Genomic DNA, 60,948 nt, shown 5'->3' on the forward strand with positions numbered 1-60,948 from the left:
AGTCATATACACCTAGGATGACTTGAGGTTGAGTAATTTATGGGATAATTTTTATTTTTAGATGAACTAACCTTTTAAGTAAAGTGTTACCAAAAAAAGTCATCAATGAAGGTCCACCCCTAAACCTAACCGTCAGTGAGGTACGAATGAAATGGTACAAATTCATGCACTGTAATGTAAAAATGTATTGGTAATTTTCAGCCAGGACATTATCTGATTATTTATGGACTTTTCCTTTAACCCTAAACCACAACACAAGGCCCCACTTTTCATAGAGTGTATGAATCAGCCATTAGCTATTAGCCACTATAACTGCCATAAGAGCGTGCTGAATATGTCACATCTTCGTGAGTACTGATCCGTTATGCGTGACATGATGCAGACAGAGGTTGAAAGAGACTCACATGGCCTGAGAGTATATGGTCACATGGGTTTACCATGTGCAGCTGCGAGTCTGTGTTTAGCTGAGCCTCTTTACCTTAAACATCAACAGTCGTCTGTATTACAGCAGTCAGCAGGTAAATAGCGACTGTAGTTCAAACACTGATGACAGAAAGACATCATTTATGGATATTCAGTCAAACAGATTACTTTCACCTTGGTTACGTAACATGTATCATGGCTAATATATAATGTTGTTATTAAAATGTGAGACACTACTCTGCATAATATGATTAAGTTAAATTTTCTGAAGTAAATATGTGTGTTAGCGCAGTGTTATGCAGTTACTAGGGCGTGGCTGCTAGTCCGTAGCCCCATATGCTATTTTAAAGGTTCCTCATTTTATTTAATAAGGTCTCCTACAATAGGTTTACATGCATCCAAGATCAAAAAACACAATTTTCTCATAATAACCATTGCACATCAGCTCTTTTCTCACAGTGTCTGAAACGGCTCAATAAAAGATTCCCTCCTTTCTGAGAGCTGACTCTGCTTCGAAACGCACATTTCCATAACTGAATATCAGCTCCAGATCTTCCTCAGCTCTTGATACACCGTGATACCAACAGAAACAATGGTGTCGGTTTTACCGTATTCATTCCAGTGCTAGTCCTCATCCTTTGGAAATGCATGCAAAGTGCATTTGCTTTCACAACACAGTAAAAAGCATCTGTTGATGACACTAACCAAACTCTTCAAGGCCTCAGCTACAACTACAGTGTTTGAGGGTGGGTCAAAATGAAAGGTAATATTCGAAAAAAGCGTAATAGGGGCACTTTAAAGGTAGGGTAGGCAATTTTCAGAGTGCAAAATAGCAAGCTATAGCTTTGAAAAGCATTAGATCACACCCTCCCTTCAGAGCATCTCCAAAGCCACCACTAAAATTTTAAGATTGATAATTAAAGTTGGAATGATAATAGTTTAATTTACAAATAGGATTGCAATTTGTTAATATGCTAAAAATACTGAAACCCAGTGAAACAATGAGTAAAAAGGGAAAAATACTAAAGGCCCTGATATACTTCCAATAAAACTGAAGAACAAACTGGTGTGACTTAATTTTGAAACAAAATGAGGCCACAATGAAGTTTGTTTGGGGAGCAGCTTGCCAAACCGAACTTTCTGGATAAGTTTGCTCCGGCTAGTAACCACGTTCAAACTCTTATTGTTCCGTGGTGATCATGTAGAAGGTGTGGCTCTGAAGCTCCGCCTCCTGAAAATCTTCTCTGGTTCGTTTCTTCTGTCCAGCTCATTGAGGTCAGACATCCGTGAGTAAAAACATGAAAACACTGGACGGCTATACTTTAAAGTAGAAACTGAAGTTGAAAGAGACACTGACACTGTTTTTTCATGTGTAATACTGAAGAGCTGCTCGCTTTATTGGAAAGTGCAATATAAATAATTGTGACGTGACTTGATTTGACATATCCATATCAGATACTGACATTAACTGCTGTTTTCTCACCGCTGTCGTTTATTTAGTGTGTTTATTTTTGTTATTGAGAGGGAAGTGCACGGCACATATTTACATGTTCAACTAAACATCACTCTCAGCAGTGTGAATGGTATCAGGATGTTCGTTAACGGTATTTTACTGCTCAAGTATTTTAAACATCTTTTTACCCCTACGCAAAGAATGAAAATAACTTTGCCGTGAGTTTATTGGGGCCTATACTGTAAAGTACATGCTCTTAGAGGAAATCTGTCTGTGTGTTTCCTTTTCAGGGAAAAGGTGTTGGCCTTCTAAGTTACTTCTGTTTTGTAAGTGTGTGTGTATGTGTGTGTGTGTGTGTGTGTGTGTGTGTGTCTCCATAAAAATGCAAGGCGGATACTGTGAAATGGAAAATAAACAACATAAGCGACTGTAAACAGCATCTGTCAAAGGGCTTTTCTTTAAGTGCTGAGAGCTGATGCTGTAGCGTCGTCCGTCTTAAGAAGGTGTGTCCTCTAACTTACAAAACCTGTATTGATCAGTTATACGGATACACTTGTGTTCACTCTAAAACCCAGATCCTGTTGCAAGTGTATGGTGTTCATGTGTGTATTCCTGCATGTGTCTGTATATGGTATATTACATTGTTGCAACTAAAAAACATTTAGATTTTTTTAGAAGTTGTAACTCAACTCAACATTTTCTTATCAAACTGCTTGATTTGAGGTATTATTCATGATCCATGGTGTGGTTTGCATTACATTGCGTAGCAAGGGCCATACATCTAAAATGCAGGATTAAAAATCTTGTATAAATTAATGTATGAAGATACTTATAAAGTTTTGTTTAGCTGTTTCCTAGTTTGACCAACAAAGGTAAACAGAGCATTAAATTAGAGTTGCTATATGCTAAACTCTGTCCTCAGTTTTCCCACATTACTATCTCAACATTTTCTTTATTACACAAGTATAAATGGTTACAGGACCACAACATTGCACATTAATTATGGCAGAGTAGTCCACACCCTTCACCTCACCCACACTGAACTGTGAAAGTACACTGTTAAATAAATGTTCTCTATTGGCATCTATGATTCCTGTTATAAGACACAGGAGATGAAAGTGAACCCAATCGCGGGAGTTTATTAAAGATGAAAGGCAAGGTAAGTTACAGGTAAGTTAGAGGAACCAACACAGTCTCTTCTCAGAACAGCAGTGTAACAATGGGTAACAACAACACAGATGAATATCAGAATATTTTGACTGTAGAATTCAAACACAATTTACCTTCAAGTGCGCACGGTGTAATTTTTTTCAGAAAACAAATGGCTTTCAATAAATTACAGTTACTGACCATTAATGAGTGTAAGTTTGTAAATAGACAAAATAAATTCACTGATTTTTTTTTTTTTTTATCTGAAAAATTATGAACGAAATAACACTTCAAACTTGAAAATGAACTATAATACATATATATATATATATATATGCAAGTCTTTTTGTGAGACTTGGTTGCACAGTTTTCACTAAGGAGCATTTTCATTTATACACACTTACAGAGATGCATGCATATATACACATAGGCATATACACATGCAGGCATACATATGCACACACACATATACACATGGACGCATATACCCATGCATGCACGCACATACACATATACACACCACACGCTAAGATGTGTAAAAGAGTCCCACTCAGCCCCCTCACAAGTCTCATCAAACTTCATTCCAATTGCCTCTTCTGCTGTGTACTCGTCTTCGCCATATTTCATGCAATCCAAAACTCTATAACCTGCCATGATCTGTATCTCTCCGTTCAAATCCTTCCTTCCCACTCTCCCCAAAACCTGCTGTCAGTTACTGACGGAAAGCATGAAATTACTGTAATAACTCATATATTGCCGAAAAGTGCATGCTGTCTACTGTCTGGAGGCATTTGAATTATTTTGACAATGAATACAAATTGGTTGGATGTGTCAGTGACGAAACACAGAGTTTAAAAGGTAAACTTCACGAGGGAATGCAGGACAGTCTTGTAACATATAGGGTAGAACGTGGAGGTAACAAGGATAAAAAAGAGAATGATAATCTTCTTCATGTGTTGGAACTGGAGCTCTGCAGTTTCCAAGACAGTAGGAAGTTGTTTTAGGGGGACAAGGCAACATGCTTTAAAGAAACTGTCTACAGCATCCAGAATACAGGTGATTCCTCCCGAGTCAGGTAGGTCTGTGATGAAATCCACTCCCAGGAGTGACCACGGTTGTCTAGGTACGGGCAGCGGGAGGAGTTTGCCTGCTGGTAAGTGGGGTGGAAACTTGGCTATGGCACACTCAGGACATCCTTGGACGAAGTGACGTACTTCCCGGGACATACAAGGCCATCAGTACTTGGCTTGGAGGAGTGATATAGTCTGTTGAGTGCCAGGGTGGCCAGTGCCCACTGAAGAATGAACAGATTGGAGGAGAGTAGAACGTAGAGTGGCTGGGATGTAAAGTTGATCATCTGGACATCCTGGTGTAGTTGGATCAGTGGTAGTAGCTTGACTGATCTGTTCATCGGGCTGGTAATGAGGTTAGGAGGAATTATGGGTTCTGATCCCTGGGTTGAGGATTTGGGGAAATATATACAAGAGAGGGCATCTGCTTTCACTTTCTTGGATCCTGTACAGAACGAGATAGTGAATTCGGGTGAAGAATAGAGACCACAGGGGCTGGCAAGGGTCCAGACTCCAAGACCAGACATAAATGAGTCAGATAAGGGAGACATCCAAAATGTGCACTGTTGGTGTGCCTCCAGGAGCAGGGTTTGGAAACACGGCTCTAAGGGTATTCAAGGTTTCTTTGGTCCTTCTTGGCCACGAAGAAGAAGATCGAAGCGGCGGGGGATGTAGACGGGTGGATGTAAACTTGCACAAGGGCTTTGCCAGCATACTCCTCTATGGCCGTCTGTTCTGGGATGGAGAGCGGATATATCCTCTGGGCAATGGCGCACCCGACAGAAGGTTGATGGCACAATCCCATGGTCAGTGAGGGCATAATTGAGAGGCTATTTTGGGGCAGAAAGCATCCAGGTATTGATGGTAGCAAGACAGGATTCCCATGAGGCTCTCTCTGGCTGGGCTGTCAATAGAAATTGAACCGATGATAACGTGATGATCATTGGACTGAGACTGTTTCTCCACAGATTTGCAGCGTAGCACTGGACAAAGACCGTTTTGAAAGCAACCCTTACTCAAACTTCACCAGACTTCCATGAGATGATGTTCACACAGCCAGGGATGCCCCAGGATAATATCAGCTGTCGAAACCCTCCAGAACCATTAATGGAATATCCTTATAAATATAGGTATAAATAACAGCAATGAGATTGAGTGGTTAGTTACAGTACTGATATGCACTTTCTCTTATAAATTGATAACATTCTTAAACCTAATCTAACTGATGTTTATAAAAAAAACAAACAATTATATTGATGCATATTATGCCAATAACCCAGCCTTATTAAGGAGAAAAGAACGAGAGAGTGAAAAACAAGACGGGCCCGAGACAGAACCCTGATGAACGCCCTTGTATGCGACCATGATGTTGAAATGAAACGTACCTCAGGGGCGAGTGAGTAAGGCCTCTGTATGGAGCTCATTGTTCGTACTCCAGTCATGAGAGCCGCCGAATCACATGGAGCAGCGGGATTCTCTCACAGATACCAGCACGCGCATACACCACTAAACAGTGTTTCCAGACACTGTGGAACACTACCGTTGCAGAAATATACTTATTAGCCAAATGCAGATGACCCATATGAACATATGTACATTAAAAGAGCATTTCAGGGTACAATCTCAAACCATTATCATATCACATCCATATGTGTTTTAAATCTGATTTAAAATAATATACCGGTATTAGAATTACACCAATATTGAGCAAGTTACACACAAATTTAGCTTGCTAAGTTATTAATTACTCTAAAGAAAAAATAGCTATGTGGCTACTTACGCAACAAGCTAAATGGCAAAAGTATGCTACATTTAAGGTAGATGCAAATAACATGGTACTTCGACAATTTTAAATTAGTACCATATTAAAGTATGGTACTTTTATGGGTAAAAATCATGTTTCATGGTCATGTTTTTAAATATTCCCCTTATCCAGCACTCTTTATACATCCTGTGTTGTAAAGTATACTGTTATTATTGTACAGAGAATGTGCTCCAAATATTTTGGAGAATAAGCAATGTAATAATTCACACTGTATGAAGATAATGCTTCAAGACAGCTGAGAGAACATGTTGAAAACAACTTGAATGGTTTTAATATTATCAGGACAACTCAACCTGCTTGACATGTGGACAAACATATAGACATTGTATCCAAGAATTAATCAATTGTCCCTATGACTTAATTCATGACCATGTTGTATTAACTAAAACATGGTAACAAATTATTAAGTCATGGGAACAAATTCTTAATTCTTGGCCACAATATATATTTTATATTAATGTACATTTTGCAAACAAGTGATGATGTGGTATTACCAGAGAAAAAACTGCCTGCACTGCACCTTCTCACATCCGGCTCAGTGCAGGTCACTAGAAAGGCTCTGTCTCTTTTCCTTCATCCTCCCCCACTGCCAGATGTGACCTATCACATGCCCCATCTGCTCAGAAAATCTGCATCATCGCTGCCATCTCTACAGCACAATCCAGAATACTGCTCTCTGAAGACACACACTTCACAGACTACAGACACACATGCCCACCAAAGGGGAGATGTTTAGAGGTATTCTGATCTGCATATGTTTACAATGCCTCTTTGGATTAAAATGTATCTAATAAATGATTTTGATTCATCCATTAATTAATAATAGGATATTCCACATTGTACCCAATGCTATACTGCAAATATATACAAATATGCTTTACATTGCACACACATTTATAAAAAAATATAAATCCTATAATATATTAGTGATTTAAAATGGAAGTTTAAATAAGAACAAATTAATTTCTGCAGAAATTCACCCCCATTTTCATAATGATCAATAGTATCTTTCCTGTAATTATAAAGGACTATTCTTTATTTTTCAGTAATGCATTTAAAGTTACTGCTTTTTATGAAATCGACAATAGAGATTTAATAATTTAATTTAACTGGCAACTCCCCAGGCGGAGACGGAGAGATGACGGAACCTCACAACATTAAAGGTTGCCGGAGGACTAAGACGGATCCGGTGGGACTGAGGACCAAGGCGGAGCCGAAGGAGTGGAGGGTCGAGAAGACCCGGAAGTCCATGGTGTAGGAGAGCGACGTCTGACCAAGGTGGAGCCGGAGGGACGAGAGAGCCCGCTGAGGACGTAGGGGCGATGGTCCCAGGTGGAGCCGAGGGATGGAGGAGGCACGGTGGAGCCGACTGGTCGGCGAGCCAAGGTGGAGTGATGGGCTCTGTGACTGGAGGTGGAGCCAGGGGATCGAGATTTCAGGAAATAGTCTTTAATTATTAAATCCAACGGGCACAGGAAAACTCAGGAGAAAGATTATACAACCACGAACAACTCAAATATAAACAATACCGAACAAAGGAACAAGGGAAACTGAAGGCTTAAATATAAGTAATACACAAATATTGATTTGATCAAAAATACTTGCTCCCTTTCTGTTGCACTCTGTTAGTTTGAAGTGCAAGTGTATAGTCAATGAAGAATTTGAAGTATTGAAGTAGGTGTTTCAAACTGTCAAGCTAAACATTTTGGGAACTGAACCCATGTTGTTAGCTTCAAGCTTTGCCATTTGATCTACAGGGGACTTGCAGCCGACAAAACATTAAAAATATATTTTCCACATTTTCCATTAGAGAAACACTCTTTATTTTCAGTATTTGTTGGGTGAATGATCTATATCCTGGTATTCATCATATCAAATGGACATTTCTTCGGTTCCTCGCACCTCATTTTATTTTTGCATTAAATTAAAAAAAGGCATCTACTACTACTAAAGTCTAGTCTAGAAGATATAACCGGTCTAACCTTAGCTCTAGTTTAAAATGGACTGTCACATAAGAAGCGTATTGATGTTTCGTCTTTCTGCTTACATCTCAGCTACCCCCTGAAGTCTGTATGCTGCTGCCATGCCACGTTTCTGTTGCCATGGCAAGCAAATGGGGACGACACTCGAACACACTCCCAGTGATCTGACCTTGTGAGCGAGCAACCAGCTGTGGAACAATGTTTCTGAATGTGACGCCATTGGATGATGAATCACATGGAGGTCATCGCCATAAACACACCCCCTCCCACCAGGTTGTCATTGTAATTATTGCTTTAGTTGTAACCTTAAGCACATCTAATGCATTATTGATGAATCAGAATAAAGGAAGTACAGCTAATGGGTCAATGATGTATAAGAGTTTCATGTGCAGGATAATAACGTTTTTTCAAGAATTTCATAATGAGGCTTATTTATTCATTAGTTGTGTTGCTACAACTAAGGTACTGACCTTTTTGAGGGATAAAAAAGTAGTCATATTTTGTCGACTGATGGTCAGCTGCCTATAAAAATAAAACTGCTATCCTCCTGATAGGTTAATGTTCCTACAATCTTGACATATTACCCCAGCAGGGATGGTTGCCAGAGACAAAACTGGCCTGTTGTTGAGGACGACGGCAATCTTTTGAGTGCTGTTTTCAAACTGGGTTTGGGGAGTGTTGAATGTGATACGTTTCTGAATTTTATAGTTCTTTTTTATTAGGAGAAGTGTTCAGGGTCTATTGGGATCTAAAACTTTGAAACATAGCCTTCAGAAAAGAGGTGCTTTGTATTTCTAAGATGTGAAGAGTTCTCAGGGTTTCTAGGACAGAATTGGGGACAGGGCTTTAAGGATGATTACTTTTGCAGGAAGTGGCTATAGGGCCTTAACACTGTTCCTGTTGGATGGCTATTTAGGGCAGGCCCCCATGGTGCATTTTGGGTGATGACTTTCTCCTGGTGTGGTGCAAGCAGTCCATTTTCAAAGAACATACATTCACATTTCTTGTCTGAGACACCAGTGATTTCAGAAATATTGACTGTAATAGAGTGCTGGAGCAATTTTCCACAAGTATAGAATATAATGTACCGTTATCAACCTGAAAAACCCCACAGCAGTAGTAAGTAAAAAAAAAAAAACATGCTATTCCAGTAAACACTCCATCTCTAATGTACTAGCATTGGGCTTAGGTTTAGCATTCTATGCTAGCACCATTATACAGTGGCTGCATCCAAAATCACATACTCTCTAGTAGTAAGTTCTTAGTTGAAATGTACAGTTACACTTATGCATTTGGCAGACGCTTTTATCCAAAGTGACTTACATTGCATTTCAAGGTATACATTCTTATCAGTTCTTGCTTTCCCTGGGAATCAAACCCATGACCTTAGCGTTGCAAGCGCCAATGCTCTACTGTTTCAGCTACAGGAAATGTACTTCGTAACTGTGGCTGTGTCCAAAAGCCTAAAGAGGATGGATACATTCCAAGGTAGGAAGGCATCAAGGCACGTCTAAATACAATGTTAGCTTCACTTCAACTTCGCTAGCGAGAAATTATATTGTATAAATTAAATATTCGCTTAGTTACCACCAAAGCTCACACTGTTCTACTGTACATACTACTTCCACCATGTCACGTGACCTACCAGTGTCAGTTGCGTTGCTTTACTACCATTCACAAATCCACTCCCGTGGCCTTATCCATGCTGGGAGATGAGCCAAGTCCAGGAAACCATCTTAGGCTGGTTTAAGCAGGTTTTTCAGCATGCATTTGAAATGGCTTGATTATACTTAATGAGTGGAAACAATATTTTGATGATGGCTAGCTCTTTGATGGTTTTAGAGGGATTTTGGGAACATTTCAGCTGGTCAAGCTGGGAAAACATATGGTTGTTTTATGCTTAGGTTGTTTTATGCTGTTTTGTTTTTCAGCAGGGAAGATACTCCTCTTAAAATCTGAAGTATATAGCATAACTAACACTCCTCTTTCCCGCTAACTGCCTACACAATTACATTGGCACTGTGTTTAGTGGACTCTTTAGAAACTTTTTTATGACCTGATCCAGTACTTGCACAGTTTTGGTACTATTTGCCATTGTGTTCTTCTTCATTGTGTATTTTTAGCTATCTGTTCTGGTAATTGCCACTTATGCAATATGTGCAAAGCCACTTTGGTTAAAAAGCATCTGCTAAGAGCATAAATTATTTCTGCAGGTCTTTGAGCCAAATATTTTAGAGAAAATAACACACTTAACAGAAGATTTATTTGACTATATTTAGAGCTTTTTTCATGAAGTGAACTGGATTTGGATATCAGCACTAATTCGAGACACCAGTACAGAAAGAACACGACACTTTCTTTTTTTGTGTGTGTGGATGTGGCATTGAACAGCATTAGCCATGTTAGCATAACATATGAGAACAATGTGGAGGACTTTTTTGACTGTAGCTGGACTGGCCATGTGCCGGTTGCCGTTGCTTTGAGCACAGGAGCTGAACTAATTACCCTCTGTCAGGAATTTGATTACGGTGCATTTGCCGGGCATCCGTTTGACGTGATAAGAGCCGTACTTTGGAAAAAGCCAGTAACCCTTGGTAACGCAAGCCTTTTGTCATAGAAATGGATCCCTGAAGCTCACGTTTCTCCTCATCCATTTTTCCTCTGTGCATGTCAATGAGGATAGTTTTATAAAAGGTCACAAGATAGATTATGTTTAAAATAACATTTCATGTTCCTGAAAATGATTCAGTTCTGCACTTCCTGCCTTTTGTAACTGCATGTTAATCAGGTGTTTGGTGATTCGTAATGATTAGGTTGGGATGTAAATAAAAAAGCTAATGTTAGCCATTGCTCAGTGTGATTAAAAGTTAGCTTACATGAGGGTGTATTTAATATATTTTTAACTGTCATTTGAAATGTGTGATATCACACTGATTGCTGTCATTTTATCAAACAAAATGGAATGATTTAGAGTCAGACAAACCAACTGATATCACAAAACATCACACACTTAATAAATCCCATTGCTAATAGTTATGATATATTGGATTTTATATTTTAGCATTTTATATTTTAAGCTATATAGAGACATATGATGGGAAATGAATGCAGTTAATATACTGCATGTGATTTAGATTTTATCTAACAGAATGGAAAATGAGCGACACAAACAAACACATACATTACAGATTTTATGAATCCCATGGGAGCAATGACACTTCCTGGAGGATGGTGTTAAAAAAAACTAATAGGCCTAGTCGAAATGAATCGGAAGCTGTATAGTCTTTTCTTCCCTATATTGTGGCATATATCTGAGTAAAACAGCTTCTCAGACAGGAAAATGTAGGGTGGGACTTGATTTTGTCTATGGGGAATTGATTGGCACATGAATAAAAAATAAAATAAAAAAACAAGAATTGTCCATTTTTATTTCATGGTGACTTTAAGGAACCAGTTGCAACAATCCTAAGTTAAGTTAAGAAAACCCATAGTGATAATTGATTGTAACTAGTGTTTTCATAGCTTAGGGGGTTTATTGCATCTGGGCCCTGGCTTTTGTTAATGGTACTGTATATTACCGCATTATGTACTGAAAATGTAGGAATTACATGATGATTGTGTTTAAATCTGAAGGTGCAGTGTATGAGACAGCACTTTTCTACAACAGGGCAATGGTTACATATAATGCTTGGTCACCCAGTCCCGAAAATGTTTTATGTAAGAATAACGTTAGTAGGCAAGCAATTTTACCTGCAAACTTTTGCGTGGTGTTTTTTGCTGTCAATTTGCACTACTGTATTTAGATTTACAGTAACTGATTATTTCCCAGAATGCATTGAAAATCTACAGTAACATACTGTGAACTGTGTGCACAGTACAGAACTGTTGAGAATACAATATAATACTGTGAAAACAACAAAATCTACAGTAACATACTGTACATAGGTTATACAGCAAGAAACTGTTGAGAAAAACAGTATAATACTGTGAAAACAACAAAATCTACAGTAGCATACTGTACATAGGTTATACAGCAAGAAACTGTTGAGAAAAACAGTATAATACTGTGAAAACAACAAAATCTACAGTAGCATACTGTACATAGGTTATACAGCAAGAAACTGTTGAGAAAAACAGTATAATACTGTGAAAACAACAAAATCTACAGTAGCATACTGTACATAGGTTATACAGCAAGAAACTGTTGAGAAAAACAGTATAATACTGTGAAAACAACAAAATCTACAGTAACATACTGTACATAGGTTATACAGCAAGAAACTGTTGAGAAAAAACAGTATAATATTGTGAAAACAACAGAACTACTTTACAGTGTAGCTATAGCATAATTATCTAGATTCTGTCGAGTCACTCATCCACAAGCAGTCGGACTGGCCTTATTTCAGATCGGCGTCGTGTGTGTCTGCAGAAGGCCCAGGGGACGAGGCTGTGTGTTCACGCTGCGGCTCGGGGCTGTGTGTGTGAACGGCGAACGACACACACACGGACCGCGGACCTCGCTGCATCCCACGCCTCACACCCACTGGAGACAGCATGCTTAACCAACACGGGCATTTGTCACTATAGTCGTTCCCTTATTCTGAATGGAATGCATTCGCATATTAATAAAATGATTCAGAAAAGTCGACATTTTAAGCATACTAATGAATGGATTACAATGTATGGCCATTGTAGTGTGGAAATGTCACTGCATTAGTATGCGGTAGGAAATTATGCAGTCTGATAATTAATGCTTTAAAATGTAGGCAGGGTGTAGATATGGTTTTACTATCTTGAGAAGAAAGTGATGGACCTTTATATATTGACTGATATTTGACCATTTTGAGATTATTGGCATCAGCTAATGGCTTGATTGGCAGTGTTGTTATTCTTAGAAAAAAACAAAAACTATTAAAAATCATTTTTGTCATTAAAATAAAGCTGAAATTAAATAAGATATAAATATTACATGAAAAGCTTAAACATTAAAAAGACTACTAAAACTAATAAAATTACAAAAAATAAAAAGGCTTTATTTAAAAATTGAAAAGGCTGCATTTATTTAATCAAAAATACAGTAAAAACAGTTATAATGTAAACTATTATTACAATTTAAAAGAACCATTTTCTATTTTAATATATTTTAAAACGTAGTTTATTCCTGTGATCAAAGCTGAATTTTCAGCATCATTACTCCAGTCTTCAGTGTCACATGATCCTTCAGAAATCGTTCTAATATGATGATTTGATGAAGAAACATTTATTATTATTATTATCAATGGTGAAACAATTCTAGCCTTGTTGATGAATAGAGCATGTTTTATTTGCAGATATTTTTTAGTGAATTTTATATTAATATTGTTTAAATCAAATAAATATAAAAACCCCAAATGTATTTGTGTATACTTTATTTCAAAAGATACTATAATGCAAAATGTTGTTATGAAGAATTTAACTTGGACTGACACTGGGTACAGGAACAATATAAAGAAGGGAAAAACTGTTCTCAAATACTTAAATATAAATAATTATAAAGTATATAGTGTAAGAATATTCACTCTATTAAACAATCATCACAGTGAATTAATTAAGGAGTCAATTAAAAAATTTAGGAAATGACACCAAGAGAAGCTCAGTCGTTTCTCTTAGCATCACACATATCTTGACAAGCACAAATTCGACTGTGGATCATATAGATAGATTGTATAGATCAGCCAATCTATTGACACATGACTATATCCATTAATTTGATTGGGCCACGTGTTGTCGTATTGCTAGACGGCCTCTGAATGACCCATTCAGGACAGATCCCACATGGGGGAGTCTTGAAACACTGCACCACTGAGCTTCCCGGGAGCTTTTCAGGAGCTGAGGCTGGGGGGAGGGGAGAATCCACTGAAATCCAGAGGGCTGGGATAAACAGTGCACTTTACTAGGATAAATGTGAGTAAATGTCCCCATAAAGATGGCAATATCCAAAATCCTTGTCGGAATGTTTTTGGTCCCCATGAGGAAACTGGCTTATAAATCATATTTTTTGAAAATGTAAAAATGCAGAAAGTTTTGTGTGATTGGTTTAGTGTAAAGGGAGAGAATATACAGTTTGTACAGTATAAAAAACATTATGTCTATGGAAAGTGCCCATAAAACATGAAACCCCAACGTGTGTGTGTGTGTGTGTGTGTTCTGCAAAGGGAGGTGAAGATGTGTAAATGTTTGATGGGAGTGCAGATTGCTTCTCTGATATATGGCGTCACACCATCTGTCTGTTGCCGAGGCCTACAATTTATAGAGAGAAAAATGGTGTGTAAGGTGGAATGAGAATAGCATTGAACACACCACTTATTTTACTGTGTGGACATGCATTAAAGCACAGAATATTTTAGTAGTCATTTTATTTTCTTTCAGTGTTGCACTAATGCCTGTTCTCCCAAACCTTTTTAAATAATTGTGCCTCTATAATAAACTGAATACATTTACATTTAGAAACGGAAAAGAAAGCATATCAATAAATATGTACCAAAAAGCACCATGGTAGTATTATGTTTTGGACATATTTTGGACATATGCAATGGTAATACCATTGTATTATTTTACATACCTCTGAACACCATGTAAATACTATGGTACATGAATATGATAATCTGACCATCACTATTAAACAGCCAGAGTTCTTTCTTGTAAGGGCATATTTTGAGATGATTAACTACTAGTGAGTTATGGTTAGATCCCTGCAAAAAGCAGAACATAAAATAATTGCAATGCAAGAGATAAAGCTCTTTATTCTTTCTGTAAACAAACACACAAGAATGGCCAACAAGGTAGCATTGCAAAAATCCATTTTCATGGCAAAGCCTCCAAATGTGAGGCTTGTTGAGGTGGATAGGAACACTTCTAGCATGCTAGTCTCTCAGATATATTATGGCACTGAATGCACTACTAAAGCTGATTCATGACCCGTGTCCCATATCTGAGCCAGTCCAGCTAACCATCATGTCCTCATCGTGAACCCTGTGAACTGAGGCCTATATGAACATAGCCGGGTGGAAAATCAATCTCGTAACCCAAGCCCTGATGACAATGAAAAGGTCACACTCGATGATCAATAAATTGGAAATGGGGATATGAAAAATACATTATATAGGATTAATACATTTATCAAAATCAATTACATTTATCAAAAGTGAAAGCACAAAGATTTACATTGTAACAAAGAAATATCTTTTTTCTTTTTGGCATCGATGGTTTCATGAAGAACTGATGGAATGTTTCCAGTCCACAAAGGGTTCTTTATAGTGGAAAAAGGTTCCTTAGAGTTTTACAATGTTCTTCATGCTAAGAATAAAAGGTTATTTTAAGAACTGATCACTCAAACGTTCTTTAGGGAGCCAAAAATGGTTCTTCAAAAAAAAAAAAAAAAAAAAAAATGTAAAAACCTTTATTTTTATAGTGTATGGAATGTTTCCAGTCCACAAAAGATTTTTATAGTGAAAAAAATTTATTTTAGAGTTTCTTTACACTAAGAATAAAAGGTTATTTTAAGAACTGATCGCTGAAAGGTACTTTAGAACCAAAGAACCATGGCATCTATGGCATCGCTGTGAAAACCCCCTCTTGAAACCTTCATTTTTAAATGGTTAGTTCACCCAAAAATTGTTAATTCTGTCATTCATTTGTCAGCCTCATGTCGTTTCAAACCTGTAAGACTTTCTTCGGAACACAAATGAAGATCTTTTTGATGAAATCTGAGAGATTTCTGTCCCTCCATTGACAGCTACGCAACTACCACTTTGACGCTTAAAAAAAAAAGAGATTGTAAAACTAATCCAAATGAATTGAGCGATTTAGTCCAAATTTTCTGAAGAGACTCGATCGCCATTACAATAAAATACATTAAAAAAATAAATAATAATTTAACAGTTATTTTAAATTGCAATCAGGTATTGTAGGTATGGTAGGTATTGTAGATGAACATCTCATATTTAATGCTATTTACTGCATTCAAAGCAGACACAGTCAGGAACACCCATGTTTAAGTAGGGCAGCAACAAACTTGTGAAGGAAATTAGGCTGTACTAAGCCCGGGGAAACCACCTTGTTTTGCAGCTTTTATACGACAACGTCGAGGTGGGAACATCTGGAGCAACACTAACTTACATGATAGGAGTTTATTGATATTATGAGGCTGAATAACAGTTTTAATTATTCCAATCCCAAAATGGCCAACAGCACACATCAGCCGTCTGTTGAAGCCCACATGCGTTATTTCACCTTCGCTGACACCCGGCTGATATTGAAGCTACTGCAGTGTGTGGTGAGCTTCACGACCTGAGCGCCGGCTGAGCGAACGGTTCATTATTGATGAGCATCTCTGCTGTGGAGGAGGATGGTGCAGGCCAGGCTGACTCAGCGTTTTACAGCCGCCACTCAGATGATCAGCCGTGTCAGCGTTTCACGGGGTTGGGAGCGCTTTAGAGGGAGGGAGAGAATGAGTTATCTCAGTTTGGAGGCCAGCCCCTGTAATTGCTATTGTGTTTTGACATGCAGACACATGCACGTTTGTATGACGCTGGTGTTGAACGTGCATTTTAAAGGATTAGATCACTCGGAAATGAAATTTCTTCCAGTATTATTTGGTCACATCATTCTTTTGTGAAACACAAAAGTAAACATTTTGAAGATTTTACAGGTCACTCTTTTCCATATGATTGAATAATGAGGCTTTTTAAACACAGAAAAGGACTCCAAAGCACCATAAAAGCAGCATAAGTTGTCTGGATGACTTGTGTGCAATATTTCAAGTCTTCTTGACAGGGTTATTACCGTTAACTAAAACTAAAACTAAAGCATTCATTAAAAAAATCATTACTTGAAAATAAAATAATGCATAAAAAACAGATTTTATTTCAGCTAGTTGCCAAGGACTTATTTTTGTTTAGTTCAAGTTGAAGAACTAAAATAACCCTGACTTATTGTCAAGTGTTACCTATTTTGACCCATTTCTCATACAAAGCTATCGTATGATTTCAGAAGACTTGGAAAATAGCGCACAAGTTGTGTGGAGAAATTTTGTGACTCTTTTATTGCGCTTTTTGATCCTTTTTGAATCATAAAATCCTCAATCCCATTCACTGTGACTGCACTGAAAACAGTGACCAGCTTTAGGGTCCGTTCACACGACACCGTATATTACCAAAAACTGAGAACTTTTCATGTGTTTTAGCAGTTATTTTTACACAACAACAGCGCTTTGGCTTGAGAATAAAAAAAATGGGTTTCAAAGTGCAAGTTTTTGAAAACAATACCGCTATCGCCTCTGTGCAAACTACAAAAACGTTAATTTGTGAAAACGATGACGGCATGTGTGTGCGTAATATGTGTTTGGTCTACAGCCACATAGTTCTTCTTTACAAAGTGACATCGCCAACTACTGGTCTGGCATCAGAATACAGCGTTTTTAGTCATTTTCAAGGATCCGTGTGAACGGGGATCGCTTTGACAATGTTGTCGTCTGTATGCGTGAAGGTTTTTGTATATCGTTGTCATATAAACGTACCCTTCGAATTTCTGCTTTGGTGTTCCACTGAAGAAATAAAGTCGTACAGGTTTGGATGATATCTGGGATGTCTGAGGTGAGTTTACATCCTAATCACATGACAATGCATAAATGCAATCTGTCAGTCAATGCACACTTTTTTTTGTCTCCCTCTCGTACATATGCACACACTCATAGGCATATATATGCTGAGCTTCTCGTCTATAATTTATTCCTCTCAGGACCCAGAGGAGTAATGAAATGGCAAATGCTTTTCTGACGTGAACGCCCACCTAGCCGCATTCCTTCCCACAAGCAGGGCTGATGTGCTACTGACTGCTTCAGCCTCTTCAGCTTAATTAGGATTTTATCCCTCAGGGATCCCAGCTAGAACAAATAGATGGCGAGCAATATGCACAAGCTCTTTTTTTTGCTCAAGCTCCCTGTCTGTTTTAATACAGTCGGATCATTCCTGTTAAAATCTGTATAGTTCTGTAGCAGACATTCAGAAACATGCTCTGGTCAAGCTCAGGCACTTAAACTATAAATGATAACTTGATTATCTGATGAATAAATACACAATTTTAACTTACACAAGGCAGTTCATTTGTATACTAAATTTACACATACATTTTTATGCATACATTTACATAATACATTTTCTTTTTATAAAACAGATATGGTTATATAAAATAACAGATATATAACAGGTATCTCTGTGTGGACTCTTTTGTTGTTTTTCCTTTGGTTCCCTTGTTTTCTTCCTGTGTTTATTTCCAGTTCCATTTGATCCTGTTGTTAGTTGGTTTCTATGGTTACTCATTGATTATGTTCACCTGAGTCTGTTTGGATCCCTCATTTAGCCATGTATTTAAGCATTTTGGTTCTTCTCTTTGTCCTATTATTATCTTTACATAAGTGAAGCGGTTACGCTGATTCTTTTTTGGACACAGCCAATGACTGTGTGCACTCTATATTCGGTTTTCGTACATTGTTGTCGTGTAGAATCTCCCGCTCCTCTTCCCTTGCCTGCACTTTGACAACAACATTTTAAAATGAGATAGACAAACTTATATGACAAAACATTATGGGTTTAACGCTACATGTATTCATCCCGAACTGTCATGGTATGGACGTCACAGTTCAGTGCATACAGTCAGACGATGAATACAGTAAGTTACAGGCGATCCACACTCCAATCCAGAAGGGGGCACGCATGGTAATGCAACGCTGTTTGCAAAACGCCACTACAGGAAAAAGAGCAGAAGAAGAAGAGACGATCTATGCACTCCGCACCTGGCGGCCATCTTGTCACAGTCAGCTCGCTCACTCGTAACATTGTGTTTTAATGGTGCATGTACTTTTTAAATAACCATAACTTGCTCAATTTTCCACCGATTTTCAAACGGGTTGGTTTGTTATAAACATCAGAGATGTAGTTATGACACTGCATACTTATAATATTATATATTTCAACATGTTCAAGCATCCAGAATTATAGCCACGTTAATAACGTTTGTAAGAAACCAAACCGTTTGTAAATCCATCAAGATTTCAGCGAGATAAGAGTATTTGTGTTCGTGCTGATTGGCGACTCGTCATTGGCGAGATGGCACACAAGAGCTTGCTAATCGCCTATACGCTGAGTTTCGATCAATTTTTGTGACGCACTACACTAATTCACGGAAAGGAAACCGGGACTGCAGAAAGCAGCATCCTGTTTGTTTTCTTTATTTTACAAAAGCACAATGTTTTGTTTTTATTGTGAGTGTACAGTATACACTATATACAATACACTGTATGCAATATTGTTTTGAATGATGTCTTACTCTTATCTGTATGACCATAAATAATATAAGTATTGTAAGTTGTTTCCGCTGTTATAATGAGACAAAATCATTTGGCATTGTGCCGATTTGTGTCATGGAAGTCTCACTACTGTCCAGTGATGAAATATGAAATGTTCTCCTTCTCGCTCATCTTTCAGTGATTTCTTGAAAAAGCTTAATATTGAACTTTGTGCATTTTGTACTTTTATAACACAAGAGATTCTTTTCAGTTTTGTAGCGGATTGTAACCAAATAGTCTACCTTTTGTTTTTTACCAGCCTACAAAAAATGTGATGCAAGAGTGCATTTTTTACTGCTTAGTGCTTAATACTCTATAGGAGGCTGTACTGTACCAACTACCTCAGGGGGACTCATACCTCAAGGTGGAACAACCTGTACTTTCAACTACTGTCAGTTCAAAATAAATGAAAAGAAACCTAGCATTGGGGATTTGTTGCTTTTTCCTTTTGTACCAAATTCGTATCGAATCCTGATCACAAAACCGAGGTACGTCCAGAACCGTGTTACACCCCTACAAAACATCATCAAATTCTTCAAATCTCTGGCTAATACTTTCCCACAAAAATAAGTCACTTCCTAGAGGACGATGCCATTCAAGAACTCGCAAGTGATATTGCGAACATGGAAAGAAACTACAAATTGATTACAAATTTATCTGATTTCCCCCCCCCCCAAAAAAAAAAAGTTAAAAAAAAGTAAAGCAAAGATAGGAATTATTCCTAATAAATTGAATTGTCCATTTTAGACATATAATATAGGCTTAGTATAGTATACAGTCCAGTATAGAATAAGGGAGTTTTTTTAAAGAATTGTGATATTGTAATAAAAGAAAACTAAATAATATGAGTTCCATCTTGTGAGTTCATCCATATTTTATAATAGTATATATATATATATATATATATATATATATATATATATATATATATATATATATATTTATTTTTAATACATGATGATATATACTGCATAACCAGGATGATCCAGTCGATTGCTGCTCCGACTGAGAATACGATCCCAGTTGCGTGTTCAGCTTACAACGCTTTGTTTAGGCATGTGTACACTAGCTAAATATTTCATGGCACACAAAATAAGCAGTATTACACAATACAATGCATCTTCGTTACAACTTCATTCTCCTCTCCTGAAGAACGTATTGTGCCAATTATGCCTTAGGTAGGGGTGATAAATTTTTTAATGGATTCAATGTTTTATTCATAGTCGAGCTGGCTCTTTGGCGAATGAAACCGGAGACCGAACCAGGGTCGCATTTGCAGTGGCTGAATCTTAACAGTGAGACGCAAGAACACATCTGCTTGTTCAAATGCACCAACCTCATTCAAATTGCCTTTATACACGTAAATTCGCTTGACTGCCTGCATAATTTTGCATGGAGGTCATTTGAGCTGTGCTGCAAAGGTGTGTTTCCATTAAAGCCAGTCTGACTGGTTTTGTCTCTGCCTTTTAATCTGTCTACCAACATGCTGGCATCTTCATTCCACATTTAGAGAGAAGTGTCATCACACTGAACTACTGAACATCTGAGACTGTGTTGGCAGACACTGTAATGGAGAGGAAATCGGAGATTTAGGGATTAGGTATACAGCAACGATTTGGCAAATGGACAATTTCACTGGGGTTACTATTAAACTTTTCGAATTAATGTTAGATGAGTGATTAAAGGTGCTGTAAAGGTGCACTAAAGCACAAAAATACCATATGTTAGCAGAGATTTAAGAAAATGCTAAGTTCACATACTTGTTTCTCTGAAAAACAATGCCACAGCCAGTTATTCTACTTTGAAATGTGTGATCCGTGTCGTAATGTCTGTTTTTGTTTTGGTCTGTGTGACTCCACCCACTGCCAGTTCACCCAATCGTATTTTGACACCTTAGATCGCCAGTTGGCGGAAAACAGCGTATTGTAGCCACAGAAGCTAGCAATAGAGAGATTCAACCCGACTATCCTTCTAAAAAGCTCTATGTCCAGAGGCATATTAAAACACGCATAAATCAATTCATCAACTTATAGTGTAAGGCTCGTCGCCTTCAATTGTCAGTTGCGCTCGCTCCTGTTGCGTGTCCTCAATCTGGAAACCTGCGTGAGCGCCGAGTCTGAGGAGGAGGGGGAGGGGGAAACAACTCGCTCCGATATTTTGAATTTGGACTGCAGTTCCCATTTCAACCGCTAGTTGTCAATATTACATACTCCACCTTTAATGAATTAGTTTAATTAGATGCCCTAATCACCTGCGCTATATAGGCTGTATTCCAGTCCAAAATTGTCATGCCCTTCACTCGCTAACTTCCCTCCATCTCGTTCACTCGGATGTATGTCATTGCTTACGTTGCACGAGTGCCCACTACTGGCGGATACTGCAGTGGGCTGAACTGGAACGTCCTAAGCCCTTGATCACTTGGAATCAGCTGTGGTGTTGATTTATTATTTAAATTTTTTTCCCTTTAAGAATTTGTTTAATGCAGCATTCAAATGTATATAGGTGTATTTGGGTTGTTTTAAATAAAAAAAAAAAATATAATTAATATATCATAGAGTTGTTTGTTGTGGTGGTGATTAGACGAGATTTGTGGTGACGTCACAATCGTACTGCACTGTGGGACATATAGGCGCCTGAAGTGTACATATGAAGTAGACTCGCTCCCTCGGTCAAAATCGAGGGAACGAGGGTCTGTCCATATAAACTTCCCTCATCCACTTCACGAAGTGGAACGCACTTCAAAATGGCGGCGGGGATTCCCCTGAGGGGAAGTGCTTAGGGAAGTTCGCAAATGCGTGTCTAAAAGTGGACTGGAACGCAGCCATAGAGTGCACACACTCCCTCAGTCATTGGCTGTGTCCAAAAGCTTAAAGCCCCCCTGAAATACATTTTTTATTTTTTTAAGCTGGTGTGTTACAAAACAATGACAAAATTCACATTTAGTAGATATAAGCATTCAAAAGTTACAGTCTCTCACTTCCGCTAAAATGGATCACAGATTTTTATATCCTCATCGCGGACTTCAGCTTCTCATCCAATCAAATGCTCTCTAGAATTTAAAGCTCCGCCCCCTATGCTATAAATACCACCTGGCCAAAGCAACCGTTGACACGTCACGAAACAATATGGGTTGGAGACGTGTGTTCAGTTGCTCAAACGCTCGAGTTTTATTACGTTTTCCAAATGTACGTTGGTTAAGAATGAAATGGCTAGAATGTATTCCCAGCTCTACTATTGAATCCATTGTATCATCAGCACTCGGATTCGCTTCCATGGTGCTGTCAAGTACAACTTGCAGTCTGTGAGGTAAACTAAACGCTATTGGCTAGTTGAAAAGGGGGAGGAGCCATTCAATATGTTCCGCCTCAGTTTCCTGTTTTAGTGGAAATTACGTCAACGGATTATACAAAACCGCGCGTACAAAGGCACTTCAGAACGCTGCCTTCAGAGGACGCATTCAAAGCTATGAAAGCATCAAGGCACGTCCGAATCCAATGTTAGCTTCACTTCCCGTCTTGAGATTCCTTAATCTGATCGATTTTTGAAGGCAGCATAGATGTATCCTTCACTGCCTTTGATATCCCACAATCCTGCGCTTTCCATTCTGTGACAGTTGAGCTAAAAAATAAAGATGCCATCTGAAAGTTGCGGTTGATGGTCCGTGTTTTGACCAACGTTTCCCACTTATGATGTAATTTCTGGCGATACATTACTATTATAGTAATTATTAAAAATTCACTTAGTTTTCACCAAAGCTCGCTCTATTCTGCTGTAGATCATTAAACCGTTACGCTGCCTCAGAAGTCTGTCTGAAATCCGTGTTGTGAGGTGCCATCGAGCGCAAACGCTGACTAAGTTTATGTTCCTGACTACCTTGCTTGCTAGCTACTGCGGTTTACCTCAACCAAGTCATGGCCAGTCATTCAAGCCGTCTTCCAGTCATCCCTCATCTCAGTGTGGTTTCTCGTGTGTGTGTGTGTTCTCCAACGATTCTGTAAGACAAAGAAGTCCATCTTATCTGCTAGTGATGTCAAGTACAGTATCATCACTTCCCTGTTTCTGCACTGTGTTCCTGCCATATCTGTAAATAAACCTGTTTGAGCTTTACCCTAATTCTGGTTCAAGCCTGAGTGTGACAGTAGAAATATCTCTGGAAGAAACAATCAGAAGTTTTCTGCCTTTCGTTCATAATATCAGAGGACTGCTAGCTAAGGCAAAGACTATAAATAGTTATGCACTGCAATGACGACGTATTTTTGTAGGTCAACCCGGAAGTTTGCATCACCCTGGTTCCCTCGACAAAAACCCAATAGGATTTTCCATTGGCTTTTGGATTACAGCAGAAAATAAGCTCTGCGACCGACAAAAGTTTATGATTCTTATGTGTTTTGTTCATCATGATAATCTTGAAGCTTACATACAATCATCAGAAGTAAAAAGCTAAATGTACGATTTACTAACGAGCTACACCACGGTTGAATGTCTTCACCACAACTAAGCTTCCAACAACTCTTTCTTTAAAAACAAAACATTTTTTTTTAAACCCAGTGAGGCTGTAAAAGCAAAGTAGTGTATAGATATATGAGTTTACCTGTTCGGCATGATGACGTTCAAAGTCCCATTTAGCCACTTATTAGCAACAACAGCTTTGTTCAAGACAAGGAAAATCTTTAAAAACAAAAAAAATCAGAAGGGGCATTACTGATGTATTTTATGTCCGAATAAAATGTGAAATTATCTTCAGCTTGTATTCACCACAGGCCTTATTTCAGGCGTTTAACCAAAAAACAATGAAAAAAATCCTATTGACTTCAGGACGATGGAGCCGGAAGTGCTAAAAAACGCTAACTCGTTTCCAGGTTTTGGCCGACTAAAAGCAGAAAGATTTTGGCCAATTGGATTTTAGTGTGGGCGGGGCTTCCCAATGTGGCTCCATAGAAAAAACCCTAGGCTTGTTCGACTTGAACCGGCGCTGCACAGACCGATCGCTGAATGACATCAAAGTACCACGAGAGCGATTAGAGAGCAGACGGCTCTTATGCTTTTGAATCACTCTCGCGGTACTTTGATGTCACAAACCGATCGGTCTGTGCAGCGCCGAACAAGCCTATTTTCTTGATATCTGTGGTGAATGTTTAGGGCAAAAACGTGTCACGTGTCAAGCAGCTGGTCAGATAGTGTTTGAGTATTCCAGTTACTTTTGTACAATCATCACTAGTACATTAATTCCTGGGATACTTAATTTTGATTGGACAAATATTTTAACAAAATAATGTGCAAAGACAAACCATGTGCAAATTCATAAGTCGACACCATTGCTGAGTATTTTTTTCTTAAAACTGCAGTGAACCAAAGACGGTCTCAAAAACGCCATTTGAAATCGGCATTTCTGACGTCACAAACCTTGTAACCAATCAGATCAACGTGTGATCGTCAACGAGTGGATCTCTGAGCTGAGTGAGTGAGTGGAGGCGGGGCTCATTTGCATATTCATAGAACTGCGTGTACTAAACGAGGCAAGGGTGTAGAGTTACATTCAAGCTATTTTAAGGCATGACGAGTTTTTTTCAAGAAAAAAAAGTTTAAATATGTAATTTTGGTGATCAAAGATGAGTTTTAAGGGATACAATTATTGACTACAGGGGGACTTTAAAATAGGCCTTATGATATTTCTTGTCGATCCCTCCACTCCTTCTTCTAACATAATAAAATAATTTCAGTTAATCAATCAATATTTCATGTCTATTTGTTGTTTTATTTGTAGTTGTGTAAGCAGAATAATTGTACAGCTAGTTGGTCATTATTGCAGATTAGTGATACAACCTCCTGATTATTCTGTCTAGGTTTAGAAAAATCTGGTTTACTATGTTTGTGGCGACTTTCCACAGACGTAATGGTATTTATACTGTACAAACTGTATACTCTCTTCCCTTACACTAACCCTAACCCCTAACCCTACCCATCACACAAAACTTTCTGCATTTTTACATTTTTAAAAAAAAACCTCTGTATGATTTATAAGCTTGTTTCCTCATGGGGACCTTCATTTATTCTCATAATGAGTTGGTGTGCATTCAGGTTGAAGTCCCCACCGTGATAGAAAAACATGTACACACACACACACACACACCCTCTGTGTTGTCTCGTACCTAAGATCTCATTGTTCTGCATTGTTGGTCCAAATGATAATGGTGGAGGAGCTCCATTATGGAGTGAAAACAGCAGCAGATCTTAATGAGACCTCTGTCTAAGGGCACAGATGACATATTCAGATCAGATCCACTCTCTCCTCCCTGCTCTCTGACCCATCCGTTTGCTGGAACACGGGTAATGAGATTGATCCGGGTCGCTTAAAACAGTGAAGAAGGGTGCAAGCAGGTGTCATCGCAGCAGAGAAAAGCTCACCCCTGCTGATTCAATTCCTACCAGTGTCTTAAGAAAGGGCACACACATTTGCACAAGCCACATTATTCTGACACCAGGAGAAATCATGAGGATACTTGCATTTAAACATATTGCATATGGTGATGCAAATATATACAAATACACAAAATAATCCTAATAGGCTTATTGACCTTATAGGGCGGAGATTTCAAGGCATAGGCTATGACCTTAAAGGGAAGACACATATTTATGAATCGCATTCAAATGAGGAAAAAGTGGGCGGGAATAACTTGCGTTCTGACCAATTAAATTCCTTGTTCTCAACCAGCGTGGGCGGAACAGACGCCTTGTGAGGTTCCCGTGGGCGTGGTCTGACGCAATGGGGGCGGGGCTTTAGCCGGAAGTGTGTGTGGACTGGGTCTCCTTGTCATTTGGCTTCAGTAGATTGGAGAGGAAAAGGACAGCAGCGGCAGCACAGCGAAGGGAATAGAAGTGCGCTGGTGGAAAAAAAAAATAAAAAAAATAATACAGAGAAACAAAAATCCAACAATGAAAAGGACGCATGAACGCTTTGTAGTTCACCAGTAACTAAACTAGTCTTTGTATATTGAAGTCAATGCCGTAGAATCGTCTACGCAAGTGATTTAAAGGTTAGCAGCTGGCTAAAGCGAGACAGGGCTGTGTCATTGAGAAGGCAGGACACGTCAAGACGAGGAAGGGAGAAAACACATAGACACTCTTGACGGATTATAATATCATAATATCAGGTCACCGGGTTATTCGAGCTTCTGCGTTAGTTTGCGTTGTGATATCTGGAACGAGTCCTCAGTCATCGCTCGGATCAGCCACTAAGGTGAAAAATGAATTTATTTATTGTCTTTGTGAACGTGTTTATGATCAATCCCTAATATTACATGTGTGTTGTGGTTTTACATGTGTTAAATCGTGCAGTATTGTGCGTATTGTAGCTCGCGAGCAGAAGACGTCATCATTTTTCTGATCGAGCGTTCGTTCGTTAAAAAGGGAAGAACCTTTTTTTCCCTGAGATGATATTTAATTTATTATAACAGATGAGGTGATTTGTCGTGTAAGCTACCTGACTGTGTTATTTTTGCGTTAGAAAAACACGGTCGAGTCGGCCTTTCGCTTGATATGAAGCCTTTTAGCAGTTCCTGTTGAATAAGCCGGTAGCCTGTTAGCTGTTAGCTGATGAGACGTCACGAATCTATAATTAGAGCCCGAGAGACCTTTATAACTTGTGTTATAGCCAGTGTGGCATACACCGTCAACATCGTCGAGGAATTAATGATATGACATGTTCATCAAATATACCTTTACTGTCAGTATTTGTGGCAGAGTGCCACATAGTCTCTCACCAAAGGGTGTCCTCAGTGTTTCCACACTATTATAAATAAAGAACCTTTAACATCCATGGAACGTTTCCATTCCACAAAAGGTTCTTTATAGTGGACAAAGGTTCTTTAGATTATATAAAGTGTTCTTCACACTAAGAAAATAATAGTTAATATCTGTTCTCTGAAAGGTTCTTTTGGGAACCAAACATGGTTCTTCAATGGCATCACTGTGAAAACCCCCCTTTGGAGACTTTGGGTGTGTTCACACTTGGCATGTTTGTTTCGGTTAAAACGAACCCTGATGCAATAGTGTGGTTCATTTGCATAAGTGTGAACGCTGCCATCCGAACCCTGGTGCGCACCAAACAAGTGGACCGAGACCCCTGAAAAGATGGGTCTCCCAAACGAACTCTGGTGCGGTTCGAATGATATATGAATGCAACATGGACCAAAGACATGTAAACGAACCAATAAGGGACGTAATGTCACAAGATGTGACGCTAAACCATTTTGTTCTCGTCATATTCATGATGTTGCCCATCACAGTTTGGTTCAGGCATCAGAACCGCGTCTCCTCGCAGCAGATCTTCGTTTGGGTGTGACGGAGGGAGTCCTGCCACTATTTTGACTACTTAACACATTTTATAAGCTGTTCACGAGTTCTCAGCTGGTTAAAATACCATCATATGTAGGCTACACACATACTACGAGTGGATTTAGCCCAGCACACAAAACATTGTTTTGGATGTTCGGTAAGTTCAGTCTCGAAAAATATAGGCTATGTCATAAAAGCCGGCCAATTAGGTTGTAAACGTATCCATATGCATTTAGGCTTAGTATCGTTAGCTTCGGTGTTAAAAATGCCAATGTGAACGCTACGCGGACCAGAACTAAATGTTTTTTTTTGGTCCGGACCAAACGTACCAAGTGAAGTGTGAACACACCCTTTATTTTTGCCAATAAACACACCCTTTATTAGTGTAGTGTGTCATGAATTATGTTGTGCAACTTGCGTCATGGAGTATTTTAACCATGGATATGCATTCTTTTTTAGGGCATAGGAAGCAAGAATAACTGTTGGAGCCAGGTTGAACTGGAGAACATAAATGGGGGATTACGGGTTTGGAGTCTTAGTGCAGAACAACACTGGCAACAAGTCTGCTTTCCCAGTACGAATCCACCCTCACCTGCAACCCCCACACCACCACCAAAATGCGACCGCCAGCCCTGCCGCTTTCATAAACAGCACCCCGGCTGGGAATGGCACCAACACCGGTTCGACATGGCTATTCCCGGCAGCCGGCGCTCACAGCAACATGCAAGATGAAATCCTGGGCTCGGAAAAGCCCAAAGTCCAGCAGCAGGAGCTGCAAGAGACCCAGGAGAAACAACAACAGCTCTCGCCCGGACACCAGGAGAGTGGCATCATCTCCGAGCTGGAAAAGGCTCGCGCTGAAGAGATTAAGGTGGAGAGTGGGTCATCCGACGGGACCAACGGCAAGGAGAAGCTTCGTTTGGATTCCCCCGTGTTGACGCCCTTTGACTATCAGGAGCCTTCGGGACTGGGAACGGCTGCCCAATCCAGCACCTCCTCCTCCCTGACCAGTTTCAACAACTGGTCAGCTGCTATCCCCCCCACTCCTTCCACCATCATCAATGAGGACATCAGCTTCTTCAACCCGGCGGCCTCCGCCAACAACGGCCCTCTGCTGTTCCAGAATTTCTCCCACCATGTCAGCCCGGGCTTCGGAGGCAACTTCTCCCCTCAGATTGGCCCAATCTCCCAGCACCACCCCCCCCACCCCCACTTCCAGCACCCCCACAGCCAGCACCAGCAGCATCGGCGTTCCCCGGCCAGTCCTCACCAGCCCCCGTTCCCGCACCGCAACGCCCCCTTCGGCCAGCTGCCGCATCTCTCCAACAGCCTGAGCAAGCCTCCCTCCCCATGGGGCAGCTACCAGAGCCCCTCGCCCTCTCCCTCCTCCACCTCCTGGAGCCCGGGTGGGGGTTACGGCGGGTGGGGGGGGTCCCAGGGACGCGAGTATCGCAGAGGCCTGAATGGAGGCATGACGCCTCTCAACTCCATCTCCCCGCTGAAGAAGACCTTCCCCAACAACCACATGCCCCAGCAGAAGTACTCCCGCACCAGTCCCGGATTCAACCCTAAGTCCTGGATGGATGACAGCAGGAGCGAGAACATCTTCCCTTTCCAGGTGTGTGTAATATTGACATGATGATGATATGCCTCAAAAATAGGTAATGATAATAACCGATATATTGTCCTGGCTGATAAAGGCCCCGTTCACACCAAGGACGAGAACTGTAATGTTTTAAAGTGGGAATTCACAGCCCGCAAGATGGGCTTTTAATAAAATGTGCATGTGCCGTAGAAGGCATTAAAAAAAAAAAAAAAAAAAAGGTGCTACATGACTAGAGAAAATGGATGGCGTGGAATGCGGGCGTTCCCTTTTGCCAAAAAGTTATTTTTATTTAAAGTAACACAAAGACTGGACAGAAAATAGCCCTATATTAAAATAATATTAAATATAAATACAGTAGTCAACATTTGAAGTGGATCAAAAAAGGTCATCAAAGTGGTCCTAACACGACAATTCATGTATAACTTTGATGAAAGATTTTGACTACTGTATAACAATATATTATTCTTCATTCAGTTCTATGCAATAGACTCGTTATTTTTGACTAGTTCTCAATGGCCGATCATTTTCCGCGGCCGATATTTCGGTGCTTCCCTATCAAAAAGGTAGGGAGACTCCAACATGATGAACTGAGCTCGATCTGTCTATCTGTGAGCTGGAAACAAGAATGTGCAAGCACAACCTGTAGTTTTCAGGAAAGCCCTAGAGCTGACAAAAGACTACCTTTTCTGACAAACTTAAGATATCTTGGTTCAGGGAATGTAAAGAAAGAGTACACATTGTTCATTTACACGCACTACTGACATTGCAACAATACAAAGCTGGTTGTACATCGGCGACGCTGTGGTCACATGACCGAAATTTCAGCAAAATGTTTACAGGCTAAAATAGGTAATTTGTCAATAGCATCACGCCACTTTCCAACCGAGCAGCTGTTTGTTGGTCAAAGCGGCGAATTTGCATGACCAGCTTGAACATGAGCGAAACTTCACGTTCATGTGGATTCTGGCTGTATTTTGCCTGTGAAATCTTGTCAAGCAACATTAAATGTGACCGCACCTTTACGAGAACAGGGAAATCCACACCACAACTATACCGATAACGACAAAGAGGAACGAAATAGTTCAAATCACTTTCAGAAGGATTTTTTTTTTTTCCAGCTGATGAACAATAAAAACATTGACAGCCAATCAGAATCCACACGACTTTAAAGAGCTCGAACATTTAAAGTGGCAGACCGCACACATTTAAATTAAACCGTGTTATCATCCGTTGGGTGTGGACACTAATAAAGTTATCGTTCTTGGTGTGAACAGGCCTTAACTGTGCCATAATACTTAATTACAGCTATATAATGCAGATAACTTGTATATGAAATGTTTATATCAAGCATTACTCTCTATATGAAGGGTGTTGTATGTCTCTGCACTCACGTTTTTAGTCTTCGCAACGTGTCGCAACTGCTCATTTGCAGAAGCTCAGCTCAACTCTCTCACATTGCCAACAGTCTCTGTTGCTCTTGTCAGAAATTGCCAGTTTACATTGAAAATGAATGATGCCTGGTGGCTTCAAAGCTGCGGTGTCTGTCAGTGTGAACCCCACAAACACATGGATCGTTTTGTGCATTTGCACAGCTTTAATTTGCCTGTTTCTGCTCTCTCATGGCACATTGTGACAAATTCTGCTTGAGTTGGGCCCAAAGCAATATGTGCCAGAGGCTTGGATGACTAACTTTGCTCTGCCTGTTTTGTTTTCCAAACAGCTCTGTGAGATTCTAGTTGCTGACAACAGCTCAAAAATGAAGCGTTGCCTACCATGACACTGTCTGGGTTAGATTATTATCTTACAAAACGAATAATTGTAATGTACACATTGTCTTTTTGACCCATTTGATTACATTTGCATAAGCCATTACGTTAATCATAGCACTACAGATTTTAAAATGTCGGCCGACCTGTTTTATTCCTGGTGGTATATTTTTGGCCTTGTGTCATACTTAACTGGAGCTAGATAGATGGATGCTATCTTAACAGATCTTAAGATGGGGCAAGGTGGTATACAATACATAAATATAAAGTTCAATTAATTTATGCTGCAGCAGCTGTAGTACGACATAGTCGTAAGTGTCTATAAGCTGTACTAGAACCGCTCCTGTTTATTTAGAGAGTGAGTGTGTGTGTGTGTGTGTGTGGTGGAGGGTGGAGTGATGATTGTGAAAAGATCCTAGATTTCTATAATTTTTTTTTGTTTCAAACAGAGATTCTCCCACAGTTCTCTACAGACAACTAAACGAAATGACATGCAATTTACTAGAGCTTCTGACAAAATATTAATTGCTGCAGTCTGTTTAAAATGTTTAATTAATCAGAATGAATTATTTTATTTGAGTCAATGAATGACTCGCTCGTAAATACTTCACTTGTTTCAGTACTGGATGAATCAGCGTTTTTGATCAAATCTCTTGAATTTGATTCAGCGACAAATGCATTTAAGACTCACTTGTCGCCACCTACTGGCGTAACGATGTAATCGCTACAATCGTTATTTGAAGCACTAAGTTACTCTCAAAAGGTGATTTGCTCTATTTTGATCGCTTCCATTGACGTGTTTATATCTGAACTATAAACTTTTATTCTAGTACTTCTGTGATATGAATATTTGTAACACAGAAATAACGATACTGTGTGGTTGAAAAGACTTGTTTGTGAAGCTGTTTTATACCTTTACATGACAACTGTTCTCTCTGGATCAGCGGCAGCGCAAACACAGATCTGAATGTTTTGGTGTGATTTTGTCAAAGCTTTAATAGACGGAGCCAAAACATTGTCATTTAGGAATGAGATTGTGTGGGTGTTTTAATCGAGATCGCAATATTTTAACGATTAATCATGCAGCTCTAATACTTTGGCATAGAGCTGGGTTACATGGCCATAAAAATCGCAATACAATTTTTCATATCAGTCGATATCAAGAATTATCAATCTTTATTTCTTTCAAGTTTAAAGGCAGATTTAAGAGCTCTTAAGTGAGTTGTAGAAACCAGACCATTAATTGTGGTTTTAAGCCTGGGACAGACGTTTATTTCATTTGTATCTTTGTTCTATTGTATTCTTCTATGCTTGTAATTTGTTTATTATTTTCAATGCAGATTCACTCCCCTACAAAATCACACCAGTCAATTTAGAATGATTCATTCTTTCCAAATATTGTACAGCCCTACATATAGGAATATACATATAAATATATACGGTATACACATACATGTAAATATAGTCATTGCTAAAGGGTGTTGTTAGGCATTGCCTTTATTAAAAGGTCAATTCTCAATTGTCTGAAAATATACATATCTTTCTTTTTTTCCCTTTTCTATTTTTAAAGCATAATTATATCAAGTAAATTAATAGAGTGTCATCCTTCCCCTAAAAGATATAGTCCCTGCGGATTGAGTCCTGATCCTGTTCCCCTCTCTGCTGTCTTGTCACTTTCTGTCTCTATTGAACAAAAATAAATAAAAAATATAACAGATAGAACAAATTTGCAATGCAAATAATATAAGCAAAACTGTTAATAGGTTTAAAAATGGCAAGTTCCCTTACTATATCCGGTGACAAACTGTAATGGATCTAACGGGACATTAAGTAATTTTACAGTAGAATACTGTAAAATGCACAGACTTTGGAAGTAAAAATGAAGTCATCTTGTAATTTACAGTGAAAAAATGTAAACTGATTTTCCCAAAGATTTCTTAAGTGAGACTTTACATATGATGGCATTTTGTTAAAACAATTATGTTTCTTGTTATTTTTTGTTTATCATTTATTTACATTATCTTATGTTGTTTAATTAATGTGCATTGCATTATTTTAGTGTCACGATGGAGGTTTGTATTTGTGCATGCCACTGTGTGGATCTTCTGTATATTTATACATTATATACTTGTGATTGTCTAATTTATCATGTGTCTGTTTTACCGCCTGTGTTACTACAGAGCGGTTATTCATTTATTATACAGGCCTAAAACAGAATACTAGTAGTGTGTAATGATGTTACTATATCAGTGAGTGATTTTTTTTTTTTTTTTTTTACCGTGAATGCGAGTTAAAACCTAAAATGTTGTAGTTGTGAAAATGATTGAAGATATCTGAATTTTGTTCAATTTGAGCACGTTGTTGTAATTTTCACGTGACCTCGGCTAGTCCTTGTATCTTGTGGTGCATTCAAGTCCTCCTGGGAAGTCCTTATTTATGAGAGGGGAAGCCGTAATTACGACATCGTGCGTTCAGATCACTTTGGTCTGAGCTATGGACCTTTTCTACAATCAACACAGCAAGATTTTTAACTCTACTTTCTAAGAAAATGATTTCTAAAGCATGCACATCAAGTGCGTTTTTATTTAATTTATGAATCCATTTACTTTGTGGTGGCATTCATGTGCATTCAACTCGTAAATTCGATCTTTCTTTACATGACTTGACCGCATCATTGCCTCTTGATGTTTCCATCAACCTATTTTTATGTGCATTTTGGGATATTGCATAAAAACTGGATGGAAACGCCCAGATGCGCATAACAAACACACACTCTAAAAACTGCTGGGTTGTTTCAACCCATGTTTGGGTCACATATGGACAACCTATTTTTCTTTACATTTTTAAATCCAACGGTTGGGTTTGTCCATATGTGACCCAAACATATGTGGTTGAAACAACCCAGCATTTTTTATAGTGCATACGTTCAGTTGAGTCTGATACATTATTTTTTGCTATTTATCCAATAAGAAAACAGCAGGCATTCGAATGCGAGTGTTTCGTGTAATTTATTATATGAAAATAAATATATACAATGGCTTCTCCTACTGCTGCAACTTCCATTTTTCTTATTGGTATGCACCAAATTATCAGGAAGTGACGATTTTGTTCTCTTCGGCTCACTGGATGGTGCTTTATTCACAAATGTTAAATTCGTGTCAAATGATAAATGAGTTAAATTTGCAAATTTGGATGGAAACACAGCCACTGTCAATTCTATGGGCCATCAGTCCTCATTTGTGTCAGTGTATCCTCATTTTCGCTTGATTCCCGGGAACAGGTGCCTTCCAGATCCTCTTATCGAGGCGTTTGTGCGCAGAGCTCATCCTCTGGTATAGAGACTCGGGTCAGGCTGCAGTTTGGTGATCTAGATGTGTCCTGTTCTTTGTAAAACCAACAAACTAAAGGTATTCGATAGCACTTGGAACCTGTGGCTTCCACCGCTGAGAACAGGCAGCTCTTATTCGCAGCTATTTGCTCCAGCTGGTTGAGGACGTGATGTGATTCCCAGCACTGCATAATGTCGCTGGAAGTTTCCACAGGCACTGTGTACTCTCAGCCAAGAATATCTGATGTTTGGTGTGAAAGCAAAGGCTGTCTCCGGAGGGGGGTCAGGACACACACACACACACACACACTGACAGACTCACACATGAACAGGCGCTGTCGAGATGTGTAATTAAGCACTCGGAGAGAAAATGAGAAATGGGACATGCAATGCATGATGGTGAAGATGGATATTGTGACAAGGTTAGATGATTGAAGACACTGTAAAGAAAACAGAAAAACAAATATGGCTGTTGGAAAGTGTCTCTTTTTTTTAAATCCAATTGGGCTGTTATATTCCCAAGGCTCAATTAGCGATCAAGCTGACATGCAGACATTTTAAAGCTGTTTGTTTTATTTGCAAGGCCAGCTTTTGATTGGCTGTTGTCATGGGGCGCAGGTGCCCACGGCAAATACTCATCTGTCGCTCGGCTAGGGTTAGTCAAGGATTTGACTGTGCGGTTGCCTTATGTGACACACTTTACATTTTACACTCCATGCAAATCATTCTCACATAGCCTGCTTTTTATCACGTCTTTGCCTTTCTAGCTTAATTCTGTAACATTAGATGCAGATTTTTGTTACTGTAATAAGTATGGTGTGTTTGTTAGGGCACTATGCGATGGGTCAGCCAGGTCCTTTGCTTTGTATGTTCTAGCCGTCATCTTAACTCTCTGTAATCTTCTTTAAAGTCTCCTATGATTGTGTGGGCTTCAGGCTGCCTCAGCACGGACATTCACTCCACAGTTCATGAAACCGCCTCTATTCTTGGTGGTCTTTGTGGTGTGATACTAAGAAAGTGTTTTTTTTGGTTTTAGACTCGGATAAATGGTTAGCTCATTCAGAATCTGTTCAACCAGAACTCGTTTTTGCATTGCTCTGCATTGCTTTTCCATTGTTTTTCTATGTAAAGCTGCACAAGATGGACGCCATATGAGTGGAGTGCTATATTCCCTGGTCAATGTATGTGCTTTCGTTGTATGATCAATAGCAGCGGGTCGTTTTTTTGCATTGAACTGGAAAAAAGTAGTGCATTTGAAATTTTTAATAAATTGGAAGAGTAACCTTAAAACAGAGTTAATTTGATCAGTCAAGCAATATGTTACATGGCATATGTATTATTATTATTTTTTTGTCAGTTCAACAGGGCTCTAGACTTACATTTGAGAGCAGTTGCACCAGTGACACCAAGTTCTACAGATGGTGGCTCCAGCACCTGATTTGGTAGCACCAAAAATAATTAATAATTATTAATTATATAAAATATTAGTATTACATGTTTGTTTGTTGGAAATGCACATTTGACAGTTGCAGTATCTTGAGCTTGAGATGCGGATGTAAATGTATTTTTATTAACAAAAAATTGAATTCAATTTTATAGGGTAAAATCTAAATATTCTTTTAGAATCCTACTCTTATTAAAATTGGTCTTCCATCGTATCATGCATTTGTAGATAATGATAACCACACATAGCATCTCACTACCATGATAGCTTAAACACATTTAGTATATAATTTATATATCATACAGAAATTCCATTGCTACTTAAATATGTCTATTAGGGCTGGGTATTGACACAGATTTCACAATTTGATTCGATTTCGATTCACAAGCTTTCGATTCGATTCGATTCAATATCGATTATTTTGGATATCAGGTACAATACATTGTAAATTTTCTCAAGGAAAACTGGAAAATAAAAGGGAAAAAAATTATTGTAAACTATGGGAGTCAGTTGTAGCCTATAGGCTTCATTAGCCTACTATAATATTGAAGGTAAAAATTAACTGATTTGTATACAAACACTTAAAATACACTTTTATTTATTTTTATAATAATAAAGTTATATGAAAATATAAAAATTTAAATGGTGGCTGTCAAAATCTTTCCAGATTTATTCAAACATGCATTAAATATTGAAGAACAATAAAAATTATAATGATTATGTAATATGGTGCATATATTTAGCAAAATGCTCCTCTCTAGAGTTAATTTTTCTAGCTGACTAACGAGTTTATGGTCACTGGATATGGTTTTTCTGAGGTAAATGTGACGTTACATGACATTGTTTACTAACGTCTTTCCACGGTTGAAACACTGACTGAGCGATTCCATGTGACATGATACGGACTTCGATAAGTTGTACTCTATCTTTTACACACTTTCAGATGCTCATTCGTGTTTATTTCTCGCGGTAGCTGGTGTTATTAAGGCAAGAGAAGATCATGTGCGCTCCGCGTTGCTGCTTCTCTAGAGCTGAGCCAGAGCGATCTCACGCCACAGCACCAAAACGGTAATTATGTTTTTGAATTTCGTAAGAAAATGGACGTAATTTCAAATCATATCAATAATAACAAAGCACAAAGATTATTGCGATTTATTGGATGGGATGCGCGCAACAATGTTCCATTCATTCATCAACTGAAAACAGGATGACTAATCGATTCTTGGGATTTAAGAATCGATATCGTTTCGTAAAAATGAGAATCGATTAAAATCGAGAAATCTATATTTTTTTACCCAGCTCTAATGTCTATGTTATAATTATGGTATTATACAATTAATTATGGTTATCCCACATTTCTGCCACAAAACCATGGTTACAGTTAGTGTTACTACAGTAAATTCATGGTAAATGTTGGTGATTTGTGGGTTGAAAAGCCTTCTTCTTCGCACTTCAGCCTTCTGTTTTCAGCATTCGTGTTGTTAAAGTCAGCAGTGTTTCATCTGGCTTTAGTGGAGTAGAGACATTACTGGTGTGATTAGGAGAACTCGAATGCTTCTCACTGGATCTCACAGCGCTGTTTAGTGATCGAGACCGGTCAGCAAGTGAACGCATTCGCTCTAGCTCATCTAGTCTTGTGAGCCGAGCTGATGAATGGTCCGTGTGGCACGGTTCAGTTCGTGTAGCGCTGTTTCGTTTGGCGAAAAAAGGTCACAAATGAGACCATTTAGTCGCAGTCTAGAGCCCTGTACAAATAAATAGGCTTCTGTTGATGGCCTATGGTTTTAGACTAAACTGCTGTAAAGGACAACTAACAATTACATTTGTCATCATTTACTCATTCATGTTGTTCCAAAACCAATAATGTTTTCTTAAAACCTGAGTGATTTCTGTCCCTTCAATGAAATTCCAGGTAAACCAAACTGGGCTTTCTTTGCTTCATATGATGAACAGATTTAATTTAGGCTTTTATTCTTATATATATATATGTCTATCATTGTTTAAATGTTAATAAAAGCTTAGCCTAAATTTAATCTGCTAATCTTATTAAGTGATCGAATGTCTTCACAAGACTTGGATGAAGCTGCTTGATTCATATGGATTTGTTATACGACACGTTTTATGACCTTTTTGGATCTTCTAAGTTTTGGTTACCTGGACTTTAGGTGGAGGGAAATAAACCTCAGGTTTCATTAAAATATCTTAATTTATGTCTTGTGGGTTTAGAACAACATGAGGGCGAGTAAATGACTGAACTATCCCTTTAATGTTTCATACTTATTTTTGTAGAAAAGTTGTATTTATTTTTGTAATGCTGCTGTAGTAATTTACTGTAATGATACTGTAGTAATTTTTTCAGTTGTCGGTTGAAAAACGGTATTTTGTCATAAAGTTCTCCAATGGGAAAAGGTCTACGATTGGGATTTGACCGTGACGCTCATGGTTATTTGACCATCTATCTGACCGAGAGCTCTTTGTACACTTTAATTACTTTATCAGTGGAGTCAGTTGCGCTCCCCTGTGGAAAGTTTCCATACCCCCTGCCTTCCCAACCGTGCGGAAAGGCCGGATTAATAGGCTTTAGAGTGATTTGATGTGGAAGGCTTTGAAATACCTTTTGCTGCAACATAAAAAACAATGTCAAGCCTTTGCCGCTCACTCTCCCCGTCTCCCCTTTTCATTAGTTTAGCCGTGACATTTCAGATTAATGTCGTTCCTAAAATCACCCGTAACATGCCACACTTAATCACTCACATCAGGGCGTTCCATCAAGGTCCCTTTCTGAAAAGCTCACCGCAGACTTTTTCCATATCGCTTGAACTATGATGACCTGAAAACATGCCCCTGGTGGGTAAAGGCCTTTGAGTCAGCAAGCCCTGTGCACAGTCTAATTATAGTTAAACCCGAAATAGCTCTCGCGTTAAGGAGTGGGACGTGCTTATTAACACCTTTTTAATAAGACATGGTGTATAGAATGCAGGTTTTTTTCAATGGCGGCTTCAATGGGGTTGGTTCTTCATCAAAGGGCTCTCAGCAGAATGCACTGTGCAGTTATTCTGAATTCGGCCTTTGGCCCGCTGTCGTGTTCAGCATCAGCGCGTCAGTGGCATAAGTGCCCTGCGTGAGCACACGGCTCTCTAAGCTGAGGGGGATGAGTGGTGCTCTGAAGGTCCCAGCGGTTGCCAGATCTGACTGAGCACGAGCAGATTGTGCCGTTAATCATGGAAGCTGCGTTATGTTGGAGATCAGGTACAACACGTTGGCTATTTATATAAATAGCCGGCTGAACCCGGTGGCATCGTATATGTAGCAGTGAGCAGGTTTCTTGTGTTTAAAACGTTGATAAAGGTGTTAAAGCCAACAACAGCCGTTTTGAAAACCTTACTGTATTATTATTTTACAGTAAATACCGTTAAATTTACAGTTTTTGGACGCGAAAAAGAACAAATCATTGTATAATTTTCAGTGAAAAAACGTAAATTGACATTCCCACAATTCCCTGCGTGACACTTCACATTTGATTTTTCTTCATAGTTTTTTATCTGTTATGTACATTACTGTTTTATGTTACACTTAATGTTGTTAAATGAATGTTTATTGCATTTAATGTGTGTTACCATGATGGTGTTTAGTGTTTGTGTGAATGACACTGTGCAGTTTCTATATATTATCATTAACTTTCTCGGCTTGTGGAAAAGCTGCTTGTGATGAGCTTTGATTCATCATGTGACTCTAATCACCACTGTGGTTGTCAGTGTATTACAATGGTACAAAAACGACATTAGTACTTCAATATGTCGGTAAATAAACATTATATCAGATTATGAAATACATTTTTTTACTGTAAATTTAAGTTGAGTCTGTAAAACCTAAAATATTGCTACCGTATTTTTTACGGTAAATTTATGGCAACCACAGCTGCCGTTTTTTTACCGTAAATTTAACGGATTTTTTTTTTTTTTAATTAAGATTAGTTCTGAATGGGATATGGGTTGTTTTAGGCCTGAATCACACTATGCGAGAATGGGAAAACAAAGCATGATTCCGCATATAATGCTGGCATTCACAGCAACTGCAGCTTCCGTTGTGGACATTAACATGTAGTGGACTTTGTGGAGAATAACATCGAAAGGCTGGAATAGGCTTTTAAAATCTGGACCGGATTTAAAGCGCTATGCGTCATATACTTGCCGACTTTGTTAATGGTTCTAGAGGAAAATCTTGACATCATACACTAAACAACTGAGGATTAATCATTACTAGACCTTCAAGTCGTCACAAACATGCGTAGAAACATGTACCTCTTTGCATGACAATGTGATTTTAAAATTGAAATCAAAATATACAATTTTTTTGTTGTCCTCCGACTGAATAAAATACTTGTCTGAAGCAAAACAATTTTTGAAAGTTTGTGGCGTGCCCATTATACACTTTTGGCAACTATTGTATAAATCTGGGCTAAAGTGAAGTCATGGAGTGTATAGGAGCTTTAAGGGACCGTTCACACAGAAAAGGTTTCTGCATTCCACTATGCTTTTTTTTAATTATTGTTTTTCTATATTTAGCCTTCATTGAAGGATGTGTCAGAGTCTCGTGTGTGACACAGTGATCTAAAAATGCAGCGCTCCCATTAAAGTAGTTCAACTTTTAAAAAAAACACGTCTAGACCTTGTTTTTTCCCCATTCCACTGCCCTGGCGAACTTCTCGTTCAAATGGATAGTTCACAAAAACTGAAGATTCTGTCATTTACCCTCATGTCATTTGAAACCGGTTTGGTAAAGTCTGTTTTTGAACCCCCGTTTGACTTTCATTGAAAGGACAAAATTGTCTTTAACAGCAGAAAGTGAGTCTTGCAGATTTTGAACCATATGAGTGTGAGTAATTGATGACGGAATCTTCAGTTTTGAGTGATTTATTCCATTATTGGCGCTAGGGATGCTAACGATTAATCGACAATCAATTAATTATCGATAATTTAATCAATAAAATGTATTGATCGTCGTTTAAGCAAGGTCATGCACATGTGTGCTGCTCAACCGCGAAACACGTAAAGCAAACACGAGGAAAAATGAAGCGGGCGCCAGAGTTATGTTTGGGACCATTTTACATTAAGGCTAGAGTTGCACCTTTATGACTGTAAGTTTGCGTGTGCATTCACAGCCTTTTGTTTTGTGCAAATGTAAGTTGTAATATGATGTTTATTTTATGTAGGCCTATATTTATCTGATTTACTTCCTATAGGATGCATTTGGTTAAGAATTAACAAGGCATAAAGCGTGTCAATAACTATGATTGGGAGTGTCATATTACATAACATTATCAAGAGAACAATATTGTAAAAAAGCGTTGTGCATTCAGTTTTTTTATTTGCCTTTTCAGCGTGTTGCTCCAGGAAGAGCACGTAACTAGTTCAATTTCACTTGTGCATTCGCGTCATTTTGTGCTGTAACCATTTTTAATATTATGTTTATTTTGTATATGTCTGATTAATCTTAGAATATCTTAATCTTAACATAGAATGCGTTTCGTCCACAACAAGGGTTACACATTCTGACTAGCACACATCTGATTTAATATATTTGATTATTAAATAATTCATTTAATTTAATGATTAATCAGATCGACTTACTTTACAATCGTACTAGCCCTTTATTTAGACTTACAACCCTTCTCATTCATTTACTGAGGAACATGTGGTTTTAAGCAGCATTTGCACACCCTGACATGCTGTTGGCTATATGCCACTGCAGTGTTAAGGCTAACGATTCATTGATTAATGGGAATTTGTGTACATTGGCATCCCTAATTGGCGCAGACATTTGAAGGGAACTCTGTCACCCCTTTACGTGCGGAGGTTTGCTACTCTAATGCTTTCGTCATGCTTTTGCGTCTGTGTTGACGTAGTTGCATATAATTGTCTTTCTGACCTTCAAAAAACAGGAAGACCTAGATTCTGTTATTGTTTGCTTTTGGTGGACAATAGAAAGAAAAATCTTGAGTCTGAGGTGTGTTTAAGATAAGTCTCGGTTTTGAGACCTCTGATCCAGTTTAAGACGCATGATTGTGCTGAATCATGAGGTAAAGGGAATATCCTAATCCATTTAAAGTCATCGTTGATTTACCTTGTTCAACAAGCTAATGTCAGATGCAACACTTCAATTAGGCTATTTTGATCTAGGTAAGAATATTCCTGAACCTGTGTTTTTTTAGGTTCTGTATGAGCCATTTGCATTGTAAATAGCTAATCTCAGGCTTTATCTCTTTGTTAAAGATGGCTTTCTCCCTTTTAAATATCATCTCTTTGTTAAAGATGGCTTTCTCCCTTTTAAATATGATTGTGCGCATGGTTTGAGTTGTTAACATTGTTTGTCAGTCATTGTAACCCAACCGTATAAACCCAGAGGAACCGTCAAGTGGAATCTTCTTCGCTAGTGTTTTTTTTATCAAGCCGCTGTGCTTTCTCAGCCAGTTTTTCAACCTTTGTGTTTATAAGTCATGTCAATCATTAGACTTGTCGCACAGACATTAGCCACATGATCTAGGGGTCAAGTGAGTAGTGAGCACCAAATTGGATTTATACTTTGGTCTAGAGCCTCTGTTGAGCCTTTTTCTTTGTGACTTGCTTTCAACAGGATATAGTTCTTTGAGATGAACAAAAGCACAACAGCTTGAACTCTATTGTAGATGAAAGGGATACTCCCGCAGAGCTGAGGGATATGAGAAATGCCATCGTAGTTGTGTGTGTGTTTTCTTGATACCCATCCTCCTTTTCTCCCCTCACAGGATCGTCCCCGTTCATTCGATGGCTTTAACATGCATTCTCTGGAGAACTCTCTGATTGACATCATGAGGGCTGAGCAAGACACTCTGAAAGGTAAGATAAGAGTCCACGAAAGGAGATTGTGTGTCAAAGTACCGTATTGATGTCCAAAAACCTTTGTCCTGCTCACGTGGTTTAAGTTGCATTGCTCTCTCCGTAATCAAATGGAAGCTGTAGATGGCTTGTCCTCCAGTGAGGGGTCGTTCACACAGTTGCGTTTCTGCTTTTCTTTTTCTATGCAAACATGCACTAAACAAGTGTTTGCCCATTGTGGTACTTCTTTTGAAGACTCTTGCAAAATGACATAGCTTTCAAAAAACGTTCAACTTTTAACTCAGTAAAAAGTTGTGGTTGGGCGTAGTCAGTCTTCCAGCGGGAAAGTTCGCATCGAAACCGGAAGCTGAAGAAACCATTGTCTAGTGTGAATAGGTGTTCGTGTGTATTTAAATGCAAAGATTATGTATTTTTTATTAATAGATGTATGGGAATGGATTATTATTGATTATCAAATAGATTAAGTATTTGTAGTAAATGTTATATGTTCCGGAAAATGGTGTGGCCCAAAAAGGGGCGGGTTTAAGACAAGGCCAAACCTGAAGTCAGGACTTGTTTACCAAGTCGATGCAAAAGTGCTACGGTAGTGCCTCGAGCAAACACCAAACCCTTTAATATACTGTGGATCCCTGTTTTTGCCGTCTATATAGTTTTTTTGTTGGAGTATTTTCTGGTTTATTTATCCCATTTTTTGTTTCTTTGGTACTTTTTGATTTTTTTTTTCTTTTGTCATTTTTGTGGGCACTTGTATATATTCTACACTGTGGACAAACCTCTCTGACACTGTAAATAAATTCCACCTTGTGCGAGTGCGCCATCATTTCTACACCCCTTTACGGACTCACGTTTCTCCCCGAAGGCAAGCTGGTGGGCTCGTCTTCATCACAATCCGCAAACGTTCAGCCGCATATAGATCAAAACTGCCGAACGTCACAGAGAAATACGTCAGAACTGTGCAAGCTTTAGGGGTTTTGAAGCACTCGATCTACTCCATCTGTGTATTCATCATCGTTCTGAATCCGATTCTGGCAAAGTCTTTGACGAAAACATTATTTTCACAGCTTTTTGTTGTAAATCATATGTTGATTTGATGGAGCTCCAGTTCTGTGACCAGTGTTACATTTATTTATTTATTTGGTTATTGCATCACTTTCATATTCTTCTTTTACGGCAGCAGAAAACGGATCGCAAAGCAGTCCTGGAGGCTTCACCTTTGATATCAGTTGTAAATGCATTCAAACAGCAGTTAATGAGCCCATGACGTTATTCCAAGCGTGTATTAGAGCATGTTCTGGAGCAGACAGTGGATCTAATCTTTTTTTATGGTCACTGCTGGCTACAGCCGCTTGTTATTTCCCAATTGAGCAGAATGGGATTACAATGAAAAAAAAAAAGTGAACGGGCATTAAAACGTTTCCTTTTTGTCTTTGGAGACTTGTTACCTTTGTGCTCTCCAGTGGCATTTTCTACCCTGTGTTTTCTTGCGTACTTATGTAGATTTCTTTAACAACAGATGTGGTGTTACATTTTTGGTGTGAGAGTGAGCAGCTGTAAAAAGCGTCCCATTAGTGCTGAATCATTGCACGCCCACATACACACGCACATACACACAAACAGAGCAAAAAGAGAGATAAAGCTCTGTGTTGACCTGCAAACAGTGGTGTGTGTAACGCCGAAGCTGCGCTGTTCTTCATAAACACATCAGCCTGCTTTCAGGACATGGAGAGTTTGTGAATTGTAAACTTGTAATCTTTGTCGGTGGTTTGAAGGGAACTGTTACATTTTGGTTTATTTTTACGTGCAGTTTTTTCCTTTTTTCTTTTCATAAATGGTAATAAGAACACCTGCAGTAAGGTAATCAACGTGAAATCAAATTTGACCCCATTTTCTTTCTTACTTAACATTACTGGTCTTATTGTCTATGTGCACGCTATTCTGTAAATGAAAATATGAAAAACAAAGACTATTTTAAGTCTTTTATATTTACTGCACATTGTCATATGAACAGTCAGTCTGTAATTTTCCTAATTAAAGTTTCGCAGCTCTGAGAGTTCAGTAAGTGAGTCAGATGTTGATTCAGAAACTGCTCTAACGGGTTCAGCGAGTTCATTCAGTGAACAATTCATCAGGCTGATTTAACACATGATGAGTTTGTGTGTGCTTTCGAATGATTCACCATAGAAATCGACTCATAAAAATCATTTGTTTGTGAATCAGATTGTTCTTGCTGTTTGCTTGTTTTTGCGTACAGCCTTCAAGGACAACTTGGTTCGGTTGTTTTCTTCCCATTTCAGTCAGTCTCTTTGTCTCATCACATTCGGCTCACAGTGTAACCTCGCAGCTCAGGTCAAATATAATTTAGTTTGCCGTTCGACTGCAGATTCATGGTGTTAGCAACGCTGTTTCAGGATTGATCTCCACAATCAACCTGCTTCTATTCTGGTGTTTTCCATCAATTCTTGATGCATAAAGTCCTCTGCCATTTTATTTTTCTCATTGAAGATCACAACAAATCATGTTACTGAAGTAAAAATTGGATGCAAATGCCATTTCATGACTTTAAACAGGATCATTTGATGTCATATTTTGTATTTTTACACTTTTGACCATGCTTAATGCCCCCCCCCCCCAAAAGCAGTTAACACACTGAGGATAGGGTGACCACCATCAAACAAACCAAATGTGGGACGATTATAAGTTTGTGTGGGACAATGTGGGACCAGCACTAAAACAACCTGAAACTGTTATATAATGTCTATCTAACTTAATTAAAACATTTATATTCTGCCTTTCAGCTGATAAAAGTTCTTTAGTCCCTTTCAGAAAACACCATCACATCACAATGTAACATCACGTCTTTATTTTACATGTCCTTTAAATTCAACATCACTGAGCCCAAAGGCAGTGGCATCATGCAGATAACTATTTTTGAAACCGTTCTGACCTTCAAAATAAACAATGAACAAATACAATATAAAACAACATGAAATTAGTTAATTCACAGTCTTCTATATTAAGAATATATTGAACCAAAAACATTCATATTTTTAGAAAGGATGTGAATTAAAACAACCAGAGCAGGCAACAAGTTGATCAATTCTGTTAAATTAAAATTTTAATGCACCGAATTATCCATTTGTTTTCTGACGGGGAACACATGGAACGAATCACCGCTCCACATTTTGATTGACAGCCGTCACAACCTACTAGTGACCGTGTTTACTCCTTTCTTTTCAACCATTGGATAGGATTTAAAAAACGGCTGTTGTATTTGTACTTCTGACAAAGCGCTGTTATATATAGGCGAAAAACTACGCCGCAAAAATAATAAATAAAATGCTTTCTTAAAAAAGCAAAAGAACAGTGAAAATGCTGTGCGGGACAACGGGTGGTCACCCTAACTGTGGATTTTTAAAAACACACACAATGAAATCTCTGTTGGATGGTTTCTTGAATCAAAACGGCTCTCTCTCTCATAAATTGTAATTTAATAACCAAATGAGTACAAGCCTCAGGGTCAGCGTCTCTCTAGAAGAGCGTAACTGCCCCCTCAGACCCAGAAGAGTGACCCCGCAGACACCAGCCCAGTGTGGCAGAGATGACAAACAAGAGACGGGGAACAGAAGTAGTCCAGTGTACAAGTTGCTTTGAATGGCTTCCAGCATTGTCCTGTGCTTGTAAAAGAGCTCTCTGTTCTTGCTAAAGCAACAAAATGGTGTGCTGGCCCTGTCCACCAGACTGCTCTCGCAGTGAACAACAGGAGGAGGGGGCGGCCAGAGCCATGTTAACACCACTGAGAGACGCAAACCGTGATGTTTCCTCTCATTCTTCTGCAAGAGGCGGTTCGGCATGAGAATGAAAGTGATCTCGATCCGGGAGAGAATTGTGAGACACCCGGAATACGTTCTGACTTGTAGTGAACGGTCATACCAAAAAAGAAAAAAAGTCACTTAGGATGATGAATTGTAACACCCGAAAGCTTATAAACACACCTTCTGATGACTGTTTCCATCAGTTATTCCTGTGAGGAGTAGAATAGCATTTTTAGGGATGTGCACCTTCAACATGGTGAACTCTTCACGTTCAGATGAGTCTTGTGAACCATGTCGGTGAGTTAGTACCCAACCTCAACCCTGCTTGTAAGTTTGCGTATGAATCAGTCGCTCACTGAACCACATACACACCTGCAAACCCGAGGTTTTTCGGCAAGGTTTGCTGTTTTGACATTGAAATAGGCCAATCACTTGAGTTGTGCAAATCTGGGTCAAGCCGGAGTGTTTTTATTTGAGGGTTTGGGTGGGTTCACAAGCCTTCCTATTTTTGTCAAAACTTGGATTACTGTAAAGTTGTTTGAATCATATTTTTTTGTGTCATTTTTACGGTTAGGGGTGTTACTTTAAACACTGGTGTTGTTTCAACACAGCGTTGCCACCTAAATATGTTGTTCTTCTCTGACATCAGAATTTTCTGAAACAATTTCAACTTCTGAATCCAAGAAACTTTTTTAATTTTTCTTTTGTATAACATCTGTAATGTGGATTGTAGATTAATGAGACTTGCATCAGTCTAATTACTGGGCGGTTGTTTTTATGACGGTGTGTAATTCAGTTTTGTTGTGCAAACTAAATTTTAAGCATTTAAAATGTGAAGAAAAATATTATTAGTTATGGTATGAGTATAACACAAAGTCCAATTGTGTGGTTGGATCAGCTGTAAGGGAACTTTGTTTAGGTGACATTTAACTTGTTTTTGCTTCTGAACAGCCACCTTTACCAAGTGACAAATAACGTACATTCAAGTGTGAAACTAGAGACCTGTTACTCTCATGTGTATTAATCCAAACGTGCCGTGTCATTTCAAACATGCGGCTGATCTATACCCTCCTCTCTCGAAGGTCGCCTCGGATTCACCCATCCCGGAGGAGACAGCCCCTTGCCCATAAATGGTATGTACATGTATTATATTGGTTTAGTGTGCTTGTGGCTCAAGCTGAAGGGACCCAACATGCTGTTGTTAAAATAGTCTGCATGTTTCTGTCAAGGAAGCACTAAAATAGGTTTAGTTTGGAGCACTTTGTCTTACTAGTTCACTGGTCATTTGATTTGCTGATAGGACTGTAGCATTTCATTTGAGACATGAGGTAATGCAAATATTTATAGTTTGCCAGTTTCACCCCAATTAAGACAAATGAATGATATTAGTATATATATATATATATATCATCATATAAGCCTGTATTATCTTGTATGGTTGTGCTAAAATCTCAATCAAGCCTGTTTTTTGGATTTATGAACATGATATCTTTATTTTAATATGAGATACCATCATTTCAACTAGGCTAAGTAAATTTAAATTGTTAAATGCAAAAAGTAAAATGCTGATAAAATATAGTATACATGCAAATAGTCAAGACATGTTTTACCACTTTTTTTCTCTTAATGAAACTGAAGTATCATATTATTTAAATATTACATTTATATGCACCAATATAATATATTAAGTAGCAATAAATGTCAGTATCTAGCCTACAATATAATTTTACAATAATATGAAATGCCATGCAGAGATTTCTATCAACATTTGTGGATTGTTTGAACCGTTTCGCTTGAGTATTACTTCCTACTGAAGTTTAAATCAGAAATGCTAATAAACGTGCCAATACTCACTAAGTTGTGTCTCTGGTGAATAGTCATTTGGTTATCGGCAGGAGATAGGCTGAAGTGCTTCCTTAAAAATATACATGCAGCCAGTCTTCTGAGTCACTGAGCCAAGACGATCTAGACAGTTTAGTTTGAGTCTTGTTTGAGCACTTGGCCAACAAACTGTGTAAATTTTGCAAGATTTTGATCATAATCATCCAGATTAGTCGGCTGACTGATCTAAACTGGCACATACTTTTCAACACATTAGTTTAAAACGTGAAATTGATTCAGTCAGGTTTGGTATAAAAAGCATAGTTCCACTGTTCATTTTTCTGGTTTAGTCAGAAAGTTCACTTTTTGATTGGGGATGTGTTACTTCACGTGTGATCATTTTATTTTACATGCAGCAAGGAATTATGGGAGGCGACGAGGTAAAGAAAACTTTTAACAAATCCAAAATGAGCAAAATGAAAAGGACTTTGAAACTATCTTAATTATCGGTGGAATAATCCAGCATCTGCATGACATGTTTTGGGGCGTTGTTAATTGTTTGCATGAACACTTGCAACCTTCATTTCCATTTGTGTATCGATTGTGTGCCTCTTTCCTGCTGTACTCAGAAGATTTTTATTTTTATTTTTGGTGAAGAGTAAATTTGATTGGCTTTTCTGTGTTCTGTACAACCAACACACTCCCATCCAGGCCACAGTTGTGACTAAGTCCCTTACATAAGTCTTGTAAAGCAGCTCAGGCCGCTGTTGTGTCACGTCAGGAGGAAATCTGCTGGAGTGGCTTGAGCCAGTGAACTAATACTACATCCTCATTCTGTGTCCACTCAACCAGAGGTCCCCGGATAAAAAATACTTCATTTTAGATAGATCATTTTTTTATGGCACTCAGACAGGTATATTCTATGCAATTGTGTTGACAGAAATAAAAACAAGATGCATTTCTAGGTTCAACATTATTTGTAGTTTAGAAATTCCTCTTTAAAAGAAAGAAGTATCAGCTGTATGGAAAGTGACGCACATTTGGTTTTTAAATTTACCAATTTACTCATGGAACTGCGTTAAGATCTCCATATCTCTGGGATTGAACTTTATAGGGCATTTAAAATTAAGATACTAAGAGAAATGTTTGTTAAAAACCTAAATCTAAAAGGATATTAAGATATCTTTAAAAACTTTTTGAGTTGCATGCAAACTTGGGGCAAAAAAAGTGCTGTTCCCCATTTTTGAAAGGTCACCGTTGGCATATAATGCAACAGAGATTGTTAAAGTCAACAGATTTCACTAATAGACCTACCAATCTCTGTGTAAAAATAAAATAATGATGCTGCCATCTTTATAAAGTCATTCTTACCGCCCTGGAATTCGGATCCAAATCTCAGGTGAAAATTGTCATTTTGACCCCCTCTACAAAATATTGGATTACTCAGTCAATATACATTCATGACATTTAATATTTTGGCTTTGATTACCATTTATGTTTGTCTTTCTTCAGAAAAAAATACTATCAAAATCTAGAATTTTATCTGGGGAAGTTTCTGAAATTTGGTTGATTTGACACGGAGTGACCCTGAAGCTTTAGTGCATGAACATGCGCTGGCCATTCACACTTACATCAACAGATTTTGACCAAATATTCTCTTAATTGTAGAAATGCATTTCTACAATGCAGAGTACCTAAATCTGTAATGCACAGCTTATTATTTTAGTATAAATTTGGCAAACAAACATTTGCACAAATGTTTCAAGGATGCATTTGTTTTCTGTTCAGGAATCTAGTTTGTTCATAACTGATATAGTATAAAGTACATTAACTTGAAATGTTAATCTGATTTGATTTAATTCCGTTCAAAATTTGGGGTCAGTAAGATTTTTAAAAGAAATGAATACTTTCATGTAGCAAGGATTCATTAAATTAGATAAAGTCTGTAAAGACATTTATAATGTTATAAAATATTGCTTTTTTCAAATAAGTGCTGTTCTTTTGGACTTTCAATTCATCAAAGAATCCTGAAAAAAACAAAACGAACTCTGTTCAACATTGAATTATATTGAATGATTTGAGCACAAAATCATGACACTGAAGACTGGAGTAATGCTTGCTGAAAATTCAGCTTTGCCATTGCAGGAATACATTTCATTAAAAAGTTCATATGGAAATAGAGAAGTTTCACAATATCACTGTTTTTACTGTTTTTTTATTAAAAAAATACATCCTTGGAAAACATGAAAAATCTTACCAACTCCAAACATTTGAACGCTAGTGTACACACATCCATCCTTTAACACAACTCTCTGTGCAGAAAATGACCTGCATTATCATTGGACTGATATATAGATTGGAGCCATAACTCAGAAATCCCTACGCTTTTCAAAATTGCACGACCAAGATGATGCAATTGTCTGTCTTAGTGTTTCTTGGGCTCCGAATAATCCGTCAGTGGAATTAATTTTCCTGTGTGGTGCACAGATATTGTAACACAGATAATAGTTCCTGCTCTCTCTCTCTCTCTCTCTCTCTCTCTCTCTCTCTCTTCAGGACACTCGTCCCTGTTCCCGATGGAAGATGGCTTCCCAGACGAGGAGCGAGCGGATCAGAGCCTGCCTGGCCTGGGTTCCCCACACTGCTTCCCTCACCAGAACGGAGAGCGGGTCGAGCGCTACTCTCGCAAGGTCTTCGTGGGTGGCCTCCCTCCTGACATCGACGAAGGTATCGCACGTGTTTCGGGTGACCTCTACTCTCATGCTTATGAAAACAAAAACAGGTTTCAAGGTTCTTTGTTAGCTTTGGAACTCTTTCCACGAAAAGCTGCGTGCTCTTATCTGCTATATTATCTTTTCCAGATGAGATAACCGCTAGTTTTCGCCGCTTTGGGCACCTGTTTGTGGACTGGCCTCACAAAGCAGAGAGCAAGTCGTACTTCCCCCCGAAAGGTGAGCTGAGGGTTTGGCACTGGGAGAGATGGGACCCTTTTAAAGGCTTTGGTGAAACAGTCATTAATAGTAACCGATGTTTTAGTTCTGCAGGATTGATCACATGACCGCACTTTGGCACTTATTAAAGGGATAGTTCACTCAAAAAGGAAAATTCTTGTCATCAGTTACTCACCCTAATGTCGTTAGACTTTCGTTTGAAACACAAGTAAAGATATTTTTAATAGGGCTTGGCATTGACACAAACTTCACGATTCGATTTCAATTCGATGGGATCTTATAAGGTACAGTACATGGCAAATTTCCTCAAGGTAAAAAAAAAATCTCTCTCAACTAATGCTGTAATCTATAAAGGGAACCCCAGTTGGTACATCACTATAATATTAAAGGTTACAATTAACTGATTTGTACGCTACTTCCATTTAAATTACACACAAGGACGTTTTTTTTATAATAATAACATTTTTAATGACATAATAGTTTCTTAAATGTTTTAAAAACATTTAAATGGTGGATGTCATAAAAACATGAAGGATTTAGTCAAACACATTTAATATTAAAAGTACAATGAATATGCAATATAGTGCATATATTTATCAAAATGCTCCTCTCTAAGTTCATTTTTCTTGAGTTTTTGGACATTGAATGGCTTTTCTGAGGTAAATGTGACATTACGTGACATTGTTAAGCTGTTTTATTGACGTCTTTCTGCGTTTGAGACCCTGATTGAGCGATTACATGAGACATGATATGGGTTTTGGCCAGTTGTTCTGCATCTTTCAACATACTTCTGATGTTCATTCATGTTTATTTCATGCTGTAACTAGTAGTAAAGCCGAAGAGATGATCGGTTCACGTGCCGCTTCTCTCAAACTGAGGTGCAACAGTGATCTGTAACATTTAAGAGCGCCAAACCTGTATTTATTGTTTGAATTTTGTAATAAAATTGACAGAATTTGAAATCTGAGATATTGTTTCATATCAGAAGTAACAAAGCTTATTGCGATTTGTTGGATGGGAGGAGTGATGCAAAGCTTATTTCATCAACTGAAAACATAAACTGAAAGATCGATTCTTGGGATTTTAGAATTGAAATCGGTTCTTCAAAATGAGAATTTTTCTTTTTTTTTTTACCCAGCCATAATTTTTAAGGAAGCCTGCGAGGTTTCTGTCCCTGCACTAATCGTCCATTCCACTTGTAAATGCAATCCATAGTGCGACAGTGAATATATGAATTATATGTGAATAAATCTGTTCAACACATAAAACAATCCCGTCTCTTCAGAAGACTTGGATTAAACCGCTTGACTCATATGGATTATTTTTTACAATAAAAAGTTTTGGTGTAATGGACTTTCAATACAAGGACAGATATTTCACATTAAAACAATCTTAATGTGTGTTTCAAAGATTAATGTCTTATGCGTTGGGAACGACATGAGGGTGAGTGATTGATGTCACAATTTAGATTTTTGAACAAGTTGTTTTGGTATCATATCCTTTTTTATTTATTCTTTTAATGCCAGATGTAGTAGTTCTGCCTTTCCTGCAGCTTTCTAACTCTAAAATGTGTTTCCCCAAAGGTTACGCATTCCTCTTGTTTCAAGATGAGAGCTCAGTTCAAGCCCTTATTGACGCCTGCATCGAGGAGGACGGAAAACTCTACCTATGTGTTTCCAGCCCCACCATTAAAGACAAACCTGTGAGGATGCACTTTTAAACCAGGCATTAGACTGCCCTTATTTGTCCTCATAAAAGTTGAGGTTCGTTTCTCAGTGGATTTGAACATATTTTTTCAATGTATTGTTTTGTAACAGGTCCAGATTCGCCCGTGGAATCTCAATGACAGTGACTTTGTGATGGATGGATCCCAGCCTCTAGACCCGAGGAAGACCATATTTGTGGGTGGAGTGCCACGTCCACTGCGTGCAGGTGTGAGGCGGCGGCTTCTTTCTGTGTGACATTAAATACATAATCACTCGTACGCTCGGTTTGATTTAATTTGTGCCAGGATGAACCAATCCAGCTCCCCTAGAATTGAATTCGGTGACTGTTTTAGTGGCTCCCTCAACATTATTTACCTTTGAAAATATGTGCTTTTTTTAACATGAGCTATACCTGTAAATATTGACCCAAAAAACTGGTTATCGCAGAGGGTGGGATCTTCCTTGTTTGCAAGATCTCTTTAACGTACTTTATCAGGAAACTCACCACTGGTGTAGAAACACTTTGTTTACTAATCAACGCTGTAAGCAAAGCACATGTTTGCTTTACATTAACATTATACTGGGAAAATTATTATTGAAAATTGATTAAAAAAAAGTATTATTGTGTAATATTATTCAAATTTAAAATAACTGTTTATAAATTTACCTTTAATACATAAAAAAAAGTGATCAAAGCTGAATTTTCAGCATCATTACTCCAGTCTTCAGTGTCACATGATCCTTCAGAAATCATTCTGATATGATGATTTGCTGCTCAAGAAACATTTCTGAATTATTATCAATATTGAAAACAGTTAATATTTTTGTGTAAACCATAATATTTTTTGTAATATTCAAAAGAACAGTTGTAGTGTAGCTAAACTCTCTTTTAACTGCTTGGTAGTAGTATGTAGCTAGTATGCACACTTGTAAAGTAGCTTCCCCAAAACTGCTAAACTTCCTGGGGAGTTGTGGTTGTATTTGAGTATGTTTGTTTTATCTTGAACGTTTGTGTCTGTGGCAGTGGAGCTGGCGATGATCATGGACAGGCTGTATGGTGGCGTGTGTTACGCAGGCATCGACACAGACCCCGAGCTGAAGTACCCGAAGGGAGCGGGGCGGGTGGCCTTCTCTAATCAGCAGAGCTACATCGCTGCTATCAGTGCTCGTTTCGTACAACTGCAGCATGGGGAAATTGATAAACGGGTCAGTGCTGACTTCCACACAACACACACATGCACACTCCCCTTCCATGACCTGGCATTGATCCAGCGAGCCTCACAAACACTCAAACTCTAAGCCTAATTAAGACATTTCAATATTTTTGGCTTATTAACAGGTTTTAGTTGAAATTTAAATGCATTCCTTTTAGGGCTGGGCCTTGACACAAATTTCATGATTCGATTCGTTTTTGATTCGCAAGCTTTCATTTCGATCATGTACAGTACATGGCAAAATTCCTCAATACAAAACATATCTCTCAACTAATGCTGTAATCTATTCAGGGAACGCCAGTTGGTACATCACTATAATAATAAAGGTTACAATTAACTGATTTGTAGGCTACTTGCAATTTTTTTTTATATTAATAATAATAATAATATTATTATAATATTTTTTTATGACACATTTGTTTCCGTCATAAAAACATGACAGATTTATTAAAAAAATACATTACATATTGAAGAATAGGTAAAGTAGAAATTCAATAAATATGCAATAAAGTGCATATATTTATTAAAATGCTCCTCTGAATGAGTTCTGAATGGTTTTTCTGAGGTAAACGAAATTGTTTACAAGTTTGAGTTTCGTAATGAAATAGACAGAAAGTTGAGACTTTGTTTTACATCAGACTTAATAAAGCACAAAGATTATTGCGATTCATTGGATGGGGGATGTGCGATGAATAAGTTTTGTTCAGTCATCAACTGAAAACATCATAGACTAAAAGGTCGATTCTTGAGATTTAAGAATCGAAATCGATTAAAATCGTGAAATCGATATTTTTAACCCAGCCCTAATTTCTATAATGCAGGACTTAAAAATAGGAAAGATGGGATTTTGAGACTGAAATGTTCAGGATGATAAAATCCAATGAAACCTGAATAAAACGTCATATTTCAAGACACAAGAGCAAATATATTTTGCATTTTTAAATGTAATTTTTTAAGGTTTAAGGTGCATTTAAAAAAAAAAAAAAAAATTAATGTCAGTGGTTTCCCGTTATTCTCATTACAATTTATCAGTTTTGCGTTTGTGGTCAGTGTTATTTTAGTATCATTGAGATCATTGTAATTTTATTGTTTTTGTCATTTTTACATATTTTTTATGTCTGTATAGACTTATTTGTATTTTTGTTTTAGAAATTTAAGTACATTAAGTTAAACTAAATGAAAATGAGAAACTACCTCAAAAAAAAAAAAAAATCTATTTTTATTACAAGCATCGAAAAGGTTTTTTAATGGTATTAGTTTTAATTTCAGTTGATGGTATTTATACGTTGTGTTATTGTACTGCCTATTTTTTATTTTAGTTTTTACCATTTATCACAAAAAAACAAAAAAGAAAATTGAATAATCATTTGCAGAACAGATTAAACGAGCAAAACACATTTAAGAATGCCAGCATACACATACAAAAAAAAAATTAGGTTAAAAAGTCCTTTAATTATTTTTAACAATATAACAATTTTTGCTGTAGTGACAGTTAATTTTAAGAATAATGGGGATTACAAACTACTAGAATGGAATTATCATGAAAATAATGTCAGAATGCAAAAAAAAGCAAATATTTGAATAAAACAATACACAAGTTGCTAGCGGTAGATTTGAATGGCACACGTGTGTGTAACCGTCTGCTGATGTGTCTCGGTCCAGGTGGAAGTGAAGCCATACGTCTTGGATGACCAGCTGTGTGATGAGTGTCAGGGGACTCGCTGCGGAGGAAAGTTCGCTCCGTTCTTCTGCGCTAACGTGACCTGTCTCCAGTATTACTGTGAATACTGCTGGGCGGCCATCCACTCGCGCGCCGGCCGCGAGTTTCACAAGCCCCTGGTGAAGGAAGGAGGAGACCGACCTCGCCACATCTCCTTCCGCTGGAACTGAAGCTGGTAGAGAGAGGGAGAGAGAGAAAGAGAGAGAGAGAGAGAGAGAGAGAGGAGTCGCAGAATCATCATCGAAATAAATGCACTTTTCTGTTGCTGGTTCCTTTTTAGTTTAACTTAAAAAAAAGAAAAAAAGACAAACAAAAAAATATATGATTTTAATTTGTCATTTAATATATTTAAAAAAATGGATGTGTATCCAAAAAAAAGATTCAGGAAGAAAAAGAAAATGTCTAATCCATCTCTCTATTTTTTTATAACTCCATTATATTTCATTTTTCGAGTGCACAGAGATGTGAATATATTGAGTATTAGTATAATTTGTCAGTAAGTATCTGCATGACTTTTAGAATTGGCTTTTTGTTAACATTGCGATTTGGAAGTATTACGTCCTATTTTAATTTAACGGAAAAGGCAAAAGGAGCAGGTGCGAAAAGAAGCGGCGCGTCGAAGAGTGCACTTGTTTCTTCGCCGGCCAGAGCGTGCAGATGTGTGGTCTAAGATCTGAGTTGTTAACCAAAGCTTGGGATACGAAAACAGAAGAAGCGAATTCTCTCAACGCTCTGTTTTTTTATTTTTAATTTTATACTTTGTACTTTAAGACCATGCTAATCTTTAATGTTTCCTGATGACAACAACTGATTCCACAACAGCTGTCTGGATTTGATCTCCATTGTGACATGCAAGAAAACTAATACCTCAAGCTTAGCTGCTAGTTTAAGTCGGATATATATAGAGAAAAGAGAAAAAAAACAAAAAATCTAAGCTCGTCTCTCACCCTTTCCCCCCCAGGACCACAGAAAAGGAAATGACATCAGCAAACGGCACATTGAGAAAATCTGCTCTGTCACTTCCTGTTTTGAATTGGAGATTCAGCAATCCTAGTGGGGAATGTATGTTGTTAAAGTTGCAGTAGTCTGCCTGCAAGCTGGTTCCAGCGCAAGGAACTTGATTTCGTTGCCGTCGTTCTCTCAGGCTTTTAGCGGCAAGCCTTTCGTTTTCATTCTTTAACTCGCAATATGTGTCTCGTAAGCCTTTCCCCAGCCCCCGGAAGCCCCGAGAAGCCCCGAGAAGAGGTGTACGTACAAGCAGAACAGCAGTGAACGCTACGTAGAAGAGAGGAAGACCCGCTCAGCCTGAGTGTAAAGCATAACTGAAGGTAGTCCATGCATCTCTCCATCCCCCAACACAAGAGCTTTTACTTTTCCGACATTAGGGAACCAAAGATGGCTGTGTAGTAGCTAGCGAACACCATGGACGTTTCCTTTCTTTCGCCCTGCAGATTTGGTTTGATTTGATTTTTCGGCCCCCAAACCCAGTCATCGTCCCGATCAGTATAAAGACCAGATGGGCTCCAGCAAACCAAAGATTGGCCTCGACATCGATCAGCATGCAGTTAAAGTCCTAGTAACACTAGTGAGAACCACCCACCACCCCGCTTTCCCAAAGGTCCAACGAAGGAGGAATTCAAATCGATCGGAAACCGTAAAGCGCAAGAGTCAGGGAGTTAGTGATACACTAGTGATAAACGCGTCCCGATAGACCCGTTCGGCGCCGTCACTCGAGCCGCTGGCCGTGGCGCTCCAACATTTTCGAAGTTAAACACTTTTTGAAGAATTTCAAAAAAAAAAAGAGAAAAAGATGATTATTTTATACATGGCCTGCTGATTTTTTGGTACAGTGTTTTCTAGCTAAATTATTTTGTCATGCACATATAAACATTTATTATGCACTACTTTTCTAAATACTTTTTTTTCAACAGTCATTTTAGGCACATTTTTCACAAATGGAAAAAAAAAACTCCTTTTTGCAATACCTCAATTTTTCACATTGTGAAAGGTAGCTTTTGTACTTTTGTTACTGAGAGATGTGCATATATGGAAATTTTCATTTTAAGAGTTAAAAAAATTTAATATATATTATTTTCAATTATGCTTTTTATACATTTCAGTGCTGAGGAATCTTTACAACTAAAGCACGCACTTGTGTTGACGCGACAAATCTGCAGAGGAGAGTTCAGAAGTGCATTGCTTAAGGTCTTGGCTCTTGTACACTAGATTTTAACGGCAACCCTATACAGTAGATTTGGGAAAATGAGCTGACAGCAGCATGGTAAAGAACAACACGTTGTCGTTCATGTTCATATTGCGCAAAAATGGCTAAAAGATGACCTTGTCTCCATAGCTGGAATATAAACTATAATAATAATAATATTATAAGGAGAATGCTAATCTGGTTCCTCGTATCACAAGAATGGATGTTTGATGTCTAGGTATTTTAACAGTTGAAAATATATATATATATTCTTGAACTGCCAACTAGTTCCTATTGTAATCCTTAGCATGCATGACGAGAAGAAGAAAAAAAAAAAAAACGTAGCTATTGAAATTAATTGTTGTGGTTGTGCACCAGATGTTCCTAAAGCTTTCGTTTAAGGCCACCCCCCCACCCCCCCGCACCCTTCTTCCCATGATATAACCCAGTCTCGATAGGACACACACACACACACAGAACTCTAAAACGATGAATTCGCAGTGCAGGACGAAAGCATCTTCTATAGTACGCTGGTGAAAAGACTTGAGAAAACTTCATCCCCTGTCTGTTTGAAGTAAATCAAAACCCGTTTGGAGGAAGGGGAACTTAAGACTTGAATGTGGTATAAATGTTGCAAGTTAACTTGGAGTTGTTATGTGCAATACTTTTTTTGAACTTTTTCCAGATAAAGACTCTTTGCAATGTAATTCTTTAATGCCATTTTTAATTGCCGACATTTAAAGAAGATGTTAATATGTTTTTCACAGTCATTTTCTACTGTTATTGTAATCCTTTTCATGCTGGTGTTTGTAAAAAAGAAAAGAAATCAAACTATTTGTACTAATATAAATAATTGAAGTTATTTTTAAAACATTAAAGGTTTTGTGCTCATTTGCTTATTTTGTTTATTTCAAGCTACTGTGATTGATTGCATTGTAATTATTAGGTCAACAATGTATTTAGCTGTTTATTGGTATATTTTTAATTGGAATGTATAATTAATTTTTATAATTTTGATCAGATTTTTGTTATATTTTTGAGGTGAAGCTTTTAATATGTTAAAGTGTCTAGTTTTTACTAATTGCTATATTGTGCTCCACAATATATGGTTCACATTTTCTGAAGGAAAATAAATATTTAAATATCTGTCTGTTAACGATGTTACTTAATGGCAAAATTTCAATAGTTTTTAACTGTGTATGGGAAGGTTGTTGTATTTATTAATAGCATTTTTTTTTTACTTAAGATATCACCTTAATTTTTATTGTCATTTCACTTTATAAGTTCCTATTTTTGTATTTTTCTTTCTAATTAAGTTATGTTATACAAAATGTCCATATTCTAGGAGTTGGTCTGTAAGTGCTAGTGAAACAAAAAGAAAAATCTAATGTTATTTAATTGTTTGCAGCCAACTATTTATAACAATATGCATAATTTTTAAATATTTGTAATGTGAAATGTTGAATGAATAAAACTTAACTGTGACAAGACGTGGACTTTTTTGCATTTCTTGCCTGAAATACTCAAGTCTCGCCCCCTAGAAATCTGCATCACAAACCCAAAGTAAAGGATTTCATAATGCTTTGTCTGAAAATGATGCTTTTATATGGATGATATGCGTGAAATGGCGAGTGGACGTTGATACGGTTTCCTATGCATCAGCCAATCATGACAGTGGCTGTTTGCTAAGTGTTAGTTCACCCAAAACTAACATTATCTCATAATTCGCCCTCGAGTCATCCTTGGTCTATATGACTTCTTTCAGTGAAAAACACAATTGGACTTCTATTAAAACATATCCTGGCTCTTCCCAGCTTTATAAAGGGAGTGAACGGAACCATTTTTTTAAGCCCCAAAAAAGTGCATCCATCCATCATAAAAGTAATCATACGTTTCCAGGGTGTTAATAAAGCAGTCCTTCCAGAAAAAAGTTTTTTTGTGATTGTTGCGGGCAAAAATCCTTGATTATGCGGCACGTTTTCTTAAAAAATGCAATTTTATGCGATGAAATTGCGGGAACTTGCAAAAATTGCGGTTTGATGAAAAAGAGAAAAAAAGATTCCCCCAACACCCTGTTCTCACTAGGCTATACCTTAATGTGAAGAGTCATTTCTTATTACTTCCTATGATAAGTAAACACACTACATCACAGAAAGTGTTGGGAATATTTAAGTTTTATTTCAGACCTTAATAAACACATGGCTCAGACTTACAAAACATTGATGAGTCAAACAAGTTCTGTAGCTTTACAAAAGGAATATGCTACAACTTCTGTAAAAATGAATAAATAAAAAATAAAAAAAATAAAATGTGTGCTCCTGTTTTACAGAGGTAGCTATACAAAACAGACATCTTCTGTTAAAATATGTGCTTCCAATGCACAAAGTGCAATCTCTTACTGTAACGTAAATTTACATACTACTAATATACTTACAATTGTAATAACGTCACTTCATAACGTTCCCATGGCAACAGGGGGAAATGGCTGCTCTTGTGTGAAGTAAACGCAACATTTTTCAACTTTCTGCTAAGATATATGTGACTTTTTTGCAACGAAAATGCGGGGATTATGAAATCATGCAAGCCCTACATATTTTGCGCGTGGAAATCGGCAATTTATGCGGCGTATTTGAAAAAATGCAGCCCCTGCATAAATATGCAGACTTTGGCTGATTATGCATTGAATTATGCGATCACATAATCGCATTTTTCTGGAGGGACTGATAAAGGCCTTCTGCTGTGAAGCCATGCGTTTGTGTAAGAAAAATACTCATATTTATAACTTTATAAACCATAATCACTTTAACGCCTCTCACAGTTCAAACAACAAACTCAAGCTCCTCCCACATTTCTCTTTACAAATTCTCCTTTTAGACTTCTAAT

The 60,948-nt window shown here is 38.0% G+C and overlaps 1 protein-coding gene across 2 annotated transcripts; it reads left to right on the forward strand.

Moving 5' to 3' along the window:
* Positions 1 to 26,095: 26,095 nt before the first annotated feature.
* Positions 26,096 to 56,836, forward strand: cpeb4b (cytoplasmic polyadenylation element binding protein 4b). 2 transcript variants are annotated; one of them, XM_084137530.1, is made up of 11 exons: positions 26,103 to 26,522; positions 28,079 to 29,237; positions 42,548 to 42,638; positions 47,533 to 47,583; positions 48,688 to 48,711; positions 50,828 to 50,998; positions 51,133 to 51,222; positions 52,806 to 52,924; positions 53,040 to 53,154; positions 53,953 to 54,134; positions 55,805 to 56,836. In XM_084137530.1, exons 2-11 carry the CDS (start codon positions 28,131 to 28,133, stop codon positions 56,030 to 56,032), a joined length of 2,178 nt encoding a protein of 725 aa, XP_083993656.1. In that variant the 5' UTR covers positions 26,103 to 26,522; positions 28,079 to 28,130; the 3' UTR covers positions 56,033 to 56,836. The 2 variants fall into 2 exon arrangements, with proteins under 2 accessions (XP_083993657.1, XP_083993656.1); XM_084137531.1 differs by lacking the exon at positions 48,688 to 48,711 and having other exon boundaries at positions 26,096 to 26,522.
* The last annotated feature ends 4,112 nt before the right edge of the window (positions 56,837 to 60,948 follow it).

The sequence above is a fragment of the Abramis brama genome (assembly GCF_963993115.1).
Source record: "Abramis brama genome assembly, chromosome: 15".
NCBI lineage: Eukaryota > Metazoa > Chordata > Actinopteri > Cypriniformes > Leuciscidae > Abramis > Abramis brama.

Excerpts from the sequence above, each read along its gene's own strand:
- cpeb4b (XM_084137530.1), top strand. The coding sequence starts at position 28,131 with ATGGGGGATTACGGGTTTGGAGTCTTAGTGCAGAACAACACTGGCAAC. Across the intron at positions 42,639-47,532 it reads TGAGCAAGACACTCTGAAAG|GTCGCCTCGGATTCACCCAT; the intron begins GTAAGATAAGAG and ends CCTCTCTCGAAG. Across the intron at positions 54,135-55,804 it reads ATGGGGAAATTGATAAACGG|GTGGAAGTGAAGCCATACGT; the intron begins GTCAGTGCTGAC and ends GTCTCGGTCCAG.